The 72,089-nt window shown below is 40.3% G+C and overlaps 3 protein-coding genes across 5 annotated transcripts; 1 reads left to right on the top strand and 2 right to left on the bottom strand.

Annotated features, from left to right (window-relative positions):
• Positions 1 to 1,853: 1,853 nt before the first annotated feature.
• Positions 1,854 to 11,405, bottom strand: rack1 (receptor for activated C kinase 1). The gene is made up of 8 exons (XM_076292633.1): positions 11,200 to 11,405; positions 9,148 to 9,319; positions 8,818 to 8,965; positions 8,418 to 8,513; positions 5,626 to 5,736; positions 5,303 to 5,443; positions 2,798 to 2,908; positions 1,854 to 1,962 (listed from the first exon to the last, which is right to left on the bottom strand). Exons 1-8 carry the CDS (start codon positions 11,306 to 11,308, stop codon positions 1,897 to 1,899), a joined length of 954 nt encoding a protein of 317 aa, XP_076148748.1. The 5' UTR covers positions 11,309 to 11,405; the 3' UTR covers positions 1,854 to 1,896.
• Positions 11,406 to 27,029: 15,624 nt separating this feature from the next.
• Positions 27,030 to 30,775, bottom strand: LOC143133272 (uncharacterized). 2 transcript variants are annotated; one of them, XM_076293057.1, is made up of 10 exons: positions 30,555 to 30,775; positions 30,298 to 30,441; positions 29,750 to 29,815; positions 29,006 to 29,625; positions 28,834 to 28,910; positions 28,521 to 28,707; positions 28,309 to 28,430; positions 27,926 to 28,153; positions 27,551 to 27,697; positions 27,030 to 27,390 (listed from the first exon to the last, which is right to left on the bottom strand). In XM_076293057.1, the coding sequence occupies exons 1-4, from the start codon at positions 30,753 to 30,755 to the stop codon at positions 29,026 to 29,028; spliced, it is 1,011 nt and encodes a 336-aa protein (XP_076149172.1). In that variant the 5' UTR covers positions 30,756 to 30,775; the 3' UTR covers positions 27,030 to 27,390; positions 27,551 to 27,697; positions 27,926 to 28,153; positions 28,309 to 28,430; positions 28,521 to 28,707; positions 28,834 to 28,910; positions 29,006 to 29,025. The 2 variants fall into 2 exon arrangements, with proteins under 2 accessions (XP_076149172.1, XP_076149173.1); XM_076293058.1 differs by lacking the exons at positions 27,926 to 28,153; positions 28,309 to 28,430.
• A 12,742-nt stretch (positions 30,776 to 43,517) lies between these two features.
• On the top strand, positions 43,518 to 63,341 carry LOC143132821 (heterogeneous nuclear ribonucleoprotein A/B-like). Of its 2 annotated transcripts, none has more exons than XM_076292632.1 (9): positions 43,518 to 43,674; positions 44,137 to 44,389; positions 44,886 to 45,054; positions 45,184 to 45,342; positions 46,117 to 46,272; positions 46,371 to 46,458; positions 56,943 to 57,104; positions 57,212 to 57,291; positions 63,003 to 63,341. In XM_076292632.1, exons 2-8 carry the CDS (start codon positions 44,160 to 44,162, stop codon positions 57,280 to 57,282), a joined length of 1,035 nt encoding a protein of 344 aa, XP_076148747.1. In that variant the 5' UTR covers positions 43,518 to 43,674; positions 44,137 to 44,159; the 3' UTR covers positions 57,283 to 57,291; positions 63,003 to 63,341. The 2 variants fall into 2 exon arrangements, with proteins under 2 accessions (XP_076148747.1, XP_076148746.1); XM_076292631.1 differs by lacking the exon at positions 43,518 to 43,674 and adding an exon at positions 43,812 to 43,915.
• The last annotated feature ends 8,748 nt before the right edge of the window (positions 63,342 to 72,089 follow it).

Genomic DNA, 72,089 nt, shown 5'->3' with positions numbered 1-72,089 from the left:
GAACATAGGACCCTTTTTGTAGAAAAGGGTCCTATGTTCCCCGCCTTGTATCTGACCACGGAAATTGCATGGGATATGCTTGCGAGTGCACATTTCGTAGCAACGGTAGCAAAGTGTATTTTTCTATCAATGTTGCTTGCCGTAGCACACCAGGTAGACCTACACATACGCGCACGGTGCAATATTGACACAAGCCAGAAGGGCGATTTTCCTAACTTCCACGTTGAGTATAGCGGAGTAAAATAATAGAACATTTTTTATAACATAGGCCTACAATGGTTTTACTTGTGTAGTGCTTCTTTACTGAATATAACGAGTTCAAAGTTAACATTCTAGGTAACTTTGCATTGTCCGCTTCAGCACTAAATTGAGGACAGCAACACACACGAGCTGCACCTCACAGAAGAAACGCGCTACAACTACATGCCTTTTTAAGTTGATATTTAATTGGTTTGTTCTGTTCATTTTTCCATTCAGGGGGGACTGCGCGTTGCTCCGAAGCCCCTTTGGTCTGACTCATCAATAATCCAAAAATGTCCCTTTGGGTCTATAGCCCAGTAGTTTGATATCCATTTGTTCCATTAAAATGAATCCCATTCTTCCGACAGCTCAACCAAAGGCTATTTTAGATCACCTCCTTCACCTCTTGTACAGTAAGAATCAACAATGACTTGCCAAGTGCAAAGACAATGACAAGCTTGGGACTGAAGCCATGCAGACTCGGCTAGATTTAACAGTGTTTCTCAAACTTTTTTTCTGGGGGCCCACTTTTTAAAAATGACAGACTATCGCGACCCAACTCGTGACTGTGGTAGTTAACAAACTAGACCAGTGGTTCTCAAACTTTTTCTTTCATTCGCCACTTTGAGGGGGCATTCTCGAGCCCCACCTGTCCCTCATCGCTCTAAGAAAGTGGTAGGTCAAGCTTAAAATTGTCAAGTTCTAAATATATCCTCTTCAAGTTAAAATCAGCTGGTACTGCAGATATAATAATAAATAAATACATAACACACATATTTCTGTTTTCCAGCAACATATTAGGAAGCATAGGCCATTATACAGCATTGTACAATATATTCAATGAAATGCCAACATGCTGCATTAAATGGATCCATAATCCAGTCATACTGAGTGAGCACTGCTGGTTGGGAAATATTTTTGAAATAAACTTTGCAGGGATATGATGTAGGCCTACCGTTTAATACATGGGATCACAAGAGTGCCTCCCAATCAGACGTTTCAGCGATTTCGCTCAGAAATCTCAAAGTCATAAAACTGTCGCGATCGAGGCGCCTGTCCCATACTCAAGGTTTTTTGGTGAATGCAGTAATCTTATTTGCTAGGTGAGGTAGGTGCTTGTCTTTGCCTTGTAACTGGACATTTAACTCAAATGTATCGCTAAGATATATCAAATATATCGCTAAGATAGGCCAGCTTCGTCAAGAAATGTTCATTAGTGAACGTGCTTGCAGATTCAAACATGCGCTCTTCCTCCAAGAAGAGGCGACTCGGAGCTCAAACACGCGCGACAGCACTTTACCAACCCGCGCCTTGCCGTGAGGCTGCAGTCTACTTGGAAGCAGCAGGGAACATAGGACCCTTTTTTCAAAAAAGGGTTCTATGTTCCCCGGTAGCGGGGAACATAGGACCCGGGGAACATAGGGATGACCCCCCATGAAATACCGTGCAATTGGTGGAAATGGGCCATAAGTGTGCATGTGACTAATGCAGCCAGGGACCATTGCATTGACAGATCACTGGTGGGGGGCACAACCATTGGTTGAAAACATGATATGAAAACATGTGATGAAGGCCATCACTGTCCTTGAAATAAGACTCTATGACAATAGTAGTTAATCTTCAAAACATTTTAATTGAAGACTGATCAGGCAACCTTTATCGTGTTCCAATGGTGACTTGCCACACTCTGATCAGGTTGTCCGTGTAGCCAGCAAACAGGGTCTGTTGGACAGGAATTAAGTGTCAATACACACCATATACATAATTTGTTTATGAAGAGATTAACAACACTTGGAACCTAATGTATGAGGCATGTACAGGCATATGACTCCGCAATCTCTATTACCATTTTGACTATTCCATAAAATGTTAATCTATAGGCATATGACAGCAATCTCTATTACCATTTTGACTATTCCATAAAATGTTAATCTATAGGCATATGACAGCAATCTATTACCATTTTGACTATTCCATAAAATGTTAATGTCTTTGCATCAAAGGCACTGATCAAATGGCTAGAAAGAAATCAAGAGGCTCTCAGTCATGACTTGGATGACTCCGGATCCATCCATGTTCAATTTTTACCAGTGGCGGTCAGACCATCAATGCCTTTAAATGTGCATTTTGCAGTGAAAAAAAAAGTCTGCTTGTTGTAGCCAATCAAATAAAAAATAATTACTTATGGTTGCTAGGGTACTGAAAAAGCATGGCAGACTGTCCATTACAGAAAATCACTGACATTACAGTGCATCAAGCACCAGTTTTGAAATTCTAACCAAACCAAATTAAAGCCTATTCAATCTCCAGTTTTCAGAGAAGCCTTGCCATTCATCCATATCATCCTTCATACATGAGGCCCTAAAGTTGTCAATAAACCCATGTTCTCCTCCTCATATTTGCAGGACTATCAGCACCATAAGTCAGAAAACTTTGTGATTATATTTAATCATCGGAGGTTTCCAGTGCAAACAATGCACTGGAGCCATGATTATGGGTCACAGATAGACGACTTAGAATATTGCAATATTCTGGTGCTCTAAGAAAAATGGTATACCTGTCCATCTGCAGACCAGGCCAGGGATGTGCATTGTGGGGGTTCAGCCTTGCTGTTGGTGCTGATGACTTCTTGTCTCAGCTCATCAACAATGATCTTGCCCTCAAGATCCTGTTGGAACACAAATTAAAGTTTAAGGTATTTTAGTTTTTCCAAAGCAGTGTTAAAATATACAAGTCGATACAAATCCATACCAATATTAAAAATACCAACATATTCCAGGTGAAGAGCCATGGGTTTTCATTGATGACTAGCTAAAGCAAATTTATTTAAAATTAAAACCCACTGAAAGTCCAAGTCCATGAATTTTGCTGTGGTAGCAAGAATAGAGATTAAATGCGGAAATCAGGACTGGACATCTTACAATTACCTAAACCGGCAAATCGGTCGTTTACAAGGTCCCAGCAAGTTAGAAGAGGTATTTTCCAAGAGGTGCATATTTTCTTAAAAATCATAGCTTTAACATATCAATTTTAAAAAGATATCTTGTGGTAAAAATATTAGTTGTAACAGATCTTCTGATATACATTTGAAACAAAACCAAAAAAACCTCATATATCATCATTTTAAGAGTAAAGTTGACACTCATTAATAAATGTCATTAACTCTGTTGTCATTAATCCATGCAGAATTAACACAGAATTAACAATAACAGTTGACATTTCCCATCATTTTGTGGCTTAGCTCCACATCCTAACCTCAAACTAGTTACCACATGATCTGTATTAGGGCTGTAACGATATACGATTCGAAACCGAAATCGCGACATTCATATCCACAATACTGTGTCGCGGTGTGAAAAGGCAGAATCGAGACACCCTTTCTAGTGTTTCACGCAGTGCTTTGCAGTTTACGCAGCCGCAAAAGCAACCCACAACTCCCGCTTTACTTATCGGTAGCCTACGTTGTCCAAAAACAAATAAATAAATAATAATTTCATACCTCTCCTTGCTTTCATTGTAGACTATGTGTGCAACTTTACCAAACAGTATAGAAGTAAACCCCCTCTCCTTGCCCCGCTCTCTCGCGCTCCCTCCCTCTCCTGCTCAATGAACACGCGCGACTTAAATAAAACATTCACAATCGTGAAAGCAAGGACGCATGTAGACGACTAGCTAAATTACTATTAAATCCGCTTAGCATCATTAGCATGCTGCACATATTTGTTTAAAACTCTTGCATTGAAGTTGACTGATCATCTCAATACCAACGTTTCCCAAAAGGGCCTGTCCCAAGGAGAACAAGTATTACCTTGAAACTTAAACACACATGGGGAAACTGAACAGTCCAATCAGTAGACTATGATAGGCTAAGCTAGCCAACTATGCTACTTTGTTTACAATATTTCCAGGCTTCAACCAGACAGCTGAATTAAAGAGGTAGAGTTGTAATAAAAAATAGTAGGCCTAGGCTATAGGCTAATCTGCATAAAGTGTGCCGTCATAAATATCAGTCATTCAGAAAAATATTTTTATATCAGGATATTCTGCAAGACCTTATTCTACCCTTAATTAAGAATTTCCCCTATGTAAGCTCCTAATTACCCCTTATTCATAGTAAGTAAATTGTTGCATATGAACTATGACCTAAATATGCATGGCTCAGCATGGGGCTTGTAAAGTGGTACCACAAGAAGTTATTCACCCCTAATAATACTTATCAAAGATGGTCTATTCATATGGAACTAGACACAAAACCACAAGTGCTAATAGTGTACAAATAACTCAGTCTTTGTAATGCAGAATACTGTGTTCCCTATTCTAAAGTTGGGTCTTTGTTCACATTTAATTCACAATTAATTACAAATGGCTAGTATGCTACCAATATACATGTTAATAAGCAGCTAATTAATGGTGAATATGTGTGTCAATATAAAGTGTTACCAAAATCTCACATAATACAGAAAAGACATTGTATGGAACTTATGTTAGTAAATTAATCTCCAAAAAATTGATCGTTAGACTTAACATTATGTTTAGTCAAGTTGAATGCATGAATCTGCGGAGACAGTCTGGGTGTAGGTCATTTAGTTAATATTTTGTGGATAAATTGGGTCTATAAATATAAAGCATTGTTTTTGGTTAAGTCGTTTTATTAGCATAATTGTTAAAAATTGATTCCATAAAGATTTATTTTTTGCTAACCAAATCTTTCATGGAGACGCAAAACATACCCCGAATTATAGAATGACCCACATATGGACTTAGCCAACTCCAGGGAAAACGGTGAATAAGTATGTGTTCCTTTAAATAATGTGTATGACACTTTCTAAATGTCAGTTTACATTAATTACAGACAGTTAGCAACAGGATAGAATACCTCTAAATACGAGCAAGACAGCTTAATTGCTACATTTGTTGACGGCCCATTTAGTTAAAAACACAGATGCAATAAGGTGTCCACGTCCTGCAGGGATCAGTCGCAAATGGCAATAACTGGATCTGCTTGAACATTTCAAACCATTTCACCAAAAACAGTAGTTAGGAGCAAAACTAATTTTCTTACCCAAATCTTGATGCTGGGGCCTGTGGCAGCACAGAGCCAATAGCGGTTAGGGCTGAAGCAAAGAGCATTAATGACATCACCACTATCAAGGGTGTAGAGGTGCTTGCCCTCATTCAGGTCCCACAGCATGGCCTGACCATCCTGTAAACAAACAAGATCAGCTAGTCAGTGAGCACCATTACATTACCCACTTCAAGAACACCAATATAAAACCCAAGTTCAGAAACAGCCTCTTTATCATCACAGTGATACAGGTGGTATTAAATGTTTACATCATATTGAGAGATCAAATGGTGAGGGCAATGCATACGGTCAGAAGTTACCTTTCCACCTGAAGCACAAAGAGAGCCATCAGGTGACACAGTGACTGTATTCAGGTACCCAGTATGGCCAATGTGGTTGGTCTTCAGCTTGCAGTTTGCCAGATTCCATACCTGTAACAATAGCATTGAAGCATTCATGTAATTATATTCAGTATCTGAATAATCTCTATGGCTGCAGGATTATGGCCAAAATGATTATATGATCAATATTGATCACGTTTAATAATTGATTTTAGTGACAAACATAATGGTCCCACTATCTGGCTCACCACAATCACTCAATTTGTTGTTTTTTTTATTATTCTACAGAGCCCAAGATAGGACCCAATAGAGTCCCGAAGTGTGACGTAGAGTTTCCATGACGGCAGAATCACTGGATCTAAACAAATTTTCGAAGTGGCATAAATAGCATTGAATGTAGACATGTGGCATCATTTCTAGCTAATAAAAATAAATATATCCATTTAAACGTGTTTTACCTGCTAGGCAGCAGCTTAGCCACATAACACGGGTTCCCTAGCAGGTGTAATAGAAAGAAACAAAATTCCAGTGGATATTTCACGTCTTCTCAAAGACTGGTGGCTGTTAAGAGCGACGTTTTTTGCCAAAAAAATAAAGCCAAAACACGTCCATGAATTTAAGGATTTTAACCGCATGCTGTGAAGTTGCATGAAGGTCTCTTTTACGGAGGAAACCCATGCTAAAATAAAACTCTGCAGTCACGAATTTGATCGTGTTGGTATGAATATATGTTGTAGTATGTGATTCCTACAGTGTAAAAAAAATATACTAACGTCTTAGAAACGTTGTAAAATGATTGAAATATATTAAGAAAGCCACCGCTATGGTGATTTCTAATGGTAGATTGATTTGTTTAGATCCAGTGAAATTGTTGCCTTGGCAACGCTACGTCATGGCTTCGGGACTCTATTGTAAATGCACTTATTGTAGCACACCCACAATCTTGGTGAGAATTACAATTCTGCAAGATCCCTGCTTGTCCAGGTCCCCACTTGGTGACCCCAAGTACCCATATAGAAGATACCTCAGTGACTATATCAAAATAGTGTTTCCCCTTGGGGATCAATAAAGTATCTATCAATACATTGAATGCATGTTTAACAATGCCTTTACAGACCACTAGGGGGCTGAGGACCACTGACTGAAGGCACTCGTTCTAAAGGATCAGGCTGCCAGGACACAAGTAAACAGACTGACTTCAAAGGTGACAGTGCAGGAGACCATTCGTCTTATTCACCCGGTGGCCAGAACGAGGCTAAAGCGTACACTTGCCATTACACCTCAGTTCAGCAGATGGTGGTGGTAATGCACTCTGTTTGCAAATTGCCAAAAAAAATTCACTGAAGAACAGGCAAGTGAAGTGAAGCCTTCTTTTTCAGCGAGCTTTTTTTGGCAGTTTGCAAACAGAGTGCATTACCACCATCATCTGCTGGACTGAGGAGTAATGTCAAGTGTAACCTTTAGCCTCGTTCTGGACGCCGGGTGAAAGGTGAATTGGAAAGAGGGTTTAAAAAAAAAAACAGTATTCAAGGTGAACCAAGACAAGGATTTCTCAACATCTGTAAGCACATTGCATTGCTACACCAAACAAAAGTTAATTGCTTTTTGTTTATGTGCGTTACCTCTCTGAACCCTTGCCAGGTATGTACCAACTGTAGAAAGAAACTCTAGAAAAGTAAGTACCACCGGGCCGTAGTGATCTTTAGTGATTTTTTTAACTGCTAAGAGGGTTTTGGGCAAGACAACACCCCTCTTAGCCTTTTTAAAATTGCTAATTTAAAACCTCTTGGGGCTTACTGCTTGATTAAATGATACACCAGATATGAGAAAAGTAATGTATTAGTGGCGTATGCACCTCATGACATACTGGGAGGTGCTAAGATTCACCGATAGATATCAGTAACGAATCTGAACGTTATAGATGCAAGTGCGTCGATATGCGAACCCCTACATCAGTTTAAATGTTCAATGAACCGGTCAATGCCCTGATTTTAAAATGACAAATCGGTTGTGTCATTACTTGTGTGACGTTAACGTGTGTTCCAGTATCCTGAATGAAGTTATATATTCAGTCACTAACTGTCAACAGCGAACAGTTTCTTAAGCTGCAACAAACACGCCTTGTCTGTTATAACTTTGCTCAGCCTCCTTCGGCATTCTCTTTTCCATGGGAGCCTCCCCATCGCTCCGATGAATATCTGAAAGTTAACTGGGGAGGGCATAGGATATTGCCTACCTGTCATTGTTGATGTAACAATCTTGCTTCTCACGCGTGTTAGTAGCCTCCTTATTTATGAAAGGTAATCCAGGCACTTTTCCCCCTGCCACTCGAAACTTAAAAGGCTGAAGCTACACCTCAGTTTTAAACTATCAGTCTTTCAATTCAGTCAATCAAGGAGAAATTATAAACCCAGTGACATGCAATTTTAATTTCACACCATAAAGTAACAAAAATCACTTGCTAGCAGTATAGCCTAGGCATTTCATTATTTTTTAACAAATGTTACTCCATTTCATTATTAAATTAAACAAATGGTAACTCAACTGTATAGCATTTTGAGGCCCCATTACATCATATCCTATCAAATCGCAAAGAATTGTTCTGTATTAACACGTATCGTTTCTGAATCGTAAAAGCTTATACAATCGTATCGAATGAAGATACACACCCCTATTACATACTGCAAGCCATGACAAACCAATGACACCACTAATACATGCGACACGATTGGATGTAGTCAGTGTACTATTCAACATTCAGCATTACTCACCTTGACCATTTTGTCCCAACCACAAGACACAATGATGGGGTTACTGCTATTGGGGGAGAAGCGCACACACGAGACCCACTCTGTGTGGCTCTCATCCTACAGGATTTCAGAAAGAGAGAAAAAAAAAAAAAGCATTTCAAGCAACACCTCATCTGAAATTAGTCTAAAGCGGAACACTACTTACAAAAATTCTCAATAAAGCAATATAGTTGCTGACAATACATAACAGTAATGTTCCTCATTTATGTCAATCAACTTTTCCCATAGCATGGGCATTTTAAAGTTGTCCTTTCAGGACATGTCATTTTTGTAATAAAGAAATTTTAATTAAGGAGTGCCTCGGCTATCAGAATTCTTTCTCTACACTGCCTCTTACACTTTTTCCACAGCTCAGACCCACCTGAATGGTGTACTTGCACACTCCCAGTGTGTTCCAGAGCTTAATGGTCTTGTCCCGGGATCCAGACACAATCTGACGGTTGTCCGCAGAGAAGGCAACACTCAACACATCCTTGGTATGTCCCACAAAGCGACGGGTTGTGGTGCCACTGGAGATGGGTGAAGGAGACACAGCAGGTATAAACAGTATCTTTACCAATTGTTTCACAATTATCACCACTAGAATATTCAATTTAAATTTTATTAAACAAACACACAATCTTTCATGAGACATCACTTCATAAAGAAACTAGTGCTGCAAAGTTTCACATGCTGTACTCTCATCACTTACGTAGTAAGGTCCCACAGGCGGAGGGTACCATCCCAGGAGCCAGACAGGGCAAACTGGCCATCAGAAGAGATGACCACATCACTCACAAAGTGAGAGTGTCCCTTGAGAGCACGTTGGGGGATTCCGTAGTTTGTCTCATCACGTGTCAATTTCCACATGATAATAGACTTGTCTGTAAAGACAGATCGTCAAAATTAGGACCAGTACTGGCAATTTCCTGACTGACTTTCAACCTGGTTACAAATAAATGTTTATTACAGAAATTCAACACTTCAGAAGTAATCATTCCCAAACAGTAACACAATTCTGTGTGACTGAGCGAGACCAATATTTCATCCCAACCAGGCAGATGCAGGAATGCCTGAAAGCTCAATGGCAGGCCATATGAAGCAAAGGGAGAGACCAGCCACCTGGCACAGCATTGAACCCATGTCTCTGAAGCTATAAAGCTGCACTGAGGCTAAACCTCCGTTTGCATCTAAATGACCGGGTCAAACACAGAAAAATCACCATTTGCATCGTTTTTGTTGTCATCTAAACACCACCAGAGCCAGACCAGGTGACTTGCTCTTTCCATCCACTACACATTGTTCCCATGCCTGCCAACTAATTTAACCTCACTATTTCATGGAAAAGCTTCACCCATACAAAAAAGCTGGCATTCCTAAAGATGAAACTGCCTATCCAAGGTTAAAAAAAAAATTACCGATCTAAAGCACTGCATTATCTGGACCATATGCCACATGACTTTTGTAAACTGGTCATTCTCTTATGGCTCAGTGACCTGTTTAGAGTGCAAGATATGATGCATTATTGCCTTAGCACTTATAATCCTTGAACAGCAGCCCATTTTCTGAATGTGATGTTGCCTTGAATAAAAACTGGAAAAAAAAAATGCTGCTCAGTCAATAATGAAGTCGGTAAGCGATCTCCAATTATGTTTGATTGTACACCATGGCAGTCTTACCTTTCAGAAATGGTATAACACTTGGCTAAGGACTTGGAAATACTAGAAAACCCTGACTAGATGGTTGAGAGGAGGGCTCCTATATTTCAACATAGCCTACTTTCCTTAAGCTTAAATAATGTGAAAATCCCCAATATACTATAACTGTATGCAAGACTGCTACAGGCATCAGCCTTTACAAACAAGATTTAGGGAGCAAAGAGAATCCCACACTACGGTAGGCTACAAACAAAACCAATGACAGGTTAGGGCTGTCAGTTACTCCGTTCTGTCAAAAAGCAAAGAAATCAGATAGCAACACAACATGTTACAACTCTGCATACAAACCACGAGGGAACACATACAACATATCACAAGCTGCTCCCGTGTGCATTGCAACAACCACTAGCAAACATTGCTAAGCATGGTTAGCCACTAACATTACGCCAATTCAGCACCTTAACTGTTCACTTGGCGCCCCCACTTCAGATTAACGTTAACGCTTGCAGCAAAATATGGTTAACACATGTTTAAAGGTTCAGTTTCGCCATTACACATTGGTTAAACAAACGTTTTTCTAACGTTGACGTTAACTTTTACGCGCAAGCTTCAGTCTCCATACCTGTGTCACTATGTTCTAACTTTAAGTTCAGTAGCGTTCGCGTTAAGCCTGTTATATCCTATTCTGTTCATCTCAGTTAACATTGGGTTATTTAGACGTTCATAGAGAAAATTAAGCGTTGGTATCTTTGCACATTATTATGTACCTTAAGAAAACATGCTGGAAACATAATTTAAACAGAAAAAAAAGAAACCGGCTTCGCCCATGTCCGTGGCGCTGACGCTTTGAGTCGTCTACCAAGCTAATTACGTTTGCTAGCCATGGTTGCTAATAATGACGTCCACCATAGGACGAACGATGGGTTTTCGATTTGCTTAAACGTATGTGACTCTTATACGGCACACATCATTTTTAACATGTAAAGGAATTATTAAGAGGAAAAACACAAACACCATCCCAACTAAGGCTGAGAAAAACTGTATTTTCCCCCAAACTAAACCTAGCAGGAACCTACCGCGCATGACCCACACCGCGAAAAACTTACCTCGAGATGCAGACAGAATCATATCTGGAAACTGAGGAGTTGTGGCGATTTGAGTGACCCATCCACTATGCCCCTTCAGGGTACCTCGAACAGTCATCTGCTCGGTCATTTTGGCGAGTATAAAAGTGCCTCTTAGAAGAAGATGGAAACAGATTTTCTTGGAGGGCCAAAACCTCCCTGCTCCTCTCACTATCAGGCACGAGTAAAAGGAAGTTTAAACTCGGAAGCACACCATTTCACTGGGGCAGCACTTCTTCTGAGATATTCGGGCCTACACGAACTGTATATGAGTGATAGCGCCCTCTTTATGATCGGAGTTGGCAAAGACTCCCACGCTTATTTCCTTTACAGTGTATCTCACACGTAGTAATGTTTAGCATTGTAGGCCTAACATTTAAATTGATACCACAGAAAAAAATAGTAACTTTGTGAATTTTCACTCATTGTTTGCATGAGTAAATACATACAGAGTAAACGGTTATATTGTCAACATGGCTTTTTGTTCTGGCAGGTGATACAGGAGCCTGCGCACAAGCAAGCTCAGGTAGTAGGCTACAGCTTCTTTCCAGAGGCTAACTCTGCTGAACAAAACTAGCCTACACCTCCTGTCTAGCATTTGCACTTAAGCTGGATTACTTAATTGCTTACCTGGTCCTGGTTACTCTTTACTTCTGCACTGTTTACCTGCTTACACTGACTGCACTGCCCTGATTACCTGTTTACATTTACTCCTGCACTGTTTCATATACCCTTGCACTGCTAACACTCAAAACGACACATTATATTTATTTTTATATTTATTATATTTATTTTTATATTTATATAAATAGTATATAGTATATATTATTTATATAGAACGTCTATTTATACTCTCTGTTCATAACCCTCTATACTCCTTAATCTGTCACTTTAGACATGTCACCTGGAAAACCTATTTATCCAACTATACACTCTGCTAAATGACAATAAAGTTGAATCTAATCTAATCCGATAAATGGACTTGTCATTTTGATGGCACTGACATGTTGATTAGCCTACAAAATTGCTTTTGAAAAATAAACTAAAATAAAGCATTTTGAGCCAGTTGCCTACTTATGCATGACATCCTGTGTGTGGTCATCATTTTTGGGGGGAAATATGCTAGATACATTTAAAATTGTTAAAAATTTGACAAATTATTTTCAAACATAATTTTCATCAAACCCTAATCTTAAAGTTTTGGATTTATTCAACTAGTGCAGTGCCCGTTCAAACATGCCATTCCTGAAGAAAACCCGTAGCTCAATTACATGCCCACATGTATGCCTGCTTTAAAAATAGGATGATAGGGAAACATCATTCCAGCTAAGCATTCAATAATGAATACTGAATATTATAATATATTAGCCTATAATTAATGTGGCCTCTAATAAATGTAGGCATGGCTGCATGTGACATTTCTACAGATCAGAATGACATAATGACAACTGTTTTGAGTTAAGGCTAAATGTATAGCTTACTGAATAACTTCATAATGCTATTCGAAGCTTGCACATACTTTTATTTTGAGTGGTCACTACATACCCGTGTTTAATGGCGTGATAAGTGCCGTTCCCTGAAACTGGTCCCCTTGGAAACAGTGCAGTGCAGCGATAAACGTCCTACGTAAATAAGCATATTTTGAAATATGCATTCAAAAATCTTCAAAATCGAGAGTGCACACCTTTGTGCCACGCGCGAGCCACATACGAAATCTTAGGTCAGTCTGACAAACGGTTGATATGCGTGCCACAGACACACACACAGACACACAGACGCTTCTTGCTTTATAGATAGATTTTGAGAGAGAATTAACTGAATTTGGGTAAAAATTAGGGATGTCCGATATTGGCTTTTTTGCCGATATCCGATATGCCGATATTGTCCAACTCTCAAATTTCGATTCCGATATCAGCCGATACCGATGTCGATATGTGGGTTATTTTTCCTCAAAACTAATTTAGGTAACATCACATATCTCCTGTTGTGGAATTAACACAACATGCTTAATGTTATTGTGATGCCCCACTGGATGCATTCTTGAATGCAACAAGGCTTTCCAAATGTTAACATTGTCTGTGCAAAATAATAAAAATACTTCAACTTAATTTAGGGAAAAAGTGCCATGTTTATTTTTTATTTTTTAATTGTCTCAAACAACAGTTTGGATTACACTCTCCCTGAGATAATCTTGACAATGCCCACAACAAATAGGGCAAATTTGACTTCTTCACAAATGATAAAACATTGTACCTGAACAACTATGTGCAACATAGCAGAATGTAAAGCCAACTAAAATAGCAGGCATAGTGTATGACAGGCTACCCTTTTTCTGTGTTAAATGAGCCTGCATTTGTAGGATGCTTCATTAACTGTTTCTTTAACTAAAACTCAATCACCTTAATTGAATGAATGCACAAATATGAGTCAATTACAATGTGGCAAGCAACTATACTGCACAATTTTGAAAACATTTGTTTGAGCTACAAAAAATACTTCAGGCTTGAGGTGAAGTACATAACGGGCCATACCCACAATCAGGCTTGGAATTTCACCATTTTAGGGGCAAGGCCACTTGGCCTTCAGTTGGGCATATTTGGTGGGGGGCACAAAGGCCACATGTCAGGGCACCAAGGCCAAAGTTAACTATACAGTAGTAGGCTATAAAAATGATCAAAGTTGTATTCACTGCAGTAGACCTGCATCACTGTATATACAAAAACATAAAACATGACATATTACATATAACTGTAAATCATCTGATCATGTAATATTTTCAGATATCTAGGCTATATTTAACATTTATTTTATATTTGGCCTGTTATGAAATCATGTATTGAACAATTTAAGCACAGCTCAGCTTTAAGAAACTCAAATAGCCTAGATGCATGCTTAGCATTTTGTGATCATTAAGGCTATATTTCACAAACTCTTACAGTCAGCTGTCCTCTGATTTACCGATATCTAGGCGACATTTGTAATATTTGTTTTGTATTTGGCCCGTTATGAAATAATGTGGAACAATTTAAACACAGTGTAAAACTTAAATCCCAAATTTGGAGACATCCATGTATGTTAAAATGTACTGCAAATTCAAAACGGGATTAGTCTGGAACGGCTAACTGTACAGGGGACTGATTTACACCTTTCTGTTCGGTAAGGTCTGCTGTTTATTCATATGGTTTGTCATATGTTAAACTAAGGGTTCTGAAGTATTCCACCGAGATGAATGGGTAGGGAGATGGACGCAAAACCTTCAGTAGAATTTATGACTGAATGATATTATTTACTTTTCTCGCGAACCGTTCACCACAGCAATTAGCGGCTAACATCGTTTAAAAGCTGAGAAAAAGCTCTTTCATGTGATACTTGTGATGTCTGTGTGATGAGTACGCTACTTCGCGAGTAGTTCAACTGAGAAGAATGGGTTAATTTGGACGCACTTTCTTGCGCTGTCACTTTCTCCACTGCGTAATTTGGCCATAGGCTAAATATATATCGCTATTAGTAGGACGCAAAGCAGAATATTTAAAGAAGGGGGCACCAAGGCCACCGTGGCTGTTAAACCTCTGATTTTCAAAGGGGCGTCACGGCCAACTCAAAGGGCTACGACGGCCATGGCCAATTCCAAACCACAGACATAATGTTGAAACAGAGCGCGCAAGTTTGTTACTGCAGCCATCCACGCTTGTTTGTATGCTTCAAGACGCAGCTTGATGAGGTCATCATCTGTGCGCTGGTAAACGCTTCAGGAGCGCATAGGCACTATTTGGGTGTAACGCAAGCATTATTTTATCGGTTTTAAGGCAAAAAAAATCCGATAACGATATTAACAGATATTACATTTTTATGCTCTCTAGTAAAAATGTCAATACGGTTACACTTGCTGAAAAAAATGTGAAATTCTCTCCAAAATCTCTTCTAAAATAATCTGGCATGATCTTGCACAAGAACTTTTATATATTTAATACAAGTAATGAAACCCCATTGTTCTGAATATTTTATTTAATATGGGGAATCATGTCTGTCACATCAACCACTTAAAATGTCAAGTGGTGTAACCAACACTTAAGGAGCCATTTTGTAAAAGGATCATGTGACAGGAAATTCTGTCACAGAGAAGAACCCTTGAAGATCCCTGCTATGAGTCAAGGTTAGTAACTCTCTTAAAAAGTAGCATAATAGTGTTTTATGCCATGGTCAGGCAAGCTTAGGTTACATGTCAAATGGTATGACCTCCTGAAAAAATTGATAAATCATAATTATCATAACATATTGAATTTAATGTAAAAACTGTGTTTGAATATTCACATAAAGGTCAAGTGTGTACATAATTGTCCATAATAATGCCTGCAAATGTTACTTTTAAATAGAAATGTCAAATGGTGTAACTGGTTGCACCATTTGACTCCTTTCTGTTTGAGACCAGTTTGATCAGATTCAGGGCCAAGTGTATGTAATTTTAGGTGCCAATTATATTTGTTTTATACGTTAAATAGTGACTAACTGTTTAGCATGAACAATAGCTTTAAAATGGTTTAATTAGATTGTAATTTAAGCGATTTTTGACATTTCATGTATACATGTACATACATGTATTTAAATTTAAACTTCTCAAAATGTATGTAATATGTTAATATGTTTAATTTATGATGTATGTAAATTGTATGTTTAAATTATAAATAAATCATATAAATACATGTATTATAAATAAAGTATACTTCTTGTCCCCCATAGATGCCACTTACAAGCAAGGAAAACGTGTCTCGCCACAGAACGCATGTGAACGCAGATCCTGCTGTTGGTTGGTTGTTAAGAAATTATCATACACACTCTTTCACGGTTATTGTCTCTCACACACACAAATTGGGCCCTATTGTAGCGATCTAAAATGCATGGTCACTAGCAGATAGCATTAATACATTCAGGGGTTTGTCCAGTCCACATTCGGGGTGGTTTTGTTATCAAACGGCTCTTATGTTTCTTAAAGGATAATTCCGGTGTGATTTTGACCTAAAGTGTGTTGAAACATGATACCGAGTGTGAATGTATGTCTCATAGCTCACCTCGGCTTGTCCCCTGCACTCGGAAATCTCAGAAATAATTCTGTGAAAATGCATGGATTCCAGTTGCTGCTACTGGAAGCAACTGAATCCATGCATTTCCACTGAATTATTTTTGGAATCTGATCCCTTATCATACCTGTTCGTTCATACTCGTCGCTCGACTTATCGTGACTAAATTCAAGATGGCGTCAAACGGTAAAATTCCTTAAAGCCTGTGTTGCAGGTTAAAAACCACTGTTGATTAATGGGTACACAAAGCACTCAATATATGTATATCATTTTTAAAAATGTCTCCAAATGGTGTTAAATGCCCGTTTTTGTTGTTTTTAGCATTAGCGGGGTTTTTTTACGCAATTCGGTGATGATGTCACTTTGGGCACTACATGATCTGCGCTTCATTAATTTCAATGCATTTCAATGGACATCGTGGTTACACTTTCAACATAAAGTTTGTATATTTACACTTCGAATTTCGTCACAGCATTTATATCACAGCTACCCTATGATCTACCAATGGTAATAATGGTGCCTGATATCAATTTAGTAATTTTTTCTGAATTTCGGGAGGTCTCGTTTTGGAGGGTATGTTTTACATTCATTTCTATGGGAAACGGTCGCGGTTACACTTTCAACATAGTTTGTATATTTAGACTTCGAATTTCGTTACAGCATTTATATGACAACGACCCTATGGTCATAATGCACCTATTCAGTTCAATGCATTATGCTTATAACGCATAGGTGCCAACTCTCACGCATAGATACAGTCGGTTAAGACGTTCGGAAAGGTTACCGCCCCCCACGAGGGGGAAAGCATGCTAACCTCACACAATGGAAGTCAATGGGCGAACTAGCTAACAGTTAGACTTTATACATTCGTTTTACATTCAGGTGGAGTTCTGCTTGTTTCTGAACACAATAATTTGAAGGAATTGTGTTTACTTAACTGCCTAGTGTATGCTAACAACTTAATTCACCCTCGATTGCCCAATGTTGACGACAAATTTCTCTGGAAGCTATATTCAATGGTAGCATCATTAGGTTGCTAACTGGCTAACTTTATATCGTCAGTGTAACATAACCAACTGGTATACATTACTTGTTAAAACTATTACCACGGCCATTGTAGGGAATGTGCATTCATGTGAGAATAAATTCAGATGCAACTTACAAGTATGTGATGTTAAGGCAAAAGGGTTAGCTTGCTAAACCAAGCTACACAGTCCGGCCATTGAAAGCAGTTCTACAATGAGTACACTCGAGACAGTTCTGGCCGTTTAACTGGAATTAGCAAAATGATGGAACTTAATGTTACCCTTAACCTCATTGACACACAGATCAGTTGAAACGTGTTTGTGCCGTTTAGTGATGTTTGCTAAAATATTTAATATTTTTATAGGTGCTTTCTGTACTCAAGCCGGTGCACCTCCATTAGATTACATGCAATCGAAACGAATGTTTTCCCCCTCAGGGGCTTTTCAGCCACGGTAACCACGGCAACTGGGGGCGGTAACCACGATTATGACTAGTTGCCGACTGTATGTATAGACCTCTCCAGAATATATCCCGCCTCCTAACTTCCGTATCCATCCAACTTCCGGTCAGATGCCTGAAAAATGAGTTTAGCCTATCTATAGATGCTTTCAGAGATGGTGAGAGGGTTCAAGAGCACCCCGTCTGTGAAATTTTCTAAAATTTCTCTCATTTGCGATGTTACTTCAGAAGCCGTCCCAGGCGCATTCCCCCCGCATTTCCCCGGCTTCAGTATGCTTTGAGTATTATTGAGTAGGCTATTTTTCACCTGAAGTGTCAACCTGGTAGGTCAAATACCTGGCAGATGAGGTTCAACTAAACTAAACCTATACATATGATATCACACATCAGGTGAACGTGCGGAATCTAAGCTTTCCAATGATATTAGCGCCAAGTTGCTGTGATAAATGGTTCGCGAGAAAATTAACATTGAACCGACGTGCAATTTAGGCTAATCATATTTGCATTTTGCACACAGTGCACACCCATTACTCTCGGTTTAATATTTCACTAACCCTTCACACAACACGTGGCAAACCCAATATCACAATAAACAGCAAACCGTACCGAATACGAGGATATAAAGCATGCCTCTGTGCAATAAGTGGTTCCTGAGTAATCCGGTTTTGGAATTGCAACACATTTCTACATAGCCTCATTGGGGCGAAATTATAATGTATTCTAATGTAAACTATTTGTCAGTAGGCCTACATACATTTTTGTAAATTGCTCAGCCATAGATTATCCCACTATGGTTATTATATTGTCAGGTTCCAGCCAATCCCATTACAGATAAATGAATATATTGGCATGCTTGACATTAATGCAAAAATATGACGAAAATCAAATAAGAAGATATAAGTATCTATATATTCTATAAATATTGATATAAAGCCTGACATAAGCCATATGCAAACATTCACATCATGCAGATATGGGTACATCCTGAAAAAGGAATAGCATGTAGGCTATAGGCTATGGCCATTACAATGACCAATATATTATCTTAAATAAACCACTTCTGCATAATTTCATGGAGTGCTGAAATGTACACACATTTTTGAACATTTCTGAACTGTGAAATGTAGCATATGTTTTTGTGGTTGTGAACTTATTGCAATATAATACCATAACTATTCCACCTGTGTGTGCATGGTTATAATTCTGAAGTGCAAAATAGCTTAGGCTACAGCACAAATATTTCCATAAAAAAAAGCAAGTCTGACCTCTGAATTTATTTTGAAAGTGCCCCTGATTGATGCATTTAAAAGTTAAAATATACAAACATTTCTTAAATTCTTACAAAACACCCACCCACATTAAAATGTAAGGTCTGGGCACTCACCGTTCGCAGTGCTCAGTCCAAGGGGCGGGATAATCGGTTGTCTTTTAAATTCCCTCTGCACGCAATAGGACAGCACTGAGTCCCATGCGTTTTTCCACCAGCGGAGCTAGTTGGCTAGTTCAAACTTTTGCCATCTCAAAACAAGCTTAACTCGTGTCACACTGTTGGCCAACAGCAATATCCATCTTCTTTGTTTTCAAGTCACAGGGAATTCAAGCCAAACCGTTGCAACTCTGCCATCAATCATTATGTTATACCCCCCTAACGACTCTATTGATGATTTGATTGGCCTGATAGAAGTTTAATTTTTCGAGCTCACAAGCCAACGGAGAGTTGCTAGACTAGCCCTGGAAGCAAATGTAATTTGCTGCCGCTAGGGTGTGTCTAGATTTCTAAGCTACCAAAATGCACCAGAATACAGGAAATCACATCAAACAAATTAAAAAAATTCTGGGGGAGGACCCCCAAACCCCCCTTCCACATGCGACAATTAGTGGGGTGCCCTTAATACATGTGGGCCCAGGGGCCCGAAAGTTCAGAATCCGTCCATGCCTGGTCCCTACACCTGAGAACCACTGATGTACGTTTTTTTTACTGTACGGTTTAATGCTGAATGAGCCAAACAAAAATTTCCGCAGCAAAATTTTGGTTGGCCCCACCAAATCCCACTCAACTCCATTTTCTTTATATCTAGTGATAGTGATCATGTCGTTAGTTCAAAATATAAAGCATCATGATAGCTACAACTAGCTATGGTCTAACTTTCCAGTCCCACCTGTGAGCCACCCCTATTGTTGCAAACTTAGCTTCTAGCCGCCGCCGATTAGGCTGGTCGTGTCTTCAGCATGAATATTTTCGATAACTACTGCTCGTGATTGATTGCCATTGACATCGTCAGGATACGGCTTACCAAAGAGGGAGATAATATGGGCAAGTCTCAGTTTTGCAGGTGCTTGTGTGGGCTGTGCCGTCCCGATGGAAACTGTGGTGGAGAGCTGCAGTAACTATGGAAGCGAGTGCATTTTGGCCGCTGGTCGAGGAGCTCCCCCCTGACCAGCTACCAGTCTACCAATGAAGCATGGAGCTACTTCGAGCCTCGTAAATGGTGTAAAACAGTGATTTATTTGCATGGCTAGGCCGATGCCCGAGGTACCACAACGAAACACTGTGTTGGTAGCATTGGCTAACTAGCGCCAGATTTCTGAGTGCAGGGGATGAGCCGAGGTGAGCTATAAGACATACGTTCACACTCGGTATCATGTTTCAACACACTTTAGGTCAATATCACACCGGAATTCTGCTTTAAGGCAGCTCTTATGTTTCTTAATCAGTAATTCCCTTTAACAGCAAGCAGCGCAACTTCAAACAGCACATCGGTATTTTGATAGTCAGCGGCGCATAAGGAATCTGCTTGCACGCAAGACCGTATGGAACAGGTATCCCACTAAACTATGCTTTACTAAAACCTAGCAGAGTATAGGCTACACGCATCTGCACTCGTCTATTATTTGAACTCATAGGTAAAGTGAAACTAACTTCACCATGGCCATAATCAACGACAAAACAGTTATACACAGTTAATTACTTTCACTATTGATTGACAATGGGTTACCATCGAAAATATACTGTAGCCTGAAAAAAGAAACACTTACCCTTAATAATGTTCGAATGACTGAATAAAAAACCACAAGGTTGCTTACATCTCGTGACAGTGTGTCTTCAGCTGTGCTTCATATGCGCCTTTCGCTATAGACCAGGTTTTTCTTGGCCAGTAGCGTAATGCTTTTTAGATGGTGTAAGATAGCTATTTTTAGATCATGTGCCAGACCACACCTTATGTGGATAATTGGCACACCCCTGGGCGCATTGTTTAATAAAAGTGAAGTGTAAGATAGGAAAAAGCTTTGCGTCGGGATAATAATACGCTTTTGCCGGGTTTTGCAAAAATAGAGCCCTTTATCTCACTCTCTTTGAAAACAATGGATAGACTGAAATCGTATGAGAACTGAACTGAAGTTAAATGGAACACAAGTTAATCCTGTTTCTTCATTGATGTTATGAAATTATTTTTGATATGGAGTATGATGAATGACATGAATATATATTAAAATATCCAATTCAGTTTACTTTGATGCCTATTTTCTGTGTCAATTTCTTGTCCTATGCTATAGACGTGTTATGGTCAGTTGGTGTAACCGATTTATGTCAATTGGTGTAACCAGTATTTTGTCTAAAAGACTAATATTGTACAAAAAAGTTAATATGGATAATGATTTAATACCCTACTACACTGTAATAATAGCTGTTTAAACCATTTTTACTCAAATGGTCAAAGAATAGACATAAAAAAAGATGTTTACAGCATATGGTCTTGCTCAGTACAATGAAAACCCCATATAATTTAAATTTAGAAATAAATGTAAAAAAAACATAATCTCATAGGATGTTACTAAATAAACTACTAATTTCATGAAAGCATTTGCATGAACTCTAGGAGGTGTGAAATATTAGATATGTTTCATTTTATGTGGTTACACCATTTGACAATTTACAGACTGTCAGTTCTATCTTTTGCTAATAAAATAGTATAAACGTCATATTAAATAATATGAATACAACAGAAATACAAAGTATACACTTTAACAAACCTCATGCATGTTTTGTTTTAAAGTTTTAAACATATTTTTGAATTGATCATCTTACCAACCCTGTCACTGACCCTTGTACAAATTGTTTTGAGAAATGCATTACTGCCTTACATAAAGGTATAAGGTTGATATAGTAAGCTACCAAACGTCAAAAGATCCTTAAAGTGTGAGTTTGACATTGTATTTTGCCGACAGTGCATGCACACTGTGGCCAGAGCTAAGTCAGATGTACAAAGTGGGCAGAGTCAGGCCAAAGTTAATTAATAAAAGATCAGAATCAGAATTTAAAGGTGCTCTAAGCGATGCTGGGTAACATCACTTCTGTTGACTTTCAAACAAAACAGATAGCTAGCTCGCTACTTCCTGCCCCTCCCTCCCGTGCTGCTCCCGTGCACTTGAAACTCTCCTAAACACGCATCTCATCTGTGATTTGCTGGAACAGTTTATGTTTTTATGGGCTAGGTTTGCCCAGGTTGTTTTTGTTGCCGTTTTTGGAGCCTGGGCTGTCCACAGAGGTTGGTTAGGTAATGTTTGCAGTAAGTGACATAAAATGTTTTAGCCTAAAAAACGCGTGGCATCGCTTAGAGCACCTTTAACTCTGGTTGCATGCAGTGGTTAAAGTAGGATTTGGCAGGTGGGGGAACCCTGATGTCAGTGTCGGTGCACGGGGGGAAAATGACTCACCGTTGACAACATATTGAGTATTGTGGTGTAGCAATAATTTTTTGACAAGAATTGCTAGTATCTTGGTCACCTATGTCAGTGAAAATAGCACCCATATTGATTTGGACTATGGGTGTCACTGTAGAACTAAGGTTGTAGTCAGGGGGCCAATTCCGTTAAGGGCTTCCGTTAAGACTTTTGCGGACATGTTGTCACCCTATTTTTTTTAGGTAGAAGACACCTAACCTGGCCCTAGCCAGATGAATGTCGTTCCGCTAGCTCCACTCATCCATCTGGAACCGATCCATTGAAATGTCGTTTCAGAAGGCTGGACCTAATCAAAAAATGCTTGCATATGATTGAATAAGCCACTTGTCCGTCATCTATTGACGTGCTACTTCAACCACTCTCATCGAAGCCAACCCGTGACGCTGATAACAGTCTCACAGTCGCTTCTACGCTATGTCACATCTATGAAACTCCCGCCCTGCGTCCTGATTGGCTAAACCATAAAGTTGGTTGGAGAAATCACTCTCAATGGAAGAGGTTCCAGATGGATGTGAGTGAAGCTAGGCGGAGCTAGCGGAACGACATTCATCTGGCTAGGGCCAGGTTAGAAGACACCCAGATAAGGTAAGATATTAGGGTGGTTGTCAAGCTGATTTGGTTTCCTGCTCAACACAACAATAAATGCTGAATATCTCCTCAATCACGAGGACCATATAAAAAAGGTATCAAATGAAAGCAGGGCTGTCTGTAGAAGTATCAGAATGGACATTTATTGTACAGTCTAAGAGACAACATAACTAGAACATGAAAAAAACAATCTCCGCCTAAAGAGAACCAGTTTCCAAAGTGGATATCAGCTTGGAAACATAACATAGTATCCCCAAACCTCTTTCAATCAGTACCCCTATCTATGGGAAGGAGTCAAGCCAAGTTTAAAGCTTGTAGGGAGAGACAGTGCAATGCTGCACAAGTTAAAATTATTTAATGTCAAGGCGGAAATGTAGAACTGTAGATGTTGGTATATGGTGCTATTTGACTTCATTAATGTACCAGGTTGTAACACAAATTATATTTAATTGACATAATCACTATAGTTATTAATTCCATCCTAACATAACTGCTCTCTCACTTCTTTAGGGTTAGGGGTAAGTAACTAGTTATTAGTAATAACTATATAATAGTCGTATGGCAAAGGTATGTTTTTCCCCATCCAAGCAGTGACACTCAGGTAGGCAGCCAATAGAAGCATGGGCGGATTATGAACTTTCGGGCCCCTGGGCCAAGATGCATTAAGGCCCCCCCACTAATTGTTGTATATGTGGGAGGGGGGGGTTGGGGGTCCTCCCCCAGAAAATGTTTAATTTGTTTGATGAGATTTCCTGTATTCTGGTGCATTTTGGGGATGGCCAATACTAAATTCAATCAGATTCATAGCCTACATCCTGATTTGTTGATATTGAGCAATGATTCCATGCAAAGGCTTGGGCTTCAGTGCCCCCTGACCCCTTGGGCCCCTGGGCCTGGGCCCGGTAGGCCCGTGCAGTAATCCATCCCTGAATAGAAGGCACCCAGGGACCATGTCCATGTGCTTAGTCTGAGTCCTGGTCAGGGACACAAAAGAAGAGTTTACTGTTTTGATAATGAATACCTTCCCAATACAAAACATGCATGCATGCATCCTAGGGCATAATATGAATCTAATCTACAAAACAGGAAAAACAATATCATGGCAAATAATCTGAAACAATATAGTTGCATATAATGTGGCAAAAATTAATAATAATGATGTGAGTACCTGAGTATTCTTGCACCAAGCTGCACAGGCACATCCACATGCCCCACTACAAAATATTCCACTTTTTCGACATCGACACTGACTTCCACTTTCCTTGCATTCACATATTGTCAGCTCCAAGCACCTGGCCTGTACAGGTTCTTTGGTTAAAATCTGGGGGACAAGCATTCCATCCTTCATGTGCCAACTACAACTGGTTGGTGAGGGCAACTGTGGATGGGTCACTAGTGATTGTTTCCAAACCTTTGTTAGATAGTGGGCCCTCATGAGGTGCAGAGACAAGGCATGCTGACTTGGTGGTAAAGTATCCACATTGGCTTTCACTTTCCGAAACAGGACACAGCGAACATCATGGATTGAAGTGCTGGTTGTTTTTGGGTCATACAGTTTGCAGACTGTTCTGCTGAGGATAGAATAGCTGGACTTGGTACTTCATCCTCACCAAAGTTGTGGATGCAGCTTGACAACCACCCTAATATCTTACCTATGGGTGTCTTCTACCTAAAAAAATAGGGTGACAGCTTCTACCAAAACATGTCCGCAAAAGTCTTAACGGAAGCCCTTTTCAGAATTGGCCCCCTGACTACAGGGACAAAGGCTTGGCCCCGGGCGTGGTCCAGGGACTCGCTAGCGCCCCCTTATGTGACTTGTGGTTGGCATATAGTTCAGCTACACACACCAAATTTGGTAGGCATATGTAACTCCCCACAACAAACAACTTTTGTATGTGCATGGCATTAGCCACGCCCACAGGAAGTGAGGTAATTGAGATTAAAGTATGCCAAGATGCTGTTGATTCTAAATTGAGAAGCTTTACTTTTTTTGATATGTTGTAATTCGATGAAATGCTATGAATTTTAATACACTTCCACATAAACAATAAATGTGTCATAATTCACCATTCATTGCTTGAAATTTCACAGGTCATGCATGGTAATGATGATATTCACATGCCCATAATGCATATTCGGCATAGCGCCACCAACTGGCAACAGAAAGAATGGCAATTACACTGATGTCACATGATCAATTTTAACATACTCATCCTAGACGGTTTGTCAGATTCATGTGAAATTTGACAAACATAATGCCAAGATGTTGCTGATGTTAAATTGTTAAGGGATTTTTTGATATGTTGTAATTTATGTTATGATTTTAATATCTCGCCACGTAAACAGGAAATGTGTCATAAAGTCACAGTGCATTGAATGAATGGTCTGAAACGTCTCAGGTTAATAGATATTATGATTATGATGATATCCAGACATCCAATGGGCCTGCCTGGCATAGCGCTACCACCTGCAGGATATGTGCCAGAAATGGGCAATGCTTTGACTGATTGATCTGAAATTTGACAAATATTAGATATCATTATGAAGATATTCATATGTCCTATTAACATGCTTGGCATAGGGCCACCAATTGGCAAGAGAAGGCAGGGCCGGCCCGAGGCATAAGTGAACTAAGCGGTTGCTTGGGGCCCCCTAGCCACCAGGGGGCCCCCAATCGAGTTTCTTTTTTTTTTTTTACATAATAAATAACGTAAACAAGTGACATCCATGAATGAATAAATGAAACAATTAATCATTCAAAACAAGAAAATTCTGATTTCATGATCAATATACTGCCTACATCTACTGTGTCTGCCAGCCTTTGAGTCACGCGCATAAACAGACACTGCATCAAGTTCAACAATCGGAAGAGACGGTAATGTTAAGACAAGTCACAAAAAGGACGTATCCCTCTGGTGCCGAAAACAGAAAGAAGAAAATGACAGAGGAGGAGAAAAACGAGCAAGATACAGGTATGTTTGCATGACAGCGTGCGGAGCAAGCAGCTGTAAGCACAGCCACAACACAGCCTCGTATCACGGGGAAATGGTGGTGTTCCTGCCGATGCTGTGAGATAATGCCGACCGATATGGAGTGTTTTTGTTGCAAAGAGTGGGACCTTTTGCACCATCGCACTCAAGACGCACGCAGCGTGACATTAGCGCAAGGCTTTTCTTCCCTTCTGGACTTGTGGGTAGAAGGGGTAGACTTTGGGCCTTTTTGGGCCTTTTTCCATGTCCCAAAATTAAACTGGACACGAAGACCCACGCCGGAGGGGCAAGATGGACATTTATCTACTGAGTAAGTACTCTGCACACTTGGGTTTTATTGCTTTTGATCAATCCAATAGTTACTGTATTTGTAGTTTGAATTGGCAGCTAAGTTACTTGATTATGATAATGATATGATATAACAATGATAATGACCGAAGTGTCACCTTTTCTTGCCTCTCCCTCCCCTCCCAGACAGTGCAGACTTGTGGCTTACCGGGTTTTCCTTGAGTGGGTGCTTCAAGGAGAGAAACTGGGATGAGGGGAAAGACAAGTTCTGCCAAGCTGTGTGGTTACAGCAATAAGAAAAAAATACCCCTCTACCAGTGGAGTATACCATGGATTCCAGGAGGCAGAAGACGCCTCCAGGATCATCTAGTTACCAATTACTAAAATGCGTTACTTTGTTGATATTATTTGTATTGCAATGTGAGGGGGTAATATTGTAGCCTGACGTAGTCATACTCAATTCTAGTCAGAACTTCCCGACCTCAAACGTTGTGGGCGGGACTAAGTTCGGAATGGCACCCAGGCTAGTAATATTGTTCATACTCATTTGAAATAACAACAATATAAAATCAACACATTTTGTTTGTTTTCATTCCAAACTACAATATTTATTTACAGACAAACAACAAAGATGTAGACCACACATAGAACATGAAATAAACACAAAAGGAAAAACAAACATTGTACATTATAAATAAAAAATACAAAGAAAACGATACTCTAAAAGAACAAAAGAAATGTCACTACAAGTCAGAGTTGCTTGAACCGCGACAGCCTTTGGGCCACCAACTCAGACGGGTCTGGCCTCGGCACTGGTGCAATATTTTGCAGCAACCTTCTTGGGCGAGGAGGACGGGGCCAAGGTTCCAGGCTTTTCTCCTCCCTCAACTTCAAGACGTCCTCCATCAGGTATTTTCTAAAGTCCTGAGAGGTGGGCTCATACACTGGCTTAGCCACCCACTGCTGTGTCGTCTTTGTGTACATGTACTTGTACTGTGGTTTTCCTATCCCACAGACAAAATAAGTCGTTGATTATGTAGGCTACTATAACACTGTTTAGCTATGTGTGTCATAGTAAAATAAGTCCGAAATCAAGTTAGTTATTCTACTAATTACTGTACTGTTCAGAACACACAAAATTTGGACGCAAAGCCGTTTCCTTACCCTCAAGTGTTGTTTTTTGTTCCCTTCCAATATTGATATTGTGATCTATGATGGCCAATTCTGTGCGGGCTCTCATTGAGTCGTATGTAAAGTGAAGTCGCTTTGGTGCGTACTTCAGGGTGACGTTGTGAAAGACTTCAAGAGATCCTGCAAAATATGTCCAATTGAAATATATCAATCAATATCAGTCATGTAAAGTGATAATAGCTGGTGTTGAAAAGTTAAGATTTATCAGGAATGCTGACAGTCTTATGCTGTCTGAGGTTACAAATGACAACAGTGTGACTAGATAATAAACAGCTGTTCGCTTCCTCTTTTTAATAACAAAGATAATGCAATTCTAAGAAACTAATTTCAATGACTGTGAAGGCATACCAGTGTGCTTGAACAGAGCCATCTGTCTCAAGTCACGCAGGAGGGTTTTTTCCTCAACCAACTCTGAGAGCACGGAAAGCTGGGGAGTCATGTTCCAGCCACCTTTTTTTTTTCCTGATCCTCCTCTGAGAGAGGTGGGTGAGCACATTGGTACTCCCGCCCATTCTCTTCCCATCTGTGGATGCCACGAATATGGTGAAGAACATATGTCCACCGTCGCACACACTCCTGAAAAACGACATAAAATACAACCCTTAGAAATTATGGAGAATACTTTTGTGAGTTCATGTGTCAACACTGTCTTGGGTTATACATTTTTTAACTAAAATATTTTTTTTTCCTAATGTACATCATAAAATAATGATTCATAATTTCATGGTTACCTGTTCATCACCATGGATGGAACTGCATGCCCAGTATAAGTGATTGCTGATAGACCTCAGCCATGGTCGAAGCTCTCTGTAATTTTTTTTATTAGAGACAGACACCAGTTTCTTCTTGAGACCTATGGAGAGTTCAAAAACAATATGAGCTTCTATTTCACCAGCAACAACCAGTCACACACGTGTGGATATCTAGTAAATATGATGCATACTCTTGTTCACATGCCAAGGGTCATATTCGTGACGAATGTTGCCATAGCTTTCCCTCATTAGTTTTCTTATTGATGGCGATCTGTCGGTCGCCATCACCCCAATGTCCAGCCTGAGATCGAGGAGGTGATTTAGGCCTCTCTGAAAGCCCATTGCCTCCATTGCCACGGAACTCGATGCTTCTGTAACCTAATAACATAGTAAAAATACCAGTTTGTTATTTCACATGTGCATGTACATAGTCCCAACTTATTGCCTTGACAGCAACTGTACGCTTATTTCACATAACAACAACAGGCATCTATGCTTGTTTACCTGTACAAGTTCAAAATGAAGAATTTCTTTTGTTGCATCATCTTGAAAAGAATAGGTGCTGTACTTGCAGCTGTAGCCTTTTGGAAAAACAAACATGTCTGTGATTTTGGAAAAAAAAAGGAATTGTGTATATTTGAAAGTCAACCAAAATCTGACGAATAACAATGCTTACCAGGGCTATCACACCTCGCATCACCACACATTTTCCAGTTTTTGCCCCGAAGCAGAAAGTTGAGAAATCCTCTCCAGAATTTTTTGTTGTTGTCCCTTGTATGCATGATTTATTACAGGGATGAGGTATTTGGATTGAACGGCGTAAAACTGAGTCTTGCCTGGTAGCTGCAGGTTGATAAGTTCTGCCGATTCTTTGATGTCCGAGTAGGTGGCTCCGGTGAAAAATGTTGCAGCACATGCCAAGAGGTTGTTGCGGGCCATATTCCTTTGGTCAGTGCATGATGCCCATTCCCCGGTGTGTCCCTTCAAACACGTCCAGTGTATTCTGATCTGGCTGGCACGTGTGGCTACTCGTTTTTCCTCAATGGCCACACCACACTGAGTGCATGTTCTAAAAAGCTCCATCAGCTTGGCCTCATCAACTAGCCACTTTCTTCCTGCCCATCCATTTGTGCTGCCAGAGCTGGAGACAGAGCCAGAGCTTGGGCTGGATGAGGTGGTGTCACTCAGGAGCACAAAACTGGTGTCTTTAGGGTCCAAATCCATTTCCCCAAAGCTAATGCTCATATCTTGCACAGATGTGTCTGAAGCACCTGCAACACCTTCCTCTACATCTTCCTGTTGATCAAAGGACAGATGAATAATGTCATTGTTGGAAATGATTACACATTTACTTCTAAATGGAGCATCAGTGTAGCACATTATCACCAGAACCATATATGAAATTAAAAATTCAACTCACTGATTGTGTCACTCCACTGGCTTCCCTCGAGGGACTCCACAATGAGGGGGGTGTTTCAGTCCTTTCCTTCAAATTTATAAAAAAAATGACACATAGCTACTTCAGTGGTGACCAAGGTGTTGCAGACATTACAGTGAAAAGTAGTAGTAGTAGTAGCACCCCCATACTATGCTCCTATGGGGAGCCTCAGTAACATAGGCACATAGACACATGGAAGACAACGGGGGGGGGGGGCATCCTTTTCTGCAGCCATGGTCAGCGCTGTTCCAGACCCGCTGTTCCAGAGTAAGAAGCGGCGAATGCATGGGATGGGGAGTAGGGGGTGTACGTGTGTAAAGATGTGTGTATGTGTGTGTGTGTGTGTATGTGTATAGAGTTCATAGTCTGTTTGCAGGTGGGGTGAAGGGATACAAAGAATGTCTCATTGCAGTTATCTTCTGGGGGAGATCCAAGGCCAGTGCTGGATAAGGGGAGCCAAAAAGTAGATACTATTCTAGACTATTCTATGGTCCATGTGAACTCCGGCTGACTGTCAATACATGGCTTACCTGTGGGTATTGCCATGATGCGGGTCTGGGAGTGTATTGTCCAGATGATGATGGCCTAGTTCGTGGCCTTACTGAGGGCTGTTGTGTCACACCACTGGCTTCCCTCGAGGGACTCAACAATGATGAGGGTGTTTCAGTCCTTTCCTTCAAATTGATAAAAAAAATTCCACATTGATACTTCAATGGTGACCAAGGTGTTGCAGACATTACAGTGAAATGTGAACACTGGCTGACTGTCAACACAATACATGGCTTACCTGTGGGTATTGCCATGATGCAGGTCGTGCAGTGTATTGTCCAGATGCTGATGGCCTAGTTCGTGGCCTTACTGATGGCTGTTTGGGGCTTGAAATGGTAAAACTGAGGCTAGTGGACCAATCAGACCTCCTGTGTTGCAGTTGTCTATGGGGTTTTTTAGGCGTGGACTGGGGGGCAGCAGCCATTTCAGAGGGAAACATTGCCGGGTCCTCAGAGGTACTGGCCTAAGAAAATACATACATACAAAGTAAGTTTATTTATTCATTGGTTTATAGGACACTCAGATGCACACAGCAGCACATCTGTTTTGCAATCCATCCAAAGTGGCCCCACTCTGTTCATTGACCATCACTTGCTACTTTTAGGTACTCTAACTACCTGGAAAGTTCTAACACTTCAAACTGTGAGGAATGTACTCCCCAACACCCACCCCCCGCTAATACTTTAGACCATTACGCATAACAATGCAACTGAATGCAGCATAGCAAACCCATCCCCCAAACACCTTAGCGGACCCCAATCACGGTCAGCCAGGTTAGCTTACATGGCAAGTTTTATATTGTAACGTATTTATCAAAAATATCAGAACAAACCACACCACTCCGTCCCTCTCCAGCAACATTTCTGATGGTGGGCTAAATAATGAATGTAGCATAATCTGCCTCATGTCTCTTTCTGGAATACAAAACTACGTGAATTTGTAGCAAACACAATGTTCAGTGCTGCACACGATTTATACATGCTAACATGGTTCACACAATTTACAGTCTAATAACCAAATAAATTCATACCTCCTTTCGGGATGGCAGATTTCTTCAGACGCATTCTTTGTCGAGGGTTAGAGCCTCTTATAATGAAGTCGTCTGGATCCAAATGTGCACTACATACACGGTAATCCTTCTGTTTTAGTATATGGATAGGTGTCTCGACATCGACTTGCAAAACACCACTGCTTCCAAGTTGACTCGTGTAGAGGTAGCCTGTGAAAACTTTCTGGAACATAGCTTCTCATCTGCTTGCCGCAACCTGGAAAAGCACAAACGCGAACCATTCTGTCTTCTTCTTCTTCTTCTTATTTTTTTATATGGCGGTTGGCAACCAGCTTTTTGGTGCATTACCGCCACCATCTGGACTGGAGTGTGGATCAAATGGTCATCCTACACTTTCCTAAATTCTTTTAAATAACCCAGTTACCTTCAAAAAAGAAAACAAAAAAGTAAAACAAATTTCACCTGATTCTCTTTGCAGTATTTCATTCAAATTTAATGTCATCTGGATTTCACCAAGTTGTGAGATAAATCTTTGTCTGGCTTGATGGTACTCAGGACAAAACATAATTACATGCTCTATGGTCTCTTGACTATTACAATATTCACACATTCCATCAACATGCTTTTTCATGGTAACTAATGTTCTGTTTAATCCTGTATGTCCTAGCCTCATTCTGGACACCACATCTTCTTCTTGCTTGCTTCTGCATGTATTCCTGCTCCTCCCCACCTTTCCTTGAATACTATGCAGGTGTCTTCCAGACTGTTCGTTATCCCATACAAATTGCCATTTTTCATTTATTTTAGCTTTGATTATACTTTTGACTTCAGCTTTGCTGTATTTAATATTCAACTCTATGTCAGACTTCCCTGCTGCTTTCTTTGCACATTTATCTGCTAATTCATTACCTCCTACACCTATATGAGCTGGTACCCATATAAATGTAGTACTAATACCAGACTTAAGCAGATTGTTGGCTAATTGCATTACTTCATATACTATGTCCTGTCTAGACTCAGAGTGACATCGTTTAAGGCTTATTAAAGCTGAGCTAGAGTCTGACGCAATCACAGCTTGCTTAGGTCTATTGCTCTCTACCCACAATAAGGCCATCCATATTCCTATAATTTCTGCTGTGTATACAGCTAAATCATCATTGACTCTCTTTCCAGATTCAATGTTTAATTGAGGGATAACATAAGCAACTCCCATTTTCTTATCAGTCTGCTTAGATGCATCAGTATATAAAATGACTGCTTCTTTATATTTGCTCGCAATGTAACTCTGGACCCTGTAATGATCCACTTCAACATCCTTCTTTTCCTCTAATAAGCCCAAGTCTACTGGAACCTCTGACATCAGCCAAGGAGGAACAACAGGATATGCCACTGTAGGGCTTATTTCAAGAGCACTGATTCCCATATTTATTACCTTTTGTTTTATTGTCCAACCAAAACTTTTAATAAGGTAACTCTCTCTCTCTTGACACTGCCATAAGACTGATTGACTCATGTGTTTTTCACTATGACCCCTTAGATTTGTCCAATACACAAGAGACAGCTGGTCTCTTCTAAGATAGAGAGGCATCTCTCCCATCTCTACCTGGACTGCTGCCACTGGCGTGGTCTTAATTGCCCCACAGCATAGCTTCAAACCTTGGTTCTGAATTACATCTAGTTTCTTAAGTGATGTTTTAGCAGCAGACCCATACACTACACACCCATAGTCAAATACAGATCTCATCAGCCCTGTATAAATGGCTTTTAAAGCAGGTCTACTTGCTCCCCATTCAACTCCACGCAGACACCTCATCACATTCAACACTTTCTTGCATTTCTCAATATTTTTTTTTATATGCATTGTCCAAGTTAATCGTTTGTCAAACCACATTCCTAAATATTTGAAGAATTCCACTCTTTCTAAATCTGCCCCAGATAATTTGATTTTAACATCTACATTTATTTTCTTCCTAGAGAAGAATAAAGTCTTTGTTTTATCTATTGAGATTCTAAACCCCCATTGAAGGGCCCATTCTTGGACTCTGTTCACTGCCTGTTGCATCTTACCCACCACAAAATCTATATTTCTTCCTTTTTTCCACATTGCTCCATCATCTGCAAACAATGCCACCCCAACTGAATTTTGTATGTCTTTAAAAATACCATCAATCATTATTGAAAATAATAGTGGACTAACAATACTTCCTTGTGGGACACCATTTTCCACACTGTATTGCTCACTTAATTCTCCATTTATTTTAATTTGAATTGTTCTATTAGACAAAAACCCTTTAATCCATTGGAACATCCGTCCCTTTATTCCCAATATTTTAACCTTTATCAGTATACCTTCTTTCCACAACATATCATATGCCTTCTCAATGTCAAAAAACACTGCCACTACATTTTCTTTGTTCACTTGAGCCTTCCTTATTGTATCTTCAAGGCATACAATGGGATCCATGGTGCCTCTACCTTTCCTGAATCCACTTTGATAATGACTCATTAATCCTTTCGTTTCAACCCAATATGTAAGCCTGTCATTAATCATCCTTTCCATAGTTTTTCCCATCTGGGATGTTAATGCAATAGGTCTATAGTTAATTGCTATTTTAGGATCTTTCCCAGGTTTCCTAATAGGAATAATTATAGACTCCTTCCATGTTCTAGGAATACAGCCATCTATCCATACTTTATTATATAGACTTAACAAAACTTCCTTCCCCTTATCACTTAAGTTCTCCAACATGGAATAGCAGATTTTATCCATCCCTGGAGATGACTTACCTAATTTACTTAATGCCTTATTGAGTTCAGATTTCGTAAATAACACATCCAATACCCCTTCTTCGCTATCCTCAATGTCAAACACATTGCGATATTTTTCAATTGTAACTTCTCTACCTCTTTTTTCTTCTTGATTTAAATTCCCTGAGCTGTGCACCTTGGCTAATGTTTTAGCCATAACCTCTGCTTTTTCCTTATTATTGGTGATCGTTCTTTGCCCCTCAACCAACACTGGGTATCCATATTCCCTTCCATTCCCTTTCATTTTTTTAATCATATTCCAAACTCTCTCCACTGGAGTAGTTCGACCAATAGAGTCACAGAACTTTTTCCAATGATCTTTTTTAGCTTGTCTTATTGTTTTCCTAACTATTGCCTGAGATCTTTTATATTGAACTAAATTCTGAAAATTATGTGTTCTTTTTAACTTTTTAAACGCTCTATTTCTACCTTTAATTGCTTCCTTACATTCTGTAGACCACCATGGCACTATTTTAGTTAACGTCTTAGGCTTAGTTTTTGGGATTGATACTCCTGCTGCAACAATTATTCCACTGCCAATTTCATTACACAATTCCTCAATATCCTGATTTTTATCAATAGATAGTAACAATTCATCACTTACTTCTCTATACTTACCCCAATCTGCTTTTCCTAAAATCCATCTCTCTTCTCTTATGTCATGTTCAATTCTTAATTCCACTCCTATCTGAATTCTAATAGGATAATGATCACTTCCTACTGTGCTTTCCCTCACTACCTCCCAGTCACATCTATCTGCAATGGTTTTTGTGACAATAGTTAGATCTATTGCTGACTCTGTACCCCTTGCCACATCTATTCTAGTCCCAGATCCATCATTCAAACATACTAACTCTTTCTCTTCCATAAATTCTTCGACTACATTTCCATTCCCATCATCCCTCTCTCCCCATAATGTACTATGTGCATTAAAATCCCCACACCAGATCATTTTCCCTGACAAATCCTTCCAAATATCCTCCAGTTGCCTTATCTCCACTTGTCTACATGGGTTATAAAAGTTTATAATTGTCACATTATCTTCATTTGTCCATACTTCTGTAGCAATGTATTCCAAGTCATTCCCCCTCTTTACCTCTCTATACTGAAGTCCCCTTTGTATAAAAATTACAACTCCCCCTCCTTTACCTATTTCCCTATCCCTTCTTATAGAGTCATACCCCTTTATTACAAAATCCAACCTAGGCACTAGCCAGGTTTCTTGTATACAAATAATATTAGGTTTCTCTTGTAAATTTTCAACATAGCTTTTGAATTCTTGGCCGTTTGCAATTAAACTCCTAGCATTCCACTGAAGTATAATTAAAACCATTATGCAGGCCCACTCCATGACTGTGATTGTTGTGTTTCATCATTAAGAATATCTCTTACTCTTTCCCAAGGCATTCCCTTTGCATCCAGGTATTTTTCAGCTGACTTTACAATTATTTTAATTCTTTCAGTTCTACTAGTGGTCTGTGCTGAGCAATTGATTATCTCAGCCATGAAGAGCACAAAATCACCTTTACTCACAATCAACGTATCTTCTTTTAGTTGATCACACTTTACACATTCCTTTACATCTTTAGTCCCATCCTTTATTGTTTCTACCGGTACACCTACACCTCTTGGGACTTTCTTAGTTGCCTCTGCATAGGAAACCCCTTGGACTACTTTAATTCGCTGTACCTCCTGCATTCTTTTGTTAGCCTCACAACCTCCATATGCTGCACTATGTTCTCCTCCACAGTTGCAACATTTTAGTTTTGCCCCTTCTTCACACTTTCCATATTCATGTTCACCACTACATTTGCTACATCTTTGTTTGCCCTTGCATATCGCCGCTACATGCCCATATCTTTGACATTTAAAACACCGCAGTGGTGGAGGAATGTAAACCTTGACATCATAGCTCATGTAACCAATCAAGACTTTTCCTGGGAGTTTAGCTTCGTCAAAAGTTAACAGTACTGCTAGACTGTCACATATAACTCCATTCCTTCTTGTTTTAAGTCGCTTTGCTTCCCTTACTTTAACATTTTGTATTCCTTCTTTTACTGAATCCACTGACTCACTTAGAGGAATCCCAGAGATCACACCCCTAACAAAGTTTTTGTCATATGCCATTGAACACTTCACTCGCTGTCCATTTAGTTTATTTGTCTTTATTGCTTTCTGTTGTTGTTCATCACTTTTACATATAACCAGTAAAGAACCATTCCTCAATTGTTTAGCGCTCCTTACCTCCCCAATGTCTTTATGCAGACTTTTGGTTAGTTGGATTGGACTCCACTCGTTAAAAGTAGTCCCCTCTTGTAACAATTTGATAAACACCTTGAACTCATCTTCACTCCTTTTCACCGTTTTTATTTCTTTATCAATGTCACTATAATCTGATTCGTCTCTATCTTTAGTTTTCCGTTTCCTATTGATTACTTTCCACTCATCCAAACTCCCGCGTCCAACATCCATCTCCCCATCCTCACTTCCTGATCCGTCATTTCCTGACCTCTGACCATTCACAGTCCAGTTGTTGCCAACCGCCTGTAGCTCACGATCAACAGACAAACGTCTACGCTCCTTTCCTCCAGATGCCGCCATTCCTCTTCTCACCATTCTGTCTTCTCTTCCTTTTCTCTTATCCTTCGTAATGCCATCTGAAGCTGCAATCAGTAGGCTATAGTATGCACACCTGGCCACTCCTTCTACGTGTAGCCTACAGCACGTCTTCCGTCAACAACATTAGGCTATAGATGCAAGATTCACGTCACTGAGAGGTAAAACATTTATGCCATTTGTTGTAAGGTGCTCTTCGTTGTCAATACATAATTTAAGCAGCAACTGGAATGCATGCATTTCCACGGGATTATTTTTGCAATCTGATCCCTTATCCTGTTCATTCGTGCTCATCGCTCAACTTATCGTGACTAAATTCAAGATGGCTGCAAACGCTAAACTTCGTGAAGACACTGTCTGTATAAATCGTCTTGTAAGTAAACTACCAGTGCTTTTTCAAAGTTCTCAATGTCTCGTTTTAAATGTCAGGGCCTTGGAAAGTATACCAATGAAGTGTGGAGATATGTTGAGCCTTGTAAATGGTGTAAAACAGTGATTTATTTGCATGGCTAGGCCGATGCCCGAGGTACCAGCATTGCCTGGCTTGTTGGTAGCATCGGCTAACTAGCGCCAGATTTCGGAGTGCAGGGGACAAGCCGAGATGGGCTATGAGACATAGGTTCACACTCGGCGTCATGTTTCAAAACACTTTAGGTCAAAGTCACACCGGAATTCTCCTTTAAGTATATACTCTTTTGATTATGCCTCATTTGCCAATAGAATATTAATTGTTACATGTGCAATTGCTTGTTGATTAGTGTAAGGAATGATAGCAAAATAAACTCATTCTGCTCGATCAACTATGCACTTATGCAATATTTTTTTTTTCAGAGACACTTTTGAAGTACTTTGGAGCACATATCTACCTCTACCTAACTCTACCTCATCAAGTGTCTGCCTCCATGGCTGATGACACAGAAGGTGAGGTTTTCTTGATGGCAAATGGTTACATAGCCTGTTAATATGACATGACACATTTAACATAGTTTTTTTTATTTTTTTATTTAGGTATTTATTTAATCATTGCAGGTTCGTCCACTGCAGAGTTGCAGATGCCTGAAAACCAGGAACGAAGTAGGAATAATTATCTATTTTTTGGGACATTTTATTTTTGATTATTAATGTTTGTCTATTTTGGTTTTATTTTGTAGTTGAAGATTGCTCATTTAATGCACATTTGCGGATTTGTTCTGCAAATCTGTTGAAAAACAAGTCATTAAACTGATGTACTTGTTTACAACAAATACAAATGCTGTTGTATTTTGTTATTTGTCAATTCAACTTCAGTAAACCACCCTTAGTGCTTCACTTTGAGTATGAATGTTTCAAATAAATCTGTGATTTTAGCACCCTCTAAGATTAAAAGGTGACAGGGTTGGTGTAAATAACAACTATATTAATACATTGGTTTACCAAGCACATGGGGCCAGAAGTATAGATTGGAGCCCCAAAACATTTTTGGCATGTGAGCAAGGATGGATTACTGAATGAGCCTACCGAGCCCAAGAGGTGAACCCCAAGTAGTTGTGTGAAGTCACTACCTATATAAGTCAAAAAGCAAAAGGCTATGAATATGAACAAATTTAGGTACTGTCCTTCTCCAGCTGACCATCCCAAAAATGCACCAGAATACAGGAAATCACATCTACCCCCCCCCCCCCCCCCCCACCCCCCCCCGTTTGTACCCACATTTGCACAAATAGGGTAGGGGGAGAGGGTCCTTATGCATCTGTGTCCAGGGGGGCAGTAGTTCATAATCAGTCACTGTATTAATACATAACCTCACTGTATTAAGTTATAATATAACATTATAGTGTGAAGTTGTCAATTATCGGCAAGCACAGGTGACTCTGCATGGTGGGAGGGGGCCCCCAAATTAAATTATGCTTAGGGCCCCCAAAAGGCTCGGGCCGGCACTGAGAGAAGGAATATGTTTTTCCCCCACTTCTTTTGGATATCGCAATCAGATTCATCAGATTAATCAGATTAGCTATACATGACATCTAAACACCCAATATGCCTGTCTGGCGTAACACCAGGCCAAAGTCAGAATAGTTTTTGGAATTTATTAAAGATGCCCTGCCACACATATATCATTACTTTGTGGTAATGTCTGAAGTTCTACCATGGACTCTATAAAAAATGATCAACTCATTTTAGCTTCATGGCATGAACTTTGCTTGGCTAGCGAGTAGGGCTGTAACGATACACCAACCTCCCGATTCGGTTTGTATCACGATTTTTGACCCACGGTTCGATACGAATCTCGATTTTTCTTTTTTTCTTTTTTTTTGGGGGGGGGGGGGGGGGGGGCTAGACATTTTATTAAATAACATTTTAATAGCCTCCCTTAGAACACCAGAGGATTACAATATAATATATCTATTATTTTATATCCTGATATAAAAATATTTTTCTGAATGACTGATATTTATGACAGCACACTTTATGCAGATTAGCCTATAGCCTAGGCCTACTATTTTTTATTACAACTCTACCTCTTTAATTCAGCTGTCAGGTTGAAGCCTGGAAATATTGTAAACAAAGTAGCAGAGTTGGCTAGCTTAGCCTATCATAGTCTACTGATTGGACTGTTCAGTTTCCCCATGTGTGTTTAAGTTTCAAGGTAATACTTGTTTTCCTTGGGACAGGCCCTTTTGGGAAACGTTGGTATTGAGATGATCAGTCAACTTCAATGCAAGAGTTTTAAACAAATATGTGCAGCATGCTAATGATGCTAAGCGGATTTAATAGTAATTTAGCTAGTCGTCTACATGCGTCCTTGCTTTCAAGATTGTGAATGTTTTATTTAAGTCGCGCGTGTTCATTGAGCAGGAGAGGGAGGGAGAGTGAGAGGGAGGGAGCGCGAGAGAGAGCGGGGCAAGGAGAGGGGGTTTACTTCTATACTGTTTGGTAAAGTTGCACACATAGTCTACAATGAAAGCAAGGAGAAGTATGAAATTATTATTTATTTATATATTTGTTTTTGGACAACGTAGGCTACCGATAAGTAAAGCGGGAGTTGTGGGTTGCTTTTGCAGCCGCGTAAACTGCAAAGCACTGCCTTTTCACACCGCGACAGTATCGTGGATATGAATGTCGCGATTTCGGTTTCGAATCGTATATCGTTACAGCCCTACTAGCGAGTGCTAGCATTGTCCAAATGGGCATAAATAAAACCTGCTAGGCTAGCCTGTGCATTAAACCTGTATAACATAACAGGTTTTAGAATACTCTAAAAGCAACATGGGATGTTGATATGAAGCCATGAATGAATCATCATGCCTATGATCCAAACATAGACTACATGATCAAATTGCCTAGTTAGGCCTACTTAAATTGTCTGGTATAAACCAAATCAACTCTCCACTTTGTGTTTGCAGTTAATATTTATGCAATGTTAGAACATGTTGGCTTAACAAGTTAACAGTCCAGAACACAGAAAATTGCGACAGAAAGTTGCCTTTATAATCAACTACTATTTGTTCCAACAGAATTTAAACAAAGCATTTATAAAATTGAAAAAGAAATATTACATAAGAAGTCAAATAAAATACTGTTACTGTAATAACTGTACCACATTATCCCAAGCTTCAAAGAGCTGCCAGGTCTGTGACAGGCAGACGTGACACCGCTAAATTCTCAGCTTGTTTATACCCTGAACGTGTAAGAACGCTAGGCCCATCACTCTGGAACGGCTGCCTTGTCTCGCAATAAACAGCGGTGGAATTCCCGACACTTTTTCAACTGCATGAAACCTAACAGTGAACCATCAAATATCTCCCAGATTTCAGTGCCCATCAGCTTAGATCAGGCCCAAATAATCAAACCCGATCCTATCCAAGTTGTGTCCGAGCCTGGCCTGGCCTGACACATTAACTGTAATTATGAGCCCGAGCCCGATTTAAAGGGACACTTCACCCATTTGCATTAAGCTTTGTATCGTTAGAAACCCAGTCATGTTTTTGAATGGTCGTACATCATTCCCTCATTTTCCCCTGAGACGGGAGAAATACAGATTTCAGTGTTGCAGTTCCTGCTTTCGATGATGTAAAAATCATCATTTTGCATCATTGAATGCAGGAAGTCCCATATCTTTGTCAAGGGGGTGAGACTACAAACACTCTTTCTTCATTTTTCCAGGGGATGGGACCCACTCACGCTACAGACCTATTACAGATCAGTGGGTGGGACTTCACTTTCAGAAACTAAAAGATATAACCGCCATCTTTTTTTTAAGCTAAGCTAACAGGCTAGGCTCCTGGTCTGCGAAGAAAGCTGATTACGCATGATTTTCGTGCAAACAAGTAGCATAATGTGCTGGTAACGTTTGCAAAATAGCAATTTTTGAAAATTTCCATATGAAGAACAGGACCTTCGATATATGGCCACAAGATTGAGTGTAACATAAAACAATGATAACTCGTCTGGATCTAGGTCTCGGCTACTTTCTGGGGGAGTGACTTGGTAGGGCAGCGAAGAGAAGTGAAAGGCAGAGAATTATGAGAGTTGTTGGCTTTCATCCACATGAGCCAAAAACACATTTTTGGCTTTTTCTTGGTCAAGAAGGCACTGAGTTCAATTATTACTCCGCATTTCTACTACATAAATGACCCAATGTAAATACACATTCATCTTCCCAGCGGTGAAACGCTCCTTTAAACCCGAAATTTTTTTAATACGTGGGCCGTTATAACTGATGGTCTCAACTACAGTTCCGAGTTGTTTGAACTACAGAAATCTTTTTTTTGTTTTTTGGGGGGGGGGGGCTTTTTTATGCCTTTTTAAATGAGATAGGATAGTGGAGAATGACAGGAAGTGAGTGTGAGAGAGAGTCAGGGTGGGATCCGTAAAGAACCACGGGACGGGAATCGAACCCGGGTCGCCGGCGTACGGTACAGGTGCCCCAGTCAGTTGCGCCACGGCTGTGGCCGAACTACAAAAATCTGTTTAGAATTATCTTAATGAATAATGAAACAAGGACGAAGCTAGTGAACTGCGTTGCTTGTTTATTCAGAAAGGAATGGATCACAAATGGATCCGAATGAAGAAACGTAAGCCACTTACAACGTAAAAAACATATGTTGTCACTGCCCACAACTTATTTAAAGTGGTCCCTACCTCCGACTTTCTTCCAAACTTGCTCAAAGTTAATTCTTCTGTTTTTCTTTTTTTCTTTACATCTTTAAGCTCCATGTTGCACTTAATAAGCTACAGCACAGCAGGCCGGGTGTGATGCGTGCGAGTGGAGGAGACGCTGCACAAGACGCGTGTTGCATTTTGTAACTTTGTGGCTTGACTTGTGCAACTTTGTACACAATTGTTACTTAGGCCTACTTTGCTATATATTATGGCATAGCTTTCTCCCCACCCAATTAGGCTAATAAAGTAATGATTAAAAAAAAAACACAAATGTTTGATCAAGGGCCCAGACCGGCCCGAGGATAGTTGCGGGAAATATCGGGTCAAGTTCGGTATCAGGCAGAGAATCTAAACTCTACTATTAGGCTATGTTAGTTGCTTTCTTTCCAGCTCTTTATGCTGCAATAAACACCTAGGTTCCCACTCATGCATGAGTACATCTTTGCACTGAGCAGCCTGCACACAACAGTTTGATAAATGAATTAAACGGTTCGGCTACTTTGGTTCGACTATTTTTGATACAAAATAATGCATCTTTTACTGTAAACTGTGTGTAAGTTCCACTTGATCTCAGATTCAATGTCTGTCAGTACAGAGTTCACCTTTTATTTCCGAACATCTCTAGGAGAGGAATATTCAAAGTGAGATATCTGTTTTGTAGCCTATATGAAATTCATCCTAGACATAGGCCTAGGTAGATTGCCCTAATGTGGGACATTTTTTGCTTTTCGGACTGCTGTAGTATAGGATGTGAAGGCAACACATTATATCCACCAATTTTGATCACAGCTTTGTCTTAGTTGACATTCATTAGTTTGGGAAAGAGCCACACTCACTGGAGATTAGGTGTCCCACATTAGGCAGTGTACCATAATTGAGCTCAATTTAACATCAATAAGGTGATGGACCATTTTCTCATATCCTAATTTAAAGGAGAAATCCAGTGATTTCTGTTTCTCGTACCGACAGTAGTGGCCTCGAGTAAAGGAGATCTATGTGAAAACTCGCCGGATTTCTCCTTTAATCTCTAAATCCTTTTATGGTCTCAACCCAAGTGTCATTTCCGTTCAACTTTTTTCTTCTCAATATAGGCCTATATATTTTCCCTTCTCTCAATACGTTTTTCAAGAAAATAAAAGAAATACAACAAATCTTCTTCTGGGAGGAGTATGCCCAGATTATGTGAATTTAAGCTTAACTTTTTGCATTGATAGGCCTAAGACTGAAAATCCATATGACAATGAATTAGTCGGATATGGCAAATGCATTTAAATGCTTGACGCTATTTGTTATTTAGCCTAGTTAGTATTTATGATAGGCATAGGTGGGGAATGGCAGGCAGTGTTTTTCAAGTGATTTTTAGTGTGTTTTTGTTTTGGTGCTTTTAGTGTACTATTTTGCGTAGTGTTCAGAATCTCTGAGTGAGGAAATGGTCAGGAATAGTGTCATATTGGTGGTGTAGTTTGGGCGGTGGGGGTTGGCACCAAAGTAATCCAGCGCAGTCAAGGCCGGTTAGCTGCTCTGGTAGCAGTTTTTAACGCGTTTGGAGGCGGGCATTTTGGACTTGCACAAGAGCTGTTGCTGACATTTTAAAACAACGAATCACAGCTTCCCTTACTAAAAGGTCTGCTTTTCCGGTGGTTCAAGACCAACCATGCGCTTTGTCAGGATATGAGAGCTCATAATAGATCACTCTTTTTTATCTGGTGTGTGATTGTGGCATTCATAGAATATCCGTCCTAAGAAGATTTACGGCGAACTTTTTCGTCTGATTAGTTAAAAGGTGAGTTTTTTCTTTCCACCATAATAGTCTAACAGTCCGTCTTATTTCTCAACAACCGTGGCCTTATTACGTAAGAGGAGACCTAGCTAAGTTAGCAATAGCTATTTGAGATGCAGTGGAGCAGCATAGCCAGAATAGATGGATGATTACGTTTCATTGTCGTTTGGATTTTTTCTTTGAAACACTGTAGCCACATTGATGCTGGAGGGAGCTAAATTATACAAAAATAGACCAAAGGAAGGTAGGCCTAAATACGGCGTTTACTGTGGATAATTGAAAATTGAAACGCATGAACCATGTATTTGCACGTTACATTCGCAATGCTACAGTAAGATTGGCTATAGCTACGGGGAAAATAAAGCCTGACTGCACTTTGCCGCGAAGCATGTAACCATGATTACGTAAGTCACATCGTTTCTCTATGCGTTCTTTAGTTTGAACTATCGCCATTGTTTTTCGCAGATAATAGAGAACCCAACCCTGACATGTCGGACACGGAGCAGCAGTTTATGGAAACTTCAGAAAACGGACATGAAGAAGAGGAGGACTTGAATGGAGCTGAGCCCACCGAAGAGCCCGAGGAGAATGTAGCACAGAACGAGGAGGCAGAAGTAAACGCGGACGAAGTTGGTGAAGAAGCTGCCGAAGCAGATTCGCAAAATGGTGTGCCGGATGGCGGACAGATTAACGCCAGCAAAGGGGAAGAAGACGCGGGGTACTGTTTTTCTTCTCCTTAAAATATAACTTCCACATTTTGTTGGTGGTGTTGTTGGTCTTTGTTTGGTTAGCTCTTTGTTGGCGCCATGTGGCCTATCAAGGGGGATGGGCCCATTGTCGTGACGGTTCTGTGAGCTACAGTGTAGCCTACCCTACCAGTTGGTTATGGTTGTCAACTGGTCAGGCGCAGGCCTTGGGGCCCATCCTCATTAAGTTGCGACCCAAATTTTACAGAATTCATACCACAACATAAACATATATAAACGTACCCTTGCTGGCAGGACACAGTCTGGCATCCTAACGAATCCTTAAGTAAAATAACTATAAAGAACTACACGCACAATCATTATATGGTAGCGTATAGGCTAATTTCTGATCTTCTGTAATATCTCTAATATCCTAACCTCTAGTGTTCACTAGTAGGCTACATTGACCTACAATATTTGTTGGCGTTTGCATTGCATTGATGTGGTGTGTGTCTGTACTTCCTGTAGGAAAATGTTTGTGGGAGGATTGAGCTGGGATACTAGTAAGAAGGATCTAAAAGATTATTTCTCCAAGTTTGGTGAAGTTACAGACTGTACCATTAAAATGGATCAACATACTGGAAGATCAAGAGGATTTGGCTTTATCCTGTTCAAAGAGGCTTCAAGTGTGGACAAAGTGATTATTATTATTATTATTATTATTATTACTGTAAGTTGTAATTAGTGGTGTTATTGCACAATTTATATTTTGTAAATGTGTTTTCAATCTGAATGGTTACAAATCCCTTGCATTACTTGTCCTCAGGTGCTGGAGCAAAAAGAACACAGACTTGATGGGCGGCAGATCGACCCAAAGAAGGCAATGGCAATGAAAAAGGAACCACAAAAGAAAATTTTTGTAGGCGGCCTTAACCCAGAAACTACTGAGGAGAAGATCCGGGAATATTTTGAACCTTTTGGAGAGGTATGTTCGAGTTTTGAGTTGCTGTGTTCGGTAATATGAACAAGTAATATATTTCAGATGGTTACCATGTGTGAGAACGGCAGATACTGATCTTGGGCCTAGAAAGGGTCTGACTACAGCCCCGTTTACATGTTTAATCCGATTACAAACGGAGTAATGGCTCAATCGGAATAAAATGCCTCACGTAAACACGTCAGCCGATCGGGTTCAGACCGATTTAATTAAATTCGTTTAGTGAGAACGGAAGCATAACCGCACATGGTATTGCTAATTAACCTGCTCTGAAAGGAGTCTAAACGGTCTATAAATTGGGGTTGTGAATTGAAACATTCCAACACCCAGATATAATGTGCCCGTAAAGGGGAACACATCAACTTTAATGAAACATTGGGAACACACTGGAAAAAGGCAAAGGAATGTATCCGTTTGTACTAGTCTGTGGCAAGCCATTTTAACATTTAATACTGGAACAAGTTATGGCAAGCCCAATGTAAAAATGAAATTTCAGATACCTGCAATTAGAACTATGCTTAGAAATGATGCAGCTCAATACAGTTGAATTTTATGTTCAAATTAGTCTTACCAATAAAAAAAAGCTATTTTAATGTTCTAGAGTAGACTATTGGTTTGGCCTTTTTTTTTACAGTAAGGGTTCAGGCACCATTGCTGTTTTCAAAACATTGATGTAGCACTGGTATTGGATCAAACCCAAACAACCCCTAGCCCTTACTGCTTGCAGCTATATTTCATTCTGACTAATTCATATCTTTGTAGATCGAAGCCATTGAGCTCCCTTTGGACCCAAAGTCAAACAAAAGGAGAGGGTTTGTCTTCATCACATTCAAAGAAGAGGACCCAGTCCAAAAGATCCTCGAGAAGAAATTTCACAACGTGAGTGGCTGTGACACAACAAACGGAAAAGAAGGACTGGTATGTATGAATTAATGTTTTAGGTGTGATGTTTCACATTTTGCATGACTTACTGTGTTTTATGCTAAACTATTGTCTTATTAACTCTGTGTTTTTAGTGTGAGATAAAAATTGCCCAGCCCAAAGAAGTATACCAGCAACAGCAATTTGGGGGTCGATATGGTGGGAGAGGCAGAGGTCGTGGGAGTAAGTAAATATTTTTATCTCTTTAGTGCCCAAGGAGACCTGTGTTTGAATCCGACCTGTGGTCATTTCCCGATTTTTATATACATCTTTTTTTTTTTTTTTTTTTTATAAATCTGATCCCTCCCACTCACTTCCTGAGACTTCACGGTCCTATCTGAATGAATGAGAAAAAAATTGATCGGTTTAATTGCCAGGTCTTGGCAGGTGTAATACCTTTCCTTGTTATTGGGCTGCTTCTTGCTAGTGTTAATCATTCAGACAGACCATGAAAACTATTTATTGTTTTAGTGTTTAGTTATTAGGAACATGAATTTGTCTAGGATTTCTCCTAGAAGATGATTGTGCAATATACACTAGGGGTGGAACGGTACATGTATTCGTATTGAACCGAAACGGTACGGGCGTCACTGTTCGGTGCATGAATGTACACGGAGAACACACAGTATATAAATAAATAAAACTTGTGCGCAAATTAATTAATGTAATGCGGAACTACTGTTAGATATGCAAGTTCTTTAGGGACACCTAATCTGTAGTCCCGCCTTACAGTGGGCATCGCTTTCAAATAGCCACTTCAGTCGCACATTACGAGGCGTGAAGCTGCGTGAAGCTTTAGTACCACTTTCAGCCACTGTACATCGCTCTGTCAGTAGCCTGACTGCCGCCCCTTCTGAAAAAGCAGGAGGCTACCAAACATAATTGTTACCGAAAGGAATCCCAGCCTATGAATTCAATAACAAAATAAATCATGCATAATCAAACATTACCTCGATTAAGGCTACTTGGGTATGGCGTAAGGCTTGACTACACGGTGGTAGCGAAAATCGAAATCTGCTATGTTATTGTCAGTGTTGGGGGCAATGCAACTACGCAAATCAAAACAGTGTCCTAATTTGCCCTACTTTTTGACTGCAATGTAGTCAATTGACTGCTTGACATGTCATTTTTATTTTTCTGTACAATAAACAAATACATCTGCTTTATGCCGCAGAATTACATTCATATTTGGCTGACTGCAGACACGCCCAATTCCCTCCCGATATTCCAAGATTAAGATAGTATGCTTTTTGTATAGGCTACCATCATAAAAATTTGTTAAAACGAATAGCTATTTGCAATTTGACAAAACACTGGTCCTCATTTTGCGAATGAGAGGACGATATGAGCCTGTTGCATTTAGTTAGATGTCTGAGTCACGCATGTTTGAAAACCACTGGCTCGTAATCACAATAATTTAACACACGACAGTTGGATAGCCTACTTCATCATGTCCCCATGCCTACATTTTTGTGAGTAGCATAGAAATCGTTAAAAACAATAAAGTAGCCTATGTCTCTCCGTTTGGGACATCGAAAACGTATATTTTTAATAGGGTAGCCTAGACTACCGTCGGAGATGCTGACTGGCAAAGGCCTCGGGATAACACGTTATCTCCACTATCAGTCATGCCCCTTGATCACAAGTTACCTGCAGTCCAGAGCAATAATCTGATGATCGGCGATGATATCGGCAAATGTTTGTTTTCCAAAGTAAGAATTTCACTTGACCATGCACCTTCGACAATGAATAGCTCATTACAATTGTTACTGTTAAGCGTAGGCCTAACTGGTATCATTACAAACATTATTCTGTGTCCTAAAACTGGCATATTTTATGGCATTGTCAAGTCAGATTTATTTTTAAAGCGCATTTAACATGCACATAGTGCAATCTAAAGCGCTTCACAAACAAGACACATAACAACAAGACAAAAGATACCGGATGGAGCGGCGTAGTCACCAGCGTACCCATGACATCAAGACAAGACAAATACTTTTAAAAAATAACAAATACAAAAAATGCCGGGCGGAGCGACATAGTCGCCAGCGTACCCGTGTATTGTGTCATGTAAATTCGTTGCAAAATCTAGAGAAATGTGTGAGGTGGTCAGTGGGGGACAATTGAGACACACATTGGATTGTGTTATTACTTGAACATTCCACACATATCCACAGCTGTGGTAGGCCTATCAGGGGCAGGAGGATTACTGTTAGCGCAGGCTTTATATAAAATTATTCAACAGAAGGCCTCGAATGCAGGCTTGCCCTGTGGTTTGCGCAGCCTACAGCAAATAACAGACCCGCCACAATGTGCGGTATGATGCTTTTTTACGAGCAAGATGTTTTTGGTGCCCTACGCACACTGCATGTTCTTAAATAACAATGATCATCAGTAATATTCGACCATTAATTTGTGTAAATGGGCAAGCGTGACCACCTTGATTGGCTGATGATTGTAACGCGGGCATGATTCCAAACACCTCCCTTACGATGATGAGTGACAGGTGACAGGTCTCAGAATGCGTGCGCTACACAAGGACGGAAGATGATGAATAACTGGGGCCGTAGGCTATTCACAAAGGCTTTTATCTTACCACTAGGAGTAGGCTACTCCTAAATCGCACTAAAAGATTTTAGCTTGGAGTTTTCTTTTAAAAGTTATTCACAAAGCCTTTCAGACAACTCCTAAACTAGGAGTGAGTCTTCGTTGCTATAGATGACGTCATTACTCATGCACGAGCTTGACTGAAGTGTCCCAGACTTTTAGGTGTTACTTTTAGGTCTAAAATGGTTCGTGAATTACTTTTTGTGAAAAAAATTAGGAGTCCTAAAGTTAGGAGTGACACGCCCATTATTTTTAGGAGTTGCTCCTAAATTCGCCAGTTAGGAGCTACTTTTAGCCTTAAAATTCTTTGTGAATACGGCCCCTGAATAAAAAGGCCTAGCCTAAATGAATCAAGAATAAGGCAAAACAAATAGCCTAGTAGCCTAATGAAACATGGGGATTGATGTACCGTAAAACTTCAAATAATCGCAGAGTCCCTAAGAGACGCCTGTCTCTTTTAAACGCCTGGCATGGCTACAGGTTGGGTTAAAGGCCGGTCTCCAGTAGAGGTCTGGTCTGTTTTTTAGTTTCGGGTTATTTAATCTTCTAAAACCCGTCAGATCGTCTGGTTAAAGATTCGCAATGACACGAAACCGTTACAGAAAGGAGGTTACAGCAGTGTGAATTAGATGTTGCACGTCGTTACAAGCTGTCACAAAGCATTCACATGTCTGGTCACAGTTGCAAGGTTGCATCAAGTTGCTGCTCATCTCGTTGCGAATCTTGGGTGTGATTTGGGTGTGAAGTATGGCGTAGACTGCGCACGTTATGATTAGATGGCATTAAAAGACTGCAGCGGGGAAAAGCTAGAGTTCCAAATTGTATAACTTTTTTCCCAATATGAACTATGCCTATGTCCGACTTCGTCATCGTTCAATTCATCCTTTGTGTTTAAAATTTGCGGATAGGCCGATGGTAAGCTTGTTTTTATGCTGGCAACAAAACCAGAACGGTTCGCGAACGTTAGTCTTTATTCTAAATGCCATGGCGATAAAGAGAAAGAAGTCAGAAAAGGAATTTACCTTAGACTAGGCTATATCAGAGCCCGTCTACGGACATTCTCTGGCTATATAACCTACTGAAATAGGTTTATGATGTAAAGTCAAGTGCGCTTCTAGGGACTGGTGTGTGTGCGCACAGTTTTTATTGATGAGTCAGAGTGGCAAGTGTTGCGCATAGTTGCAGTGGAATGTGGCTGCCCAGGGCATTATAAAACTTCTCACTCTTAGACCTACTCATACACGGCGGTGAAATGGCGTATTCGAATCATATGCTGGGGGAGAAATCGTCGGACATCCATGATTATTATGTTATTCAGCACCCCTGGTCAAAAATATGTTCCCGCGCGCCTGGAAGTAGGCTATGATTTGAATGTAGACTGTTGTCAAATTTGGCAAATACAAAACGGGAGAAACAATATGGTTCAGCTCTCTCATGCTGTTTCATTCATGCCGAAAAGTAGGTAGAATGAAACATTAAGCACGTTCCACTTTTGCATAAATAATTCCTGAACGTTTTTTTTGTCAGGGCTGATAATGCAACTGTATTTGACAAAGGACCGATATAGGCTATTTGCTAGTGACAAAATATGAGCTTTCAGTGTGATACAATCTCTTTGTAGATTACGTTTAATTAAAACGTGGTTCATCTGTTCTGGCTATCCCCGCTATTTTGATCTTACTGTATCTCACTCAATGAACATCTCAACACTAAATGAATGATGATCCGTAATTGTCATCAGATAGCCTAGTCATATAGGTAGACATTCAGTGTGTTTGAAATAATTAATTCGATAATATTTTCCATCTTTGAAGAGGAAAAGTTTTGTGTAAAGGGAATTAAAGGCCTGTCTTATATAGACGCCTGTCTCTAATACTAGCCGGTGCAGTTTGGCGATTTGGGAAAATAAAAGCCCGGGCTATTATTTGGAGTTTTACGGTAGTATCTTTGTAACATTATTAAATTATTCTGTTACTATGCCTACGTTTGCAAAAGAGAACATTTTAATTTGATTCACAATAATGTTACATTTAAATTACATTTTGACTATGATTAGCCTAGTTTTGGTTGTTGTTGGTGGCGTTATTGCATGTTAGTTATGCCTACAATGCAAAATTGCTTCCTCACGATTGAAAGCTCCTGTAGCTGCATAGGATTTAAAAACACGGCAAAATGCCGCAGGTTTGTGAATAGGTCTGTGAGTTCTTTTAAGCTGTCAGACGTGGGAAGGTGTGATTTGTTGGGGGCAGGGCCGGATTAACTGGTCACAAATGTCTGATGGCCCCCCTTCCCCCCCCAGCCAACGTGAATCGGGTGGGCAGTTAATAGGCTGAAGATTTTTCCTGCCATCTAAAATCAGTGCCATTAAGGCCCAACCACCGGGCCGCGGCCCGTACATTCCTAACCTACTGTAGTCTACAACATGAGTTAAAAAAAAAATGCATGCAAACTAAACTCAATTTAATTCGCAATTTAATTTTAAGTCACGTTTTTACATGGCATAGGCCTATATGCAGTTGTTTGATTGCACGCATGTTTGCATTTTGCAAGGTCTATTTTCTTACGTCTGTCCCGCCTTCAACACTTTACATATTGCCTTCAGCGCTGCGCAGCCTCAGGTCAGCTCACTTCACTTGATCAGTTCTTGGCGAACGGTAGTGTCACACGGAGTTAGCTAAACTGCTAGAATGAGCAACAAAAAACAAGCATCTTTAGCAGACACTGGCCAGGGTGTTTAAGTTGCGAGAGCCGCTGCAGAGATTTCTTAGAGAAAAAAAGTCACCGTTAGCTGCACATTTTAGTGATGAGGACTGGGTGTCAAAACTCGCTTACCTATGTGGCATATTCGGGTTGCTTAATGACCTCAACCTGTCACTCCAGGGGAGAATGACGACTGGCTGCATTTAAAGCCAAGCTTAATTTGTGGGGACGAATGGGGACGGGGTGTATTTGATATGTTCCAAACAGTAGTTGGGGTTTTGGGAGAGACTGAGGCAGGGCCCTTTCTCTCGCAGCTGGTGCGCGATCACCTTGTTGCGCTTTCAAATGAGTTTGAGCGTTAGGCTACTTCCCATCCTCCAAAGATCCACGGCAAACCAATGAGTGGGTCCGCAACCCATTTGTCAATATCCCGAATGGTCCTAACATGTCAGCGCAGGAGGAAGAGCAGTTGATCGAAATTGCAAATGCCGAAATAGTTTTCAACATTTTGAATATTAGTGTCGGGTGAATTTAAATGTTCTCAAAGTAGCCTGGGATCCCCCCCCGTCAAGCAATATAACCATACAAACGCGCTTCCTGCACTCCTTGTTTCAAAAGGAGTAATTTCGGCTTTGTCAGAACTGAAGAGCTGTGGACAGCACGGCACGGCATGCCCAATGAAAATAAATAAACGCAACACAACACAGACATTCTCTCGCATCAGTCGCTGACATGAACGAAACACAGAACCCGCTTCTCTCACGGCAGTCACTGACAGTAGCCTAGAATAAATGCATGGGGAAAAACATTTGCTGGAGACGCATCCCATTCACTTTAAATGGGCTCACGTGATCCGTTGCCGAACTGAATTGTGGGTCCGTCGCGTCGCGTTTCTCCCGCCGCTCGCGTTGAGTTCAGCTGTTGCTGCACCGACAGACGGCACCGGCCAATCAAGCCAATCTACGGACGGCACCAACCAATCACATTACGGTTTTACTTCAAGTCATTTGCATAGCTACCGTCGGGAACACCCACTGGCATGCGTTGACGGAACGCAGCTGTGTGTGGGAGCCGTAAGGCTGCGTGTACACAACCGCTTGGAGCTCCAGTGGAATTTTAATTTCACAACAAGAATTCTCGGTCTAACCGTCCATGTGCCGTTGAAACGGTGTAAATAGGCGACCCATCAGGCCAGCAATATAACTCTGAGCGTGGTAAGCAAAATCGGATATTCCAGGCAGTAAATGCTCCCGTTCAAAACCAAACCAGATTTTGTTCAAATCTACACACCTATGGCTACTGAAAAATCTAAGGTTAATTTAGCAAATGTTATTTTGAAGTGTTAAAAAACATCGTTGTTTTAGAATTTCTGAACAAAAGTAGTGATAATTGGGGGTGTTACGATACATCTTTCCTTTGTCAAATGTGTTATGTTCCAAGTAGCCTATGCGTAATTCTGCTGCATAAAGTTGTATGTTTATGACATTCAAGCAAGGAAAACAATGATTTGAAGACATCTGTTTCGTTGGAAGGGCAAGGGGTAGCAACAGGGCAACACAGAGACAGGCCCGATGGCAGGGTTGTTATGAGAGTATTAAAATATGGGATAGCCTATTCTACGGCAAGACAGCGGGGGAAAGTTAAAATACGTGATAAACACGGAAAAAGTTGGCATGCATTGTTTCGGTCCCCATGCACAGGGATTATCATATAATCATATTGTCATATTATTAATCACATATGATTATTTGTGAAATTGTGCAAACAGGCGCAACACATTTGAAAAGGAAGGACTGGTAGCATGCAAGCTCACGAAAGATTGATTTAAGAACGTTATCACAGTGTGTGGCTGTGGCGCAAAGCAGCGCGGGCGGAAGACATGCGACAATTGGCAAGGGAAGGGTCATATCTTTTTTTTAAATTCTGTCGGAGGGTCATTGAACAATTTCTATCAGGCAAGGGAGGGTCATGCAACTTTTGACTGAAGCACTCAAAATTCCTCCGGTGGCCCCTTCAATAAATAAAGAACAGTCCCTAGATTGCTGCTGGGCTATATGTCTTGGTTCATGTCTGTTAACAACTCAATGCCGTCAAACGCGTAGCCTATCTCGCGGTTGCATCCATTACAAACAAACATGCAATGTGAACGTCTGGGATTGGGAAGAGCACTAAATGCTCTACTGAATAAGCATGTCAAACCCCTTAAATGAAAAACACTCTTTAATAATCAAAAAAATAAACCGCTAATGAAGTAAACTTGTGACCATCAAAAATCGTTTATCGCCTGTAACTCCGTGATAACAGGACGTAACAGGAAGGCATTTGGCTGAGCAACGGAGGTTAATATGCTCTATATTTTGTCCAAATGATGTCTGTCTATCATCGTTGCACTCGGAGAAAACCAGAATGTTTAATTTGTCCTGCGTTTCTTCTACGGCTGCAAACGGGATTCACTCGCAGTTAACCAAATATTTCTTTATTAGGGCAGGGCAGGCATATTTCTGGCTATTAAATTATTTCTAAACCAGTCTGCTAAAGTCTGTAGTGAAGTCTGTGTAGGGTTTTCCAGGCTCCATTTATTTTTACGAAACACCCTGCTCACTTGAGCCATCTACCGGTTGTTTGGGTTGTTGCAGCGTCTCACTGGGAAAATACAAATTAAAGTCGCGTGATACCGCGTGATCCCACGCGCGGACCGCGAGTGAAGCTGGCCAAGTCGAAGCACTGCCCTCTGAAGCTCATTGGCGCTGAGGTCCGCCTACAGTTTTTTTGTCAGGTTGAGTCAAGTCAGTCAGAAGTAACAGCACTAACAGCTCCCACACACAGTTGCATGCATTGCAGTGCTGGAGACGCATCCCGTTCACTTGACGTGGGCTTACGTCATCCGTTGCCGAACTGAATTGTGGGTCCGTTGCGTCGTGTTCCTCCCGTCGCTCGTGTTGAGGAGTTCAAGTTTTGCTACACCAAAGGACGGCACCAGTCAATCAAATTACGAACAAGCGAACAACAGACGGCACCAGCCAATCAAATTCCAGCTCATTTCATTTGAGGAGTTCATTTCATGAAGAATACGTGCAGTTTGAGCCATGTAGATCAACAAAAGGTGAAGCAAATAGGCATACTTTATCAGTATAGCAAAGGCTAATGTGAATAACTAAATAGTTGAATTAAATGCTCCTAAACTGGGCTGGTGCGTTTTGTCGAGTTCAGAGACAAAAGCAGTGTTTTACATGGTAATGCTGTCTTTTAAGAAACGTTCAGTGGCCTGATCAGTAGGCCTAGTCTGTGTCTACAGGGTTTAACATGTAATGTGAACACTGTTCACACAACTTTATTGGTTGGTTAAACACAATACCACAATCTGTAAGTAGCCTAGGCTGCAGGTTCAAACATTTCAAGCCAAATTTACAAATAGTCTACCCTACCCAAGTTTATTTATTACCTGGTTTGGTCCAACAAATATTCAGACTTATCTTATTCAGACTTATTCTAATAATCTACTATGAAGTGTCCATTAGGCCTATGAAATCTTCAGAAATGTCTGATAACTTCAGGCACAAAGAAATAAAGAAAGAAAGAAAACTCATGTAGATTACTGAGGAGGAGAGGAGGGCCACGCTGAAGCATGTTGCCAAACAGCGCAAGTGGGCCCCTTCACACTTAGGCCCAAGCCAAAAAGAAGAAATAAAGGTATTTTTTTGTAAAAATTAGTCATTTTGTAGTTTGTTTTCTTTATAAATCTCTGGTTTTAGGCAACTTCATACTCCATGGAAGCTATGCACTATTGGCAACAATGTCACTCGCGCTTGTTTTGCTATGATACAGCCATTTCCCTCTTTGCGTGCCCTTCTCACCTTTTTCACCCGTTTTCATGCATGCATTTATCTTGGATGTCTTAAGTCTGCCTTTGTGAAATACCCCTCTGGCAGTAAGTGTTAAGTGTCAACACTAACCAGGCTAATAAACAAACCATGCTACGATGAGTAACGTGAAGGGTAAAGTCACGTGAATTCTAGTTTGGTCCGTTTATGAAACGAAACGGAAGGAGCAATTTAGTTTTTTTTTTTTAAAGAAAGCAAAATAGTGCAAAATTCAGTTAGTAGATTATTACTGTATACACTGAAAAATATTGAGGTAAACTGTAGACCCTTCTATATACAACCAAACACGGATGTTGAAGGTCTCGCCTAGTGGATTTTTTAAAATCATTCTATGCAATTTGCACTTTCATAAATAAGATGCTGTAGGCCTATTTTCAGTTTTATAGCTGATTGTCTTATTTTGTTTACAAGTTACAGATGGAGTCTGTAGATGTGGGGTACTTGTTTACTGTTTACATCTTTGCACACTTCAGGCTGTTGCAGCTAGCTCAGGGGAGAGATTGTATCACTAGATAGTAGGCCCTACAGCCTGAGACATTCACAATAAAAAAATTGCCTTCTGCATTTTTTTTTTTGCTTTTCTCTCCATTGTACCGAACAGTGATGTCTGAACCGAGGTATGAACCGAACCGTGACTTCTGTGTACCGTTCCACCCCTAATGTACACACATTATGCTGCTCAGTTATATAGTTTGAACAGTTGAACGTTAAAAGGATCCTGAAAAACGCACCTGGAACATATCCCACCCTCGCCCTCTGACTACCCTCTCCATACACTCCTCTACACCACCAGAACTATGTTGTGATGTATAAGAGCATCCCCATTCCTAATGCAAGCCATTGCAGATGGCTTGCATTAACTTTAAATGTAAAAATTGCTTGACACACAATGTCAAACTTTCTTCTGCTTTTAAGTTTATCCAGTGTAGATGGCTTGCCATAACTTTAAATGTTAAAACTGCTTGTTATGGCCCTGCCAGGTCATATGCTGGTCATGGACAACGGCAATTGCAGCCTAATCTAACATCAAGGAATTCCGCTTTCAAGATTATCCAGTGTGCTCTCAAATGCTTCAATACATTTGATGTCTTCCCCCTGAGTTAGTCTTTAAACATGTTAGATGTTTCGATTCACAGTGGTAGTGGCATTTTAACTGCAACTAAGTTATGTGCTCAATAACTAGCTAGCGACAGTTACAGTTAATGTAATTCAGGTTAATGTAGCTATATGGTCGAACAAGCAAGGAGAAATGTGCATTTCACTGAAGAAAGATTATATATTGACACACCCTTGCATCTTGTCCTGTTTTATTCATGACATGGGAGCACAATACAATAGCACCTTTTTATACCTTTTATACTATAACTCTAATAAACAGTCATACAGCATTGATCAAATGTGAGAATTAAAGTGCCCTGAGAATTTTGCAGGATGTTTATTTTTATTGATTATGCTGATGCTTATTCTGTCATTACTCAGGCCAAGGTCAGAACTGGAACCAAGGTTATAACAACAACTACTGGAATCAGGGCCAAGGATATGCCTATGGGGGACAGCAAGGCTATGGAGGATATGGCGGCTATGGCAACTATGGAGATTACTCAACAGGTTATTATGGATATGGGGGCAACTATGACTACAGTAAGCATTGACTTTATGAAGTTGTTCTCTTTCCAACTCATTAGGGTTTTTAAAGTACTTGACAAGTTCAGATATGCCTGCCTTCACCTTTTGTTTTTATTCATCAGACCAGGGCAATACAAACTACGGCAAAACTCCAAGACGTGGGGGCCATCAGAGTAGCTACAAGCCATATTAAAAAAAAAAGGTAATGTGGTTTGAAATGCATTGTATTTCCTGTGTGAAGTGTAATGATTATCACTCCATCATCCAAAACTTTTTAACATGGCCCTGTTGCTTGAGGTCAGAGTACTGTCGGTAGGGAAGTAAAAAAAAACTCAAATAAATAAAAATCGGTGCTACCTCAAGCTGAGCATACACCATTGGCGCCGCCAGCCGTAATCCTGTACGCACTGTGCGTACAATTTTTCAAGGCTTCATTCATGAAATCATTCAATATTACAAAATTAAAAATAGCTTGTGTACTGTCTTAATTGAAACATGCTTTGCGCACAAATACCTATGTTTAGGGCAAAGAGAATGGACATCTCAACATAAGGATACATTGGAAGATGATGATTGGTGTAAACGGCATGATGAGCACAATACGGCATAATTAGTGCCCTGGGCCATGTTGTGTACTATGGAATACAACCCTAGCGGTGCCCCTGGCATACACTGTGCGATTTGTGAGCCTGTGCTCATCATTCAGTAATTCACGCCATTCTAAAGCCGTTTTTGCATGAAAAATAGACGTGGGCTACTGTGTTCAGCTGTATGCTATAGGCTACAACGCGTTTCTGTGATGAAGAAAACATGAAGTTTGAACAATTTAACTAGCGCCGCTGTTGTTGCAGGCAGCTCACTGTGCCGGGATTAGAGTGTGCTTCACCTCACTGTGTGCAGAGTGTGTTTCACTAATTCAGGAATTGGGATAAATGCAGAGACCAAATTTCCCTCACAGGATCAAAAGAGTATATATACTATACTTATACTTTAGTTGGGCAAAATGGTGATGGGCAATGATGATTTGCATGCTGTAGTCTTAACGAAACTTTCAAAATAGCCTCATCTGGAAAATTCCATCATACAGGACACAGTTTAACATAACATAATTTGAAATTTTCACAACATGGTTAGTTAAACAAACTAACTAGCACAATCTGCTAGCAGCCTAGGCTAAAACATTTAAATTCAACTTCACAAATGCAAGCCTAGTCTACCCTATCTAATTTTTATAATGTTAATAATGCTTAAAAAAGTGTCTCAAGCAAGTTTATTTGTTGTGATTTGTTCCAACAAATATGCATATCTTATGCTTACTCTACACGGCTATGCTAATAATCTTATGCTTACTCTACACGGCTATGCCTATGAAATCTTCAAAAATGCCTGATAATTCAGGCTCAGAAGTTGTCTTTGTTTTAACACCTGAACCATGTCTAACTTAAAAAAAACTTGTGTAGAATATTTGGGTCTCATCTTCGAGGCTCATCTTCGAGGCTTGCTGTAGGCTCGTTCTTGTCAATCAAAGCTGGTGTGCCCGATTGATAGCTTGTTTGCCCAATTCCTTGCGGTAGATCATATCTCAAGAACCATAGGTTGCTCAGACGTCAATCCAAACTTGGTAATGGATAAGTAATTTCCTGCTTGCGTTTTCACCGGAAAAAAGCTTGCATACTGCTTTTTTCTGATGTATTGGTTTTGTAAGAGCTGGATTATACATCTGTCAAATGTACTATGAATACAACAACATGGATATTCCATTACTAAAGGTTCTTACCGACATTTCAAGACCATTTATGCTGGGTCGGGATATTGCCATCATTGTACAACCAAAGCTGATGGGTACTGTGTCACAGTCTCACTAAGGGGGGGGGGGGGCATTTTGATATGATACAGAATGATATTTATTTAATACAGTAATGCACAAAACACTTTTTCATAACGTTTTACATGAATGGATTCCTGAGCGGCTCAGCTTTCAAAATATGTAGGATCATGATATGATACAGATTGATATTAATTTAATACAGTAATGCACAAAGCACTGTAACAAAGCCGGTGCAACATGATCAGGGTCCTTGCATGACACCACTATGCGCGTTCAACACGGTAATAAAAAAAATATTGTGAAGAAGCAGTAAATCCTGTGTTTGTACAGCAGGCTTGTGCATAGTTCTGAATTTTAGAATAGGCCTCCATTCAATTCATGAATTGAAATTTGAATTGAATTGGCTCCACCGCACAGGAAGTTGAATTTGAATTGGAATGACAGGAAGTGGAATTAAATTCATGGCAATTCAAAGCAATTCCAGTCACACAACAGAAAGAAAGTGTTGAATCTCGCATGCATTCAATTTTAGGAATGTTACTTTGTAAATGTAATTAGTTACTGTTGTAAGTTGTGTGTTTGATGCAATCATATCTGACACATACTGTGAAGCTTCATTGTTAAACACTACCCTGAAATAATGTATATGAATTTCTTCGAATTTCCTTGATTTTTAATTCTACTTCCTTTAATTCAACTTGTAATTCTAGATTCTGTTTTGGATCTCAATTCAAATATACATTCAAAAATGTAATTGCAATTTAGGAGTCATTCTCAATTCAATTCTGAATTTTGCACAAGCCTGTTGTACAGGCAGTCATATCTGTTTCCCTCGGTCGCTTCCTGTAGCCTAAAGTCCATACCAAAGTCGAACTCATGCCTTTTCCCATTTTCACGCAGACCAAAATGTTTACTTAAAAAAATAATTGAGCTTTGCAATGGTTATATACTATAAGACTGTGACAACACTGAAACGGTCCAAATGACCGTTAGGTAGCACCATAGCTACCAGTGAGCCACCGTCTCCCCTGTAGCATAGGCAAGCACACCGCTTCACTTTTGCCACTACCATTAAGAAACTGCCGTTATGCACTCATGCGTCTCTCCTACGCTTATTTCAAGATAACTGCATAAACATGAACCTAGCGAGAGACTCAATATGGCTTTGAAAGCAATACATTTGTAAGGCTTAGTCTGAATGATGAAATGGACAAAATCTGACCTAAAAATGTTTTTGCGTTTCTGACAATCCAATATGGTGGGGGGATCAATTACGTTGATGTCACAAGTTAGCATGTGTCGGCCTTAGCAAATCAGAAAGTATTAAGACACCACTACTAAGTTTTAATTCCAAACACATTAAGTTACAAGTCAAATTACTTTTTTGCTAATTGCAGCGCCCCCAAGAATCCTTGCAATGGGGTCCTAAGTCCATGAACCTGATACCTGAAAAAGTTGAGATACGAGCTCATGCTCTGTTTGACTGCTTCACTGCCGATTTCGATTAGCTCGAGGGGCGAACGCTTTTGAATATGGCTACAAAAAGCAATGCATTTTTGAGGTGTAGTCTTGAAGATCATGTGTGTCAAAAGTTTGGTGACAATTGGACAACATTTGTGACCTGTAAAAATTTAGTTTAGGTTTCGATATAATCCAACATGGTGGAAAATCCATCATGGCGGGAATTGACATCATAGAAACGGGTCAAAAAGTATGTGTGTGTGTACGCACGTCCAACTTTGAGCTGTTGGTGGCGCTCGAGCGCTCAAACTGGCAATATATAACTTTTTACAAGACGTTCCATGGGCTGCCATAGACTCCAATGGCAGAAGAAAGTTGCATTATAATATTAAGAAAACATAGAAACACATTGGGTACCTACGCATCTTTGCTGCTTGGCCCCTAAATAGCATGCCTGCTTTAGCAAGCACATTAATTAGCATTCTAATACATTAATAATTTAAGTCAACAGAGAAGTCTGAATTCTGTTAATATTTTTGTAATTTTACAGTTTATATAAATGTTATTATTAGGGTTGTCACGATTCTCCAAATATTGGATTTAATTTCCGTTTTTAAAATCACGATTCGATTTTCTATCTTTTTTCATTAAATTACTATTAAGGCATTTCTTATGCCTTATTTCTGTTTTGGGGGACTTGTATCATTTTTATTTTGAAACCGTTCCTACCGCGATGATTTGATATCGAGAATGATTTGATTCTATACCCCGTAGCGGCCGTTCTATATTCTCCTGTAATGGCCACGGCCGCTGAAATTCTTAGACATCTGCTACAGTATAACCTTCATACATGAAATAATATAGTGGATATACATGAATACTAGACTTTTATTTTGATACACTTAAATGGCTAGGTCGCTATTGACATTTCTCCGGTATTTTTGAGTTTAGCCTACACACGCTGTTGACTGACCAGCTGAGGAGTTGTGGTGCCTCTGGAATTATGGCTTCTAACAAGCATCCGCGTCTGTTCTCATTAAATGAGAGTATTGATGTGCATCCACCATGTTTTGAAGTCAGTGACGGATCATATTGATGTGAGAAAATGACAAAATAAAAATATGAAAATGTAATAAATGTAATGTTCGCATCCTCCCATTTGTCATGACTAACTTAGCTGCCCTACTGTAAGGAAGATACTTTTTTTCTTTTCAATCCAGACACGAATAGTCAATCCAGATCAAATAGTCTATACCAGATGCCGTATAGGACATTCAAGAGTCACTCATTTTCAATCCAGAGTAATGAAGATCCTCCATAATGCCAATTTTGCAAAACGCCCATGTCAGTGAGACATATTTTGATCTGTTGCCCTGCCTTGAAAATTTTCTTTTGGTTATCATCAAAATTCTATAGCTGATGCTTTTAGTAAGGTCCTACCTTTTGGTTTTAGAATATCTTATTAGCATAGATTTTAAGAAACATATTTAAGTTTCTATAACACACAATGCTCTGGCCATTAAATAGCCTTAGCCGGGAAATGGTCTTAAATTAAACAAACAAACAAACAAACAATTGATCAAGTTCAGATAAATGAGTGACTACATGGAATATATAGAAAACATGAATAGATAATTTTTTATGGATCATATATCATTTGAAAGAGACATTTTTAAATCTTTAAACTGAAACTTACAATTGACACTTTCTATTAGCCTTTTAGTTATTCTTGGTTATTTGAAATGATTCTTAAATTGCCATTTTCTTTTGGAATTCCCAGGAATCTGGAGCATTGTTGTAGAATTCTATTGGGATATTAAGGGTTAACTTGTGAAAATGTGTAGCCTGTACGCCGTGTAAGCTGTGTTTATTTTAACATGTCAGGCGTCACATCCTTCCGTGAAGTTTGGTAAAGGGACTGCTGTGGCTTGAGTGGACAAGCAAGCAATGGTGTCAAACTCACCAAAGAGACAAGTCGGAGTAAAACAGATCGATTAAATGATCAATGAAATGCTTGGACAAATTTATTTGCCTTTACCACCACTGCGACTGAATTGATCTAGCCTACAGGAAGTTAATGTTAACTGGCATGAATGAACAAAAAAATACGTCCATACCGGTGATTTCAGAGTAGCAGGATGAGTTCTGTTTTGGCTGCAGATTCAAGTTAGAGGAGATAATGTTGACGTGCCGTAGTTCAACGTGTATGTGTTGCTATGCCTCTTGGCATGCATGCTTGATGTGACGTTGGGGGTGTGGCTACATCGTCGGTTCTACCTTTTGATTTCGAAGTTCAAGATTGAGATGTAATTTTTATTAATTTTCAATCTAAAACCGAAATCGTGACATCCCTAGTTACTATGCATCTAGCCATTTGCTTTATGACCCGACAAATCTAGTAGTTTCTTACTTCCTTGACATGTAGCCTACCTCAAATCATTTGATATTTTTTGTTTGTTCCTCAGGACTGCATTTAGATAGCCTGCTCATCACTGCTTGCAGCTATATTACAATAGTGTGTTCTGGTTCATATTCTGGTTTTGAAGCAATGATGTTACCTGACGACTGATTACATTATTTATTTATTTATTTATTTATTTATTTATTTCTTATCACTTTCAAAGGTCTGAAGTAACTGCTGAACAGGAGCCAATGTTGTGCTCACAGAAGAGGAACACATTTTTTTGCATTCTCTTTGGCAGAATTTGGGCTCATTGGCTATATCTGGACTGAACAACTGAGGAATGGGGGAATTGAATGTCTTTTTTTCACAATTTAATTTTATCATATTCTTCCATGTCCACATTACATTTCCATGATGGAAGTGTTATTTTTACTGTACTTTTTGGTACCTTTTGATTGTAATGTATCGTATTTTACATGTCTGCTGGACTTAACAGAATTATGCTCAGAACAATTGGAGTGCTTTTGAAATAAATGTTTTTGAGTTTCTTTTCCCCTTTTCCCCGTTCTCCTGCTGTCTTCTTGAAGTGATATAATGAGGACCTCATTTCCAAGTTAGCAAGTGTGATATTTATCAGTGGAGTCCGTTTTCAACACGTTTCATCCAGTCCTTCTAATTGCAGAGTTCGCAGGTGCTAGGCTAGCGCAAGTCATCGGTATGTGTTAGCCTGCCACTAAAACAGTCTTACCCACTCCAAAGTACACCCGAGGCAAATTCCAGACAATCGATGTAAATGTCTGTGTTGATAGAATAGTGGAAGAAATACAACTACCCTTGCATCGCGTTGCAATAGTTATACTTTGTTCCCTAAAGTTGGTAGTAGCCATTTAAGCAACGCAGCGGCGGACTGATATTACCAAGGCTACTACTAGGTATCCCCATTGGATCTATGTTTGGATCTTCTATGTTTACTTTTCGGCGCAGTACTACTAACCGGAGCAAGTATAATTCCGCCGCTGCTAAGAAACTAGTCCCTCAAAATGTAATGCGATCATTGAAATGCAAGGATAGTTATATTTCTAACATTATTCTATCAACAGACATTTACATCGATAGTCTAGCGTTATAATTTATTTGCCTCGTGTGTACTGTGGAGTGGGTATAACTGTTTTTAGTGGCAGGCTAACACATACTGATGACTTGCGCTAGCTTAGCACCTGTGAACTCTGCAACTAGAAGGACGGGAGGAAATGTGTTGAAAACGGTCTCCACTGATAAATATCACACTTGCTAACTTGGAAATGAGGTCCTACGTCTAAAATCCTGAACCATCCCTTTAGGTATGATTTGTAGGCATCTAGTTTTCACGTTTTCATTTTGAGGAGGCAGACCAAGTACAGTGAAGAGGAACCATGCCTCTCATTCCCATCAACTGCCCATATTACAGCAGTTGAAAGAACAGAAAGCAGGTTACTCTGGTTGAGCACAAATTTGATCGCAGGGTGTAAAGTTCCTTAAACCTTGTGTGAAAATTTGCTAGTTTTACATGACCTATTGTAGGCCTACTGGAATCCCATCAGTAGTTAGATTGGTGTTTTTAGCAATGGTGCAAGCAAAACAAATAAAAAATGCAGTGCTGTTTTAGGTGGGTGGTAAAACGAGCACCCTTTTTAAGAACTGTCTAACCCTATCAACTTTTAATGCAATTTGTGAGTGCTTGTTTGGCAACATAAGAGAGCCTAAGACTTGACGGCAAATTTTGTACATCAAAGTGTTGCTGAGATACGAGCCCACTTCCTGTATTGCAGTGCCCCCTATAGAGGCCAAATGATGCCAATTTCCTAGTGTGTCCTCACAATCAGGTACCAAGTCCCTATACGAGGACCGGACGTCAAGGACGGGTCCTTCAAAGCCGCTCTTTCAAGGACGTTACGTCATCGAATCTCGCCAAGCACTGTTCCAATGTCAAGGGTTCTATTTATTCTATCAAGTACTGAGTCCTTCGTTCTGAGATTTTCGAGGATGCATGCGTGTATCCTCTCTGCTTGGAACACCCACATTCTTGTGCGCACATGATTTTTAATAATGCACCTGCAGTTTCCTGCACACTCGCTAGTCTGTTCCATTGTGTGTTTTCTGTATGCTAAGAAGAAGCCTTGCCTCGTCTTTGGAGGATTCGACTCAGCAGGACTCGTTCTACCAAGTACGAATCCTTGACTTGAGAAAAGCCCCAAATTTGGACTTCATACATCAAAGTATTGCTGAGATATGAGCTTACTTCCTGTATTGTAGCGCCTCCTATAGGCCAAATGATGATAATTTCCTACTGTGTCCTCACAATTAGATATGCCCTGCACCAAGTTTGGACTTACATACATCAAAGCGTCGCCGAGATGTTAGCCCACAATATAGTCCAACGATTGACGCTACCTCGGTTTTGAAAATCAGAAAAGAATCAAGGATCACGCGCATGAATGCATGTCCAACATTGAACTGGTGGTGGCGCTAGAGCGTCCAATATATATGCATAACAGTGTCCTGACTAATGGTGTTGAGTTTTGTTATGTTAACTCAAAGCGTCACCGAGATGTTAGTCCACTTCCTGTTTGGTGGCTTCGTCGCCATATTTGATTGGCTGTCATGGGCAAACAAAGTTGAAATTGAAATATCTGGCAAGTATCGTTTGTGCGGCTCGGTCTAAAGATCATCTCCGCCAAGTTCCGTGAAAATCAGATGAAATTTGTGACCGCTGAAACTTCGTAGAGTTTGGACTAAATTCAATATGGCGGAGGTCCAATACGGCGGAAAGTGACGTAATAGGGGTCATTGCACTCAGGTCGGTCCAGGGATTTCAACGTTGCCTGATTTGTGAAAATCGGATCAGTGGTCACATGCGTGAATGCAAGTCCAGATTTGACCCATTGGTGGCGCTAGAGCAGGGGTGGGCAACTAATTTCCCCAAGGGGCCACAAGACAAACTGGGACTGTTGAGGAGGGCCGGACCCAAAATACCGAACTCAAGTCTGAACTCAATTCTGTTCAATTCTATTCTGTTCTTGTATAACATTAAGTAAATAATATGATTGCTACTCGTAAGAACAGATGGAAAATGTAAGGGAGACGAAGGAAAAACGGCAATATTTAATATATGTCCAGTATTTAATCCTCATTCTCGAAAATAATTTTTTGACATTGACATGTTTTTTTTCAGTTTTCAAAGATTGATATAAAAAAGTAGTACAATATCTAAATAATTAGGCTAGGCCATGAAAATGTGAAGGAGTCATTAAGACCATAGGCCTGTGCCACCATTTCATCAACAATATTTCATCATTAAATCATTAACACCATTAAATTAATTACACTAATTAATAACACCATTAAGTAACATGCACAAAGAAAACTATTTTGAAAATGTAGGCTATGTTTTTGCTTTAACTTTATACACAAAACTGTGATTGGTCAACTCGCCCTGTGTGTTGAGCCGGCTGCTTCAAGCAACCTTTGGGTAGTAGCATCATACTAGTCGCTAACATAAGCTTTGCAAATAAACTCGGACATATTTTGGTTACCATGACGGGGTTATCCGATTGTAAACTGTCTATCTGTCAGTAACGTTTTGAAATGAACACTTCGTATCGCCAACGAGCAGCAGTAGGAGTTCGACATTCTAACAACCATTGTGGTGGTGAGCGACGCAGACACAGGAGACACAAAACTTTGAAAGGTTTACGCCGACGTAAAGGCAACTGTTCTGTTACGCAGAAGCATACATTCTATTCACCAGCACATCAGCGAGGGTGTTTACGTCGTATGCATCCACGCACAAATGTATGGGCATACAAATAGCAGTCGCTTTCAAAATAAAAGCAACGATATTGATTTGCGTGCATTATCTCTATGATAGGCTCTTGACTACTGTTTTTTCACGGACCCGGTCAGGGAAAGCCCACGGGCCGGATGTGGCCCGTGGGCCGTATGTTGCCCATGTGTGCGCTAGAGTGTTGGGCATAGAGTTCTGTAAATTGGTGAGTGATCATGGGACGGTCCTGAGTCAGTGTGCCGAATTTCATAACTTTCGACCCAGCGGTTATATTTTTGGCCAAATTTTGACCCGTTAGTGGCACTAGACGGCTGGGTTTAGAGATCCGCAAATGAGCGTGAGTGGTCAGTGGAGTGTCCCGAAACGTTCTGCCAAATTTCAGCACTTTTTAGCCAGGTGTTCTATGGGCTGCCATAAACTCCAATGTCAGAGGAATAATAATAATAGGAAAAGCTAGTAACTCAATGGGTGCCCTAGGCCCCCAATCATATAGCTACAAGCAGCAATGAGGGGGCCAAGCAGTTAGGCTGGGGTTGCCATGGCAACTCAATGCTGCTACATCAGACACATGGCCATAAGCTGTCAAAGTTAAGTTTCATGTCTAGCAACCAAAGATTGCCTGAGATATAAGGTCGCTTTCTGTTTGGCAGCATCACAGAGGATTTCGATTGGCTGTGTTGGGCGAAAAATTCAATTTCAATTTATTGTGCTTATAGAGTGCCAAAACATTACACATGTATCATGGCGCTTTACAGAATGTAGGCATTTGTAGGCAATTGACACTTGTCAATATGTGTACAGCTGTGTACAATTGGAATAGGAATGATCACGCCAAATGGAGCCAGAGGCCGCAACAAAGAGGTTGAGAAAACAGAAGATGGAGACAGACAGAACAACATCGGGAATTGCTCCTAACCAGTGAGGCCGAAACGAGTGACCATGGCACCAGCGCGTCTTCCTCTACCGACGGCTCTTTTTTAGGGAACAGAGGAGGCCACAGAGGAAGAAAACGAGGAGGGGCAAAAAGAGACCGAGATCCAAACCGCTTTACGCGGAGCTTGAATCGGACCCAAATACGGTGATTAACATTTCCAATTACCCTTTAACAACTCCACAATTAAGTGTACTCAGACGAGGACTCTCCTTTGTCCCGACGAACAAAGTAAACGCATTTAAATTAAAAGTCGACTCTTACAATTTTTTTAGACAACTGCATTTAAAACACTTTTTTCATGCTAAACCTACCTGTGAGACTGCTAGAAGTGATGTTACAGATCCTTTGAATAAGTTTAAGAAGAAGTCTACTTTCATGCCCCCTGGCGTACCCAACGCCACTTTAGCCACTTTTAACAAATTAGTGGAGAGAGACCTTGACAAGTTAACTACGGTAACTAATAGGAAAATAAATTATAATCTCAGTGCACTAGAACGAAAAACCCTAAGTGAATTAAAAGAGAACACCGACATCATTATAAAATCAGCAGATAAAGGGGGAGGTATTGTTATACAAAACACAAAAGATTACGTAACGGAAGCTATGAGACAATTGAATAATTCCAACTATTACGAGCAGCTGCAACACAATCCGATGGATAAATATATAAGCAAGAGGGATAACATGTTAAAATATAGCTGCAAGCAGCAATGAGGGGGCCAAGCAGAATAGGCCGGAGTAGCCACGGTGACAAAATAGAACTCAGCAGAAACCCGGGATCAACAGGGCTGAAACAGGGCTGAGTATTGCCACCGCCTCCGCCAGCCAGCCCCCCCCCCCACCTAATCACCCCAGCCCGTCCCACCCCGTCCTGCCCTGCCCTGCCCTTGCACGCACGCATTAGAATTAATTGGGTGGAACATGTTGTCATCAGTTTCACATCAAAAAATAAAAGATTGATAAAACACATCAGCAACTACAGATCAAAATGCAATATTGCTAATTGCAGCACCCCCTACAGGTCAAAGGTCACCGAATTTTTTGAGCGTCCTCCTAATGGGGTCAAAAATGTATGTAGTAAGTTTGGTTATGATACATGGCAGGGTTGCTGAGATATGAGCTCACTTCCTGTTTGGCGGCTTCGCCACCAATTTCGATTGGTTGTTACGGGCGAATGCTTTTGTCAATTGTTCCAGAGAGCAATATATTGAAAGGTTATGGTCTGAAGATGGTCTGCCAATGTTGGTGAAGATCAGATGAAATTTGCGACCTGTGAAAACTTTTTGATGTTTTTGATTAAATCTAACATGGCGGCCGAATCAATTACGATGACATCACAAGTTGGCCTGGGTCGGCCTAAGGAACTCCAACAGTATTACCTGAAACCACTAGTGCATTTTAATTCTAAGGACAACAGCAGCTACAGGCCAAAAGGCATGTTTCTTAATTATAGCGCCCCCTAGAGGTCAAAGGTCACCTCGAGCGTCCCCCTGAGTGGGTCCTGAGTCCATGCACCAAGTTTGGCTTTGATACATGCAAGGGTTGCTGAGATATGAGCTCACTTCCTGTTTGGCGGCTTCGCCGCAAGTTTCGATTGGCTGTTACAGCCGCATGCTACTGTCAAATGTTCCAAAAAGCAATGCACTGATAAGGCATGCTCTGTAGATGGTCTCTGCCAATTTTGGTGAGGATCCGCTGAAATTTGTGATTGCGAAAACTTGTACGTGTTTTTGATTAAATCCAATATGGCGGCCGAATCAATTACGATGACATCACAAGTTGGCTTAGGTCGGCCTAAGGACCTCCAACAGTATTACCAGACACCACTAGTGTGTTTTATGAACGACGTTTTATGAACGATTTAAAGGAACACGCCACCCAAAATCAGTAGTGATATATGTTCTTACCGTAACTTTCACGAGTTGAGTCGTACCTCTCCCGCGTCGGTAGGTGCACTCAAACGCTCTGTCGCGCGGCGCGAATGTGTTAGCATGTTGCTATGCTAGCGGGCTCTGCCGTGGCCGTAGAGAGAGGCACATAGCAGTATTCAAACACCTCCACGTTTTACCTACTTAAATACAGTTGCAGGAGTAGTTGATGAAAAAGGGCACACAACATGAAACGTGACGATTTTCCAAGAGAATAAACATGAGAACTACAATGTGTGGCGCAATAGCACTTGGGAGTACTTCGACCTAGCGTGGTAATATTATTAACACCTAATTGTAGATCCTATCCACCACAGAGTTTAGAATCCATGCTGGATCGACCCTCAGCCTCTCCCTCCCCTCTGAGCGAGAGAGGCACACACACTAGAGGTGGTGGCTGGTTGTTTTAATGTAGGCTATATGGGTGATGCAGCGCTGCTGACGTGAGGCTAGAAAGCCCTTGCCTGTTCTAGAAAGACTGATCTAATGCAGCAAATATATTAAAAGGCAAAAGTCGTACATTGGCTAGGCCTATCCCCAGAATATCAGCAGCAAACTCAGTCTCTGTCGCTCAAAACAGTCTCCAAATAAAACGCACATCGGCCTGTTGCCTATTCTGCCAGCTTGTGACAATATATCGTCCAAAATGCTTGATTGCATTGCATTCTCCAAATTTTTAGCTACATTTTCATGTACCACATCAGCATTTTTGTTCAGTGAATCTTTTGTAAATTGCTTTACAATTACCGTCGGGCCTATAGGCCTATTGCCTGGCTTGCCTCAGCTTCGGTCACGTCCTTTTACAATTTTATCATTGTAATAAAAAACGCAATTTGCCACATAATTTCAGCATGCTCCTGGCCTACTAATTAATGCCTATTGTACTTTATTTTTTGCAAAAAGAAAGAAATCCTTGATAAAATAACAAGTCATTCACATTATAGGCTACTTTACACACTGTTATGTCAGGTTGACTGACAAGCCTGTTCTGAAGACTCCCATTCATTTTGACTGCACGAGCGCGTCTTTTTCAGACAGACATCGCAATTCATTTTATAGCAGGCCATCGGACAAATATGACGCCTCGATATTAAAGAAACTCCGACTCCATTCATTCTGAAAGTCCACCGCACAACAATGCAACGTGCATGTTCACATTTTTAGTAACAACCGCCAAACTTGCTTGCTTGCCTTACACATCTAAGTTTTCCGACTATTTTTCTTACCTTCTTTTTCCGCTGTGGATGTTAGTGAGTTTGTAGAAGTTTTAGCTCTTACGTTCTGAACATCTCGCACTGCCATCGCCCGATGTCATTTCTTAGTCATATCACTCTCTGTCTCTCTTTTAAATGCCTATTCCCTGAATGGTAGGCTACAATTATGTGTTTTATATATAGGCTAATATCTAAACAAAATAACCCAGGCAGTCTCATCTAGGATATAACACAGGTTGAAGTTGGTTCTATTTAGGGAGGTGAACATCTGTAGATGACTCAGAAATGACATCGGAAGACAAGGAGTGAATATGGCAAGAGGCAAGCCGAAGTCTGCTGACAAGGGCCCGACGGTAATTGTAAAGCAATTTACAAAAGATTCACTGAACAAAAATGCTGATGTGGTACATGAAAATGTAGCTAAAAATGTGGAGAATGCAATCAAGCATTTTGGACGATATATTGTCACAAGCTGGCAGAATAGGCAACAGGCCGATGTGCGTTTTATTTGGAGACTGTTTTGCGCGACAGAGACTGAGTTTGCTGCTGATATTCTGGGGATAGGCCTAGCCAATGTACGACTTTTGCCTTTTAATATATTTGCTGCATTAGATCAGTCTTTCTAGAACAGGCAAGGGCTTTCTAGCCTCACGTCAGCAGCGCTGCATCACCCATATAGCCTACATTAAAACAACCAGCCACCACCTCTAGTGTGTGTGCCTCTCTCGCTCAGAGGGGAGGGAGAGGCTGAGGGTCGATCCAGCATGGATTCTAAACTCTGTGGTGGATAGGATCTACAATTAGGTGTTAATAATATTACCACGCTAGGTCGAAGTACTCCCAAGTGCTATTGCGCCACACATAGTAGTTCTCATGTTTATTCGCTTGGAAAATCGTCACATTTCATGTTGTGTGCCCTAACATTTTTCATCAACTACTTGTGCAACTGTATTTAAGTAGGTAAAACGTGGAGGTGTTTGAATACTGCTATGTGCCTCTCTCTACGGCCACGGCAGAGCCCGCTAGCATAGCAACATGCTAACACATTCGCGCCGCGCGACAGAGCGTTTGAGTGCACCTACCGACGCGGGAGAGGTACGACTCAACTCGTGAAAGTTACGGTAAGAACATATATCACTACTGATTTTGGGTGGCGTGTTCCTTTAAGTTAACGACGTGGTTGTCGTGGGAGCACGATTTGGCGCTTGCAGTGTTCGGCCGTAGGCTATGTCTACATGCGCACCTGCCAGGCTACTCAGCCACGAGTAGACAAAGAATTCCCCCTGTATATTAAAGGCCGTGTTGCAGGGTTCCTTTTCCAACGAATTTGCACAATTTGCTTGTTGATAATAAACATTTAAACTGTTACCCAACAACATCAAATACAATGGATATCACAAAACGGAAT

This window comes from Alosa pseudoharengus, unplaced genomic scaffold (genome assembly GCF_046254945.1).
Source record: "Alosa pseudoharengus isolate Yale_2024_CS ecotype anadromous, Long Island Sound unplaced genomic scaffold, YU_APseudo_1.1 YU_APseudo_1.1_scf_19, whole genome shotgun sequence".
Classification (NCBI taxonomy): Eukaryota; Metazoa; Chordata; class Actinopteri; order Clupeiformes; family Clupeidae; genus Alosa; species Alosa pseudoharengus.
The sequence above is the reverse complement of the archived record's forward strand: the minus strand, read 5'-3'. Positions and strand labels throughout refer to the sequence as shown.

What these genes read in the sequence shown, in the direction of transcription:
- rack1 (XM_076292633.1), bottom strand. Translation starts at nt 11,308, where the DNA reads ATGACCGAGCAGATGACTGTTCGAGGTACCCTGAAGGGGCATAGTGGA. An exon ending in GATTCTGTCTGCATCTCGAG is followed by an intron (nt 9,320 to 11,199) that starts GTAAGTTTTTCG and finishes CTGTCTTTACAG; the next exon opens with ACAAGTCTATTATCATGTGG. An exon ending in GTTGGGACAAAATGGTCAAG is followed by an intron (nt 5,737 to 8,417) that starts GTGAGTAATGCT and finishes CTATTGTTACAG; the next exon opens with GTATGGAATCTGGCAAACTG.
- LOC143133272 (XM_076293057.1), bottom strand. Translation starts at nt 30,755, where the DNA reads ATGTTTCCCTCTGAAATGGCTGCTGCCCCCCAGTCCACGCCTAAAAAA. An exon ending in CATCATGGCAATACCCACAG is followed by an intron (nt 30,442 to 30,554) that starts GTAAGCCATGTA and finishes ATCAATTTGAAG; the next exon opens with GAAAGGACTGAAACACCCTC. An exon ending in CATCATGGCAATACCCACAG is followed by an intron (nt 29,816 to 30,297) that starts GTAAGCCATGTA and finishes ATAAATTTGAAG; the next exon opens with GAAAGGACTGAAACACCCCC.
- LOC143132821 (XM_076292631.1), top strand. Translation starts at nt 43,873, where the DNA reads ATGCTGGAGGGAGCTAAATTATACAAAAATAGACCAAAGGAAG. An exon ending in AAAGGGGAAGAAGACGCGGG is followed by an intron (nt 44,390 to 44,885) that starts GTACTGTTTTTC and finishes TACTTCCTGTAG; the next exon opens with GAAAATGTTTGTGGGAGGAT. An exon ending in TGGGGGCAACTATGACTACA is followed by an intron (nt 57,105 to 57,211) that starts GTAAGCATTGAC and finishes TTTATTCATCAG; the next exon opens with ACCAGGGCAATACAAACTAC.